General features: G+C 37.4%; 2 protein-coding genes, 1 non-coding gene and 1 pseudogene across 5 annotated transcripts; 2 read left to right on the top strand and 2 right to left on the bottom strand.

Moving 5' to 3' along the window:
- Positions 1-25,682: 25,682 nt before the first annotated feature.
- LOC126676870 (DEAD-box ATP-dependent RNA helicase 46) lies at positions 25,683-32,187 on the bottom strand. 3 transcript variants are annotated; one of them, XM_050371190.2, is made up of 8 exons: positions 31,945-32,187; positions 30,342-31,553; positions 29,974-30,192; positions 28,980-29,048; positions 28,153-28,422; positions 27,708-28,058; positions 27,235-27,512; positions 25,683-26,935 (listed from the first exon to the last, which is right to left on the bottom strand). In XM_050371190.2, exons 2-8 carry the CDS (start codon positions 31,536-31,538, stop codon positions 25,924-25,926), a joined length of 3,396 nt encoding a protein of 1,131 aa, XP_050227147.1. In that variant the 5' UTR covers positions 31,539-31,553; positions 31,945-32,187; the 3' UTR covers positions 25,683-25,923. The 3 variants fall into 3 exon arrangements, with proteins under 3 accessions (XP_050227147.1, XP_050227146.1, XP_050227148.1); XM_050371189.2 differs by having other exon boundaries at positions 30,342-31,540; positions 31,945-32,186; XM_050371191.2 differs by having other exon boundaries at positions 30,342-31,540; positions 32,036-32,186.
- A 2,857-nt stretch (positions 32,188-35,044) lies between these two features.
- Positions 35,045-37,166, top strand: LOC126678303 (protein-tyrosine-phosphatase PTP1-like; annotated as a pseudogene).
- Positions 37,167-51,706: 14,540 nt separating this feature from the next.
- Positions 51,707-51,813, bottom strand: LOC126679663 (small nucleolar RNA R71). The gene has a single exon (XR_007640949.1). It is a non-coding gene; the product is annotated as a small nucleolar RNA R71 (small nucleolar RNA).
- Positions 51,814-53,003: 1,190 nt separating this feature from the next.
- On the top strand, positions 53,004-54,076 carry LOC126678302 (uncharacterized). Its single transcript, XM_050373207.1, has 2 exons — positions 53,004-53,534; positions 53,843-54,076. Exons 1-2 carry the CDS (start codon positions 53,004-53,006, stop codon positions 54,074-54,076), a joined length of 765 nt encoding a protein of 254 aa, XP_050229164.1.
- The last annotated feature ends 18,013 nt before the right edge of the window (positions 54,077-72,089 follow it).

The raw sequence follows: 72,089 nt of genomic DNA, 5'->3' as shown, positions 1-72,089 counted from the left end.
CTAAGTAACTGACGTATCGACGAGCTACCAAGCCATTGGGCCGGAGTGGTTACGTGATTGGACAATGCATGGAGCTTACGCTTGCGGGATTATAATAATGCAGTTTTGGATAGCGGTCACAGTGAGTGGCAAATTTACTTTCGTGTATTATTAGTATAAAAGTTATTTTCTTATATTATGAGTATTGTTATTAAATATCTCGTGTCTATATGATTTGCTCGTATAAGCTGTTTTGTTTGATAGATTTGATTATATGAATGTTGTTGTATTCGTTATTTTGGAGATAAGTGTCTATGTGCGGTCCGAAGAGACCAACTACCTATTGGGTGTCAATAGGCTACATGATCATTGGTGAGTCAGTCTAGAGTACCTGACTTTATGATTAAGAGTTAATATATGTTTATGCATAATATGTTATGAATTCGATACGAGAGTGAACTCGGCTACGGTGTAGTCTGGAAGTCCCCGTATCTAGTGGGCTGGGCCCACCAGTGGCTGGGCCACCAGTGAGTTGGACTCACACTTTATGATTTCGATACGAGTGAGCACTCGACTACGGTGTAGTCTGGAAGTCCCCGTATCTAGTGAGTTGGACTCACACTTTTAAAATTAATAATGTTTGCTTATATCATAAATTTATATATGTATTAAGCGTATAACGCTATATTTTGATAATACCATAAGTAACTTGCAAACTCACTCAGTATTTTCCCAAATACTGACCCCTCACTCTGATGTTTGCAGGTAAGCAGAGTCGGATCAGACAAACTATCTACATTGTGCCAGAAGTCATTGGACTTGCACAAGCATGAGTTCCTAGAGCTGCAGTAGTCAGTAGATGTCAGTATTAGATAGACATTTGGATTTCAAATAGTTAGTTTTGAATGTAAACTGTAATATGATATTTTAATATCTTCAATTATATTATGTAAAAGAGTTTTCTAAAAAGGTTTATATATGATATTATAATTTTAAATGCGAAAAATTAATAGTGGTTTTAGGCTTGCTACGGGTTTCGGAGCTACCACTCCCATTCCCTAGCGCCGGTCTCGGCTCAATAATTTGGGTCGTGACATCACCTCTGTTTATTCTTCTTATTAGTAAAGAGTTACTAAATATAGGAAGTAGTGAGTCTCATACTACTTGATGGGGATCAAAATAAATATGTGGACACGCAAGGTGTTGAGTGAGTCGAACAAGTGACGCTAGATGACTTATACATGGTATTTCATCAAAGTCAATTTAATGTCATCTAGTTCATAATTGTACATATGTCATTTGACTTGCGGTGACACTATCTTGTATATAGGTGATTAGAGTATAATACTCCTTATCCCTAGACCTTTCATGATCTAGGGTCGCGGGATGTGTTGGCTCTAATTAGCTGTATATGGAGATAGGAGTTTAACCTAGAGAGGATTCATCATTCAGGATGAACGGAGATAAGATTCTAAGCTATCTTGAATTGTTCTTGATGGATGATAAAACCTATGTAGGTGTATATGACTTACTTAGAAAGTTGTTTTTAGTGGAAGCCACATTTATCAAGAATAAGAATTGAAAGATGAAGTCATATGATCAAGACAAACATTGTTTGACTTAACCATGACACTAGTCAAGATTAGAATCCTAGATGAAGAGAGTTTTGAGTGTACGGTAATTATGAACATTGGTTCATAACGAATGCATCGAAACATTCTTCTCTATTTGGGGGTCGTGATATTTTGCTAGACATCACTCTCAATCTAGGAGATTTAATAGTTAATGGTATTTAATTATTAAATATAAGAAAGGCGTTTCTTGTGTCTCTCAATTCCATATAGATGTGAACCTAGTTAATCACACACAATAGGGTGGGCAGCCGATTGAGTTTACAAAAGATTGAATTCATATATATACTATCATATCTCGGAAATTAATTTAGATGCAAAACGATTACAAATTAGGAACTAATTTGTAAGAGTTATAAATTAATAGGAACCTAATTGTATTTTTATCCAAGTTAATGTTATTAGTGGCAAGATGATGTCATGATGATGATATCATGTGCTAATGTCATATAATGATGTCATATGATGATATCATTGATATGATGTCATGGTGTGATGACATATATGTTAATATGTGTCACATGGTGGAAACACCTATGCTTGGTGTGTGACACCTAGCATGTGAGGTGTTGGAATTTCTCTACAAACCCTTGCCTATATATAGAGCTTATATTTTCTCTTCATAACACACCACACTCGAGATATAAAATACCAAGTTATAGAGAAAGCAATACTTGAAGGAGTTCAAGTGAACATCAATCACGGGAAATACTTGGCAATGTTTTTCATACATCTGAGCAAAGACGTAATCGCAGCGAGAGTTTGAACTTAGGGTTGCTGGGCAAAAGCAACTCTTGTGGATTACTTCAAGGCAAAGATTTAATTGGACGCATACTTGTGTGGACAAGCTTGAGGTCGCCGTACTTTCAGGACTACAAGAATTGTTGGAGAATCGACATAAGTATTCTTCTTACGATTCTTAGATGCATGCTTTAATTACTAAATGATACGACGATCCATTTGTTATTGATATGATCAATTTTTGGATCAGGATTGTTGGAATTTTGATTTTGAATTGAAATATATGATGCGGACCCTCGCCAACAGTTTCAATAGCTAATTAAATAACATTTGGACTAATGTTATTTAAAGAAGGATTTATATATTTAAAGGTTATCGATTAAATATCGAGGCGAGTACGATTAGAGTACGACATGATATAATTTATATGTTTTATGTTTTTTCTTTAGAGTGTCTTTAGATTAGGATTCATTTAAATTACGTTTTATTATTGAATTCTATTTTGATTCGACGAGGCAACTACCGGCGGGACCCGGAGCTCAAGGAGCGTAAAGAAGTTGCTTCGCTTGTTTTGATTTTTGGATAGTGTTATATGTGAGTTTGTATATTCACTTTTAAATATTAAAAAATGCAAACATTTAATTAAAATTCTTTATTAAATTGTATATGCATGATTATTTGAAACCAATATAGACCTGATGAAACGTGCCTTCCTGTTGGGTGGTAATAGGACAGCGTGATCACCAGTTTTGATTTGAGCTCTTTATGGTTATAGTTGTGAAATGGAAAGGTGGATTATGTTTGGTAGATACGAGGTTAACTCAATGGAATTATCATAGGACCCGTATCTAGTGAGTTAACTCGGTTGAACTATCTCGGGACTCAGAACTTGGGTTTAAGCGACGGGAGCGGTTAACCCGGTCAAACTATCTCGGGACCGTACCATTTGGATTGATATGCTTTGATCCAATATGAAATGGCTATGATGGATATCAGATTATGAATTATATATTTGGGTTTAGGGTTTCAATCGGAATCAGTATTTGGCTGCATATAAATGAAATGTTTATAGCATTGTTTTATAAGTATGTAAAGAAGTAATGCTTTACTTTATAGCGTCGCAGTAGTCCGTAGATGTCAAACCTTGACAGATGCTTTTGTATTAAACAGTTTAATGATATTACACTCTTATATGCATGTTTATAGTTTTGTAACTGTGTCTTTAACCGTTCATATGTTTAGCCATTCAAATAGATTGAATCGGGCTATGTGATATGATTTTGTATGTTTGAACAAGGCAGTGCTTGATATTTCTATCGCTTAGTAAGACCCTGGTTCCTATGGCTTAGGCATCGGTTTTCAAAGAACGTTTTCGACGCTTATTATTTATTGTTTTAAGAAGTTTTCTGAAATTTGTATGCATGTTTATGTGTTCGATTCGCGAAAAGTTTTTAGGCTTGCTACGGGTTCTAGAGCAACAACTTTCGTTCTCTAGCGCCGGTCGCGGCCCATGATTTTGGATCGTGACAATTCTTTATCAAATTTTCCATAAAATATCCTTAAAAATACGTTCCTTAGCTGATTTAGGATGTCTTATAGGCTATATATTGATCATAATACATGTCACGGTGTTTTTTGTGCGTTTTATGGGTGTTTGTGAGTGTTTTGCATGAAAATCGAACCAAAAATGACGAACTGATGAGGAAACTGTGTAGCGACGCCACCAGCAGAAGTGGTGCCGGTGCCAAAACTTAATGGCACCGCCGTCACTCCCTTTGACGCCGTGGCGTCACCATAACTTCATCCCATATTGCTTTCCAGATCTTTCCAAACCCGATTCAACTTTGTTTTTATGTTTCCGGGCTCGTTTGAGCTCGAAATTGGGCCCCGTTTGAGCCCATGTGTACTCTTTCAGTTGTAGTTTTATAATACTTGTTGTAACAGGAATGTCCCTGTTTATTTTGGGCCTTGAATCCTAAACTTGTAACCCCCCAAGCCAATCGGGCTCTGAAGCCCACAACTGACGAAACTAGAGAACTTCCATAAGGGATTCCCGATTCGTTTGAACTCGGAATTGACTGCAGTTTAAACCAGTGGACCCGTATCGATGAGACGAAGAACTTCTCTATTCTTCCCGAGCTCCGGTTCTGATGAATTCGACGGTCAAATTTCATCGAGTGCTAGACACTCCGATCGACGAGGTTAAAAAGTATTTCTAACCTTGCATGTTTACCACATGCCCATGTGTATGTTGATAATGTGTAAAACGCTTTTCAAAAGCATTTCCAAATCCAAATATTAACAGGTTAAAGGACTAACCACGTTAACTTAGCAATCAAATCTAGCAAATCATCTAGACATCTTAGGGTTGCCATGAAAAAGTAGGTAGAGGTTGTATAGGCTATTCAAGATAACTTAAATAAAATCAATCACACCTACAAATCCGGTTTCTACCAGACCAGCCATTGTTTGATATGTGATAGACACCACTAGGATTAGATGTATGCCTAGGGGTATTTTCTACCTTCCTTGCATGTCAGAATTGAGTCATATGCGCGTCCTAAATTTGGGTCCTTTACTGCTTTTATCTGTGTTTATATTTTTGTAATTTATACCGTGACCTGCATGGAATGTTGCGATGAGATAAAACAAATATACCCAGTAGATAATGATGCGACTGATAAGATGAGTACAAGTGTTTCGATAAAATGTCCACGAATCTGGTCTTTTGGTCTTGCATACAATGATCTTACCCAAAAGCGAGTAAGGTCATCCAGTCGGTAGAAAAAGCATTCCTAGCTGAGCTTGGTGGCGACTCCATATTTTTCTCAATCCTTTCCATAATAGAGGTCAGTCATAAGCATGGTCGAGTGGCCCCCGAACCCCGCTCCTCTTACATTTATACATACAAAATAATTAATTTTTTAATTATAATTTGTATTTTATTCAATTTAATATTAGTAGTATACATTTATTAATAAAAACATGTAATATCGTATATATTTATATTATCAAAAAATTAAAAGAAATATAAATATGCACGTTAGTTTAGTGTTTAGTTGTTGCTTTTTTAAATTTACAAAATAATAAAATGATGTTTCATGTATTAAAATAAAAAAATATATTTTTTATAATTAAAAGTATGATATTTATTTTCAAATAATTAGGGTAATATTAAATGATATTAATTATTATTAAAACACTTTAATTTTTTAACTTAAAAATAAAAAATATTGTCATATTTAAAAGTTAAATGGAGATGGGGTTCCTCATGGGTACGGAAAAACCCATGGAAAAGGGGATATGGATGGATTCATCCCCTGAGAATGGGGATTTTCCCATTTAAGCAAGGATGGGGATGGGGATGGCTTCCTCAACCCCATCCCCGCGCATTGTCATCCCTACTTATAAGAGACGTAATGATTAATTTAAAATATTTTTTACTATCACGAACATATATATTTTTACGAACCATTTTATCAACTGTATTTAGAGAATTGTTTGAATTATGTTAGAAATTATATGTTATTAATTGTATTTTATAAACTCTTAATACTATTTTACATAGATTAGCAATTACTTTCCACTTGGTTTATTTTGCCGTTGCATTTCCTGGAAAGTTGAAGGGTTGACTTCCCTTTAATTAAGGAAATGATTTTCATAGGAAAGTTTAGGTAAGTTATACTTCCCTACTTAACATGATATAAAATATAATTATATCTCTACATTTAATTAGTCTATTTAGTAGTTGAAAATTAAATGGTCTTTATATAAAAATTAGAAAGCAATTTCACGGAAATTTAGTTAGTAAACCAAGTGTGAACGGAGCGGGTCTTGGGGCCGTTCGCTCAAACTTATGGCTGACTTCGGATCTAGAAAGATTTGAAAATAGAGCTGTCGCGTAGCTCAGCTAGGAAATGCCTTTTCTATCGACTGGATAACCTCGCTCGCTTGTGGATTAGATTATCGTACATCGAACCAAAAGACCGGGTTTGTGGACATTTTACTAAAACTCGTGTACTTGACTTATCAATCACATTTTTATTTACATGACATATTTGATTATTTCTCATCTTGACATTTATGTTGTAACATCCCGTGACAAGATAATGATATCGTGAAGGAGCTGATTGCAGAGAATGGCTGAACGACCTTGTGGGGATCAATGTAAGCAATGATCTTGTTAGTGAGTGCTTTATTTTTGAACTACAATGCTTATCTGTAGCAATATTATGCAGGTACATTCAACTTAGAACACTCCTTCGGGAGAATGCTAGCCTCATTGGTTTCAGGGCGCTATCGATAGGTCTGGCTAGCGATATCTAATGCATGGACCGAAATGTCGGTCTCGGTTCTTGGGCGAGCATCTTCTTCACTGGTGGGTCGGTGTCCGTGCTTGTATGGTTCCCAAGGAGCCACCTTTGTCAATACTGCATGGTAGAGACGTCCTATCGCCTGCTCTTCATCAGAATTTGAGGGGTTATCTGGCCACGGGGCTTGTGTCTGCTCCTTAACTGAGCTACATGGACAATCTAGTAAGATACCGTCTTCTGGGAAGATTGCCCCTAGTTGAGGCGCCAGGAGGTCAGGTTCCCAATGTTTTGGATACTCCAGTTCAGCGGATTGCTACAGGGCCATATGTATGTACCACTCCTTTGGTGTTTTATGTTTTTGGATTTGCTTTTGATGTTTATCTCACTCTCTTTTCTGGTGTCTGCTCAGGGAGGAGTTAGGCGTGGGACCCATGTTGTTCGTGCTCGGATAGATGTCCCCGGATCTCTTGGTTGATTTCAGGCTGGTAGGCAATATGCTGCGATCTCTGCTGGGATTGTTGCTTGTTTATTATGTCGGATGCCGGAGAGATCGGCGCGTTATTGCAATGCGCGTGGACCCACGCATGATTCTATTCCCACCGCATATCTTGCGCATTCTTTTTCGGTTGTCCGTTGCAACCATGTGAGTCTTATTCATCATGCCTGTGCTTCTGTTTACAGTGAGACTGCTTATCCTCTTAACTAAGTGCTCATTTTTTCTTTGCAGGTGTCGGTGTCAGATGTTATTCAGCTGGCTGATGCGGCCTATTACTAGCGAGAGCGGCTATGTAGTGTATTTGCACAGATGAGGTAAAATGTAATATGTCTATGATTTCTTCTAATTGTGTATGCATGTATGCATCTATGCAACTATAGCTCTGACTGCTCACTGGTTTCCAATAGTTTTGCATTGATGATCTACAGGGCAGGCTGCAGCAGGTTGATCTGGGTCCTACCATCATTGGAGACGACGTTCCTCCGAGATTCCCTAGCGGTAGAGGTGGTGATTTTTCAGTCAGCGGTCGTGGACTTGGAGCTCGTGGCGATTGGGGACTTGGAGCCTGTGGTGATCGTGGAGACTTTGTTTCTTCTTCTGGCGGTGCGCAGACTGGGTGCAACGATGATGATATGTTGTCCGAGATCGAGGGTGGCGACACGAAGCCGCTGACGCATGACTAGGATTCCGATGAATAGATCTTATCCCTTATATTCACTTGATGTTTTGGATGTTTTTTAGCTTTGACAGTGACCCTTTGTATGTCAGTACGTTATTTTTTATGTATAGATACTTTGCTTGTTGAATTTTGTCGTTGTTTTGCATTCTGGATGCCCTGTTAATTTTTTTGTCTTGCGATAAGTAGCCTGATTCTTTTTCTTCTGCTAAAATCAGCCTAGCTTTTTCTGGTGCTGTAGTTAGGAGCCCGTAGTCCTATGGTATCCGAATAGCGGAGTCTTAATTCCCCCGAATGTTTGACTAGTCCCGAGATGTTTAAACTGTAGGAAGCCTTAGTACCGTGATGTTTAATTTGTAGAGGCTTGATGCCCTCCGCTATCAGGTTGACAAAAAATTGATGCGCGCTGGTTTATGGGTGACGGAGATCTTATGCCCCCTGGTTTGTAGTTGACGGAGATCTAATGCCCTATGTTTTTTATTCTGGTGAGGATTTTGATGCCCCTATCATTTGGGTTTGCGCCCTTCCATCTAGATTTCCGTCTTTGGATAGTGGAGGCAAGCCGCATATTCTAGGTATTCTTGGGTGTAGAGGCATGTCGCATGTTGATTCTTGAGACGTGTTCTGAAGGTAGAGGCTTATCGCATGTTCGAAGCGTTGAAATTTGAAAAAATTGGCCCCATTATGGAATCGACTTTGTTGTCCGTCAATTCTAGACTCTGGTTTGCCCCTCATTGAAGCATTCAGTTTTCTGGACAGGGGACTTGTTGATTCAGTGAAGAGTCTTAGCTGCCTGCTTTTCTTGCTCTAGATTCTATTGTCTGGTCATGGCAAGACCAATCGATTGTTTCAAATAGTTTATACGCGTTCGGCAAGTACGTAGCGCAACTGGAACATGCATACGAATATTTTTGAATTGTAAAATGTATTGATAAAAAATTACGTCCCATTATCTCATGGATTATTCAAATGCAGAAATGGGAATTCCATATGTCTTTCTTCGTAAGAGAACAGAATTTGAATGCCCAAACGTAGACTGGGTCGTCAATTTTGAAGGGTGCAAAGTCTTTGATAGAGTCTTCCTGAAAATTTTGTTGCTCCATTCGGTTGCTTTGGCAAGCTGAAACCTTTGTTATTTTTTCTGGTTGATACTTTCGTCGTTCCATTTGGCTGTTCTGGCTCATTTGAGCTTATGCTCTTCCATTGAGACAGTTTCCTTTCCACTTGGTTACTCTAGATAATTGAAGTTTTTGTTGCACCATTCGGCTGTTCTGAATAGCTGAAACATTTTATGTACCCTTTAGCCGTTCGGGATAGCTCATTGTTGAAGACGAGTTTGACATCGAGGATACTGACATTTGTCTTGAGACTGGCATGACAAACAAGATAGCAAAGACCTATTGATCTTTCAAATTATTACTTGCACGTTCAGGACATTAATGCCATTCCAACCATTTTATTTTTCTGTTTTTTCTTTCGAGCCTAATCTTTTAGCCCAAGTCGCCCTTCTAGGTCAAACGTGGCAGACCTATCCCAAAAATTTATTTTAGACGTCCTTTTTAGATTTTAAACTCATTGGGATTTCTGCATGCTATAGTAAACTGCTTTGACTGGCATTACATACGCATTGGAACTCCGTCGTAGTCCGCTTCTTTTATCCTAAGAGTCATTGGACTGAACTCCTATATCAATCCATGCACCATGCTCGAAAATCTTGGTTCCATCTTCGATCTGGATGTTGTATTAATGGAGCTTTGTGGAGATCATTATGCTTGATGGATGTCTCGTAATTGATCAACCTTTGGACTTCTATTTAGATCAGTATTATGCCCCCGAGCTTGGTGTGATGTTCAACATTACTGCTCATCGAATGGCTTGTCAAATGGCTTTAACGAGTTCGCTTCTGAAAGCTTGTGGATGCACTGGTAACCTCTTCTGGGTTTATTCTGCAAAGCCTTTCATGGCCGGTGCATGCTGGTCATAACTGCAGATGGTACCTTTTGGTTGATTCTGACATATCGGTTGAACTACGGTTAGCACTTCCCAGGTTGATTCTGACATTCTAACTGAGTTGACTGATCTGAAGCTTCTACTATAGGAAGATCTTTGTTCGCGGATCCGTTTGACTATCTGTATTGTATACTTTGGAGTTGTAGAAGACTTTCTTAATCGTTTTCTGATTCTTCGGCTGTTTGGGTCGCTGATGTTGGAGTCGTGGAAGACTTGGTGGAAACCCTTTTTTGATTCGTCGGCTGTCTTGATCACCGATGTTGGAATAGTGGAATACTTGGTAGAACCCTTTTCTTATTCGTTAGCTGTCTAGATCGCCGATGCTGGAGTTGTGGTAGAACTTTTTTCTGATTCGTCGGTTGTCTAGATCGCTGATGTTGGAGTTTTTGGTAAAAACCTTTTCTGAGTCATCGACTATCTGGATCGCCGATGCTGGAGTTGTGGTAGAATTGTTTTTTTTTATTCATCGGCTGTCTGAATCCCGATGTTGGATTTGTGGAAAACTTTGTAGAATCTTTTCTGATTCGTTGGGCTTGTTGCTTGACATCAGGATGTTGGCTAGGTACCCGAAAGAGCAGTCAGTAGAATGGCTACAAGACAATTGGTCAGTGTGTGATGCATGTATTTGACTGCATCCACAAGGTGCTGGTATATGATGTACAACAATCTTGATGCATGAGATCCAAATGCATGATATGCAGGGTTAGTTAACATATATCACGTAGCACATAGCACTTAGCAAGTCGAACATTTGATATCATAGAGACATATTGTTCCTTCCAACCTTATTTCTCCCACACACGTGTTACGGGTGCGGTTTCATTCCTAGGATTTTTCGGTCTGGACCCTTGCATCGCAATGCAAAAGTCGACATATACATGCAAGATTTCTTTTAGCAAGTCTAAAACAGACAAGCGAGAGTAGTCAATATAAGAATTGTTTGTCCCCTTAATTGGAAAATGTACAAACATAGAAAGTGGACCTGGCGATTCGAAAGGAAATATGGGAAATAATTAAGCCTAACAGATGGTCAAGTGCATGTACTAACACTTGACTGGACTGGATATTGGAGGGTTTAACCATGTAAAGGAATTTTACTTAATCAGATCTGGTATTTAGGTCTAGCCTAACATGATGTTTTTGAAAATTTGATTTTGAAAACTAGAAAAATTGTTAGGCCTGACCTAAGACTAAGATTGAAATGGGAATTTTTTGAAAATGGATTCAAAATCCTTACATTAACATTATGCCTCAAACACAAACATTATGTTGGGTATTTTCCTAGAGGGTAGTGTCAAACCTGGAATTCATGTAGTTTGAGTCGATGGGTTTTGGTAGTAACCGGTTTATGATCTCCACAAACAAATATACCTTTGACAGGTTTCCTCAATTACGAGTATAAGCGACCGAGGTATTGGGCTGTGAGTGATGCTACTCCAAATAAGATATTCAGGACGTTTTAGTGCAACTCTAAAGTGTGAAATCGGCTATGAGCATCGGGGCTGGTATAGGGTTTCCTAGAGAATAGTGAGAAGAGAAATTCTAATGTGATGCAACATGTGCGAATATGTCTAGTAAATACATCATAATCGATAAGGCACAAGTCGTTCATTTATGTCCATGGAAACTATTCTTGAAAACAATTTTGAAAATGTTTTGAGTTTATATTTTAAAAACACTTTGATTTCAATCATCCCTAATGCGGTGGTCACTATGAGCGGAGCGGGATTCAGGGGGCCCTCGCCCAGGATTATGGCGGACTTTGGATCTGGAAAGATTTGAAAATGGAGTCGCCACCTAGCTCAGCTAGGAAATTCATTTTCTACCGACCGGATAACCTTGCTCGCTTATGGGTGAGATTATCGTACATCGAACCAAAAGACCGGGTTTGTGGATATTTTACTAAAACTCGTGTACTTAACTTATTGATCACATTTTTATTTACAAGACATATTCGATTATTTCTCATCTCGACATTCATGAAATTCATAGTATAATATACTAGAAGGTAAACACGTATGAAAGCAATAAAGGAAAGCATTAAACCATGTTTGACACACATATGACTCTATCTGGACTTACATGTGAGGCAAGTACCAGGTTCTCCTAAACATACATGTATCCTTGGGATGTCTATCAAATAACAGATAAACGCCCGGTCTGGATCATTTCATATGCATATACCTTAAGTCATATTGAATGCCTATACAACCTTCTAATTACTTTTTCATGGCAATCTTATGATTTCTAAGTGATTTGTTGGACTTGCTAGATTTGATTACTAATTTATGTGGTTAAGTTCTTTAGTCTGTTAATATTTGGATTAAACATGCTTTCCGAAAGCGTTTAAACAATGCAAGCATACATATAAGGCAGGTGATATACATAGAAGGTTAGGGATACTTTTAAACCTTGTAGACCGGAGTATCGAGCACTCGATGCGATTTAGGTAGTCAGAATCATGACTCGGTCAAAACACGGAAATTCTTTGTCTCGTCGGCATGCATCCATTGGTTTGAATCAGGGTTGATTCTGAGTATAGACGTGTCACGACCCAAAATATTGAGCCGCAACCGGCGCTAGGGAACGGGAGTGGTAGCTCCGGAACCCGTAGCAAGCCTTAACCCACTATTAATTTTTCGCAAATAATAAACAAATAACATAAAACAACAGAAGCAAGTATACATAACATGTATACACAAACATTTACACTAACTGTTCTGTTATCCTCGCGGGCTCTAGTTACCGTACCTCGTACGAACTGGCCTCGCGGTACTATATACATCAGTTAGTGTATCCAACATATCACTGGCACCTAGGGCCGTGCACAACATATAAAACACGTAGCCTACAAAAACATATAAACTGGACATCAAGTAATATGTACACTCAATGTGTACTGCTGTCTAGGCTATGACTCTGTCAACGTGGGACCACTACTGCAGCATTCAGAGAAGTCAGATACTACACATACACAGCTGACTTCTGGACTCCAAAATTGGCCTCTAGCTAGGTCCACAAGCTAAGCACCTGGAAGACATCAAAGGTGAGGGGTCAGTATTTGGGGAAATACTGAGTGAGTTGGCATTTACTAACAGTATTAATATAAAAACATAGCATCGCATGTCAAGAAAACATTAATATAAAAGATATAAACATGTATTTGATCCGTGTGAAACTAATATCCTAGCATGCGACACATCTCTCGAATAATCATATATCATTCAACCCAATCGTAAATATCAATTGCGAGTCCAACTCGCTGGTGGCCCAGCCACTAGATACGGGGACTTCCAGGCTACACCGTAGCCGAGTTCACTCTGCGTATCTAAATCATAACCCAATCGTAAATATCATATTCATCAACAGCTCCCAGCTGTGTCAAGTCATTTCTCAATGCAAACATACTAGACTGACTCGATACTGGTGATCACACAGCCTATTGACACCCAATAGGTAGCTAGTTTCTTCGGATCGCATACTAGTTCTCATATATAGAAATTAATAAAGCATATAACATTTCAATCAATTATATATAATGCGATGCGTGTAAACAGTATATATATATATATATATATGTATCAAATAGTTTTCATACATGAAAGTAAAAGTACAACTCACAGTGACCGCAATCCAAGAAATGATATGATCGATCTGATAGTACGCTCTCGCTAGTCCGCCTCTACTGACTCCACTACTCGCTGACACGTCTGACAAATCGTTAATAGTTAGACGTGATTCTCGTATTCTTATACGTATAATACTTTTAGGTTTTATGATTCAGTTTCATTTTATACTTGTTTACGTATTCAATATCTCTAGTCGTATAAACGACTTAGCGAATACTATATCTCATAATTGAGAATCGCTTAACGTCCTTGACGTTTTCCATTATTATAATTTATCTAAAACGTCGAGCTAATCTCGAGATTAATGATTCTCAAAGTCCGAAATCCGTCTTTCCACGTCCAATTACCCTAAACGTCAAACACTTAGGTCAATTATAGTTTGTATACGCGTGGGGGCGAGTTGGGGTGCACGGGCGTGCGTTTTGGTGGGTGCACGATCGTGCAACTGAGTACACGTTCGTGCACCTCAGGGGTACACGTTCGTGTACTTATTGTACACGTTCGTGTACCATGAGAAGTACACGTTCGTGTACTTCAGTACACGATCGTGTACCTTGCTAGGTGCACGTTCGTGTACTTCAAGTACACGTTCGTGCACCCGTGGTACACGGTCGTGTACCACGTGCACAGCCCCGGAAATCAGATTTTCCGAGGTTTCGCCACAATCCCGACGTGCTAAACATATCCACGCTCAATACCCATATCTCGGTTTCTTCGAAAACGCCATAATAACCTCAAAACATCAAAATTCAATCCAAAATCATACTCCTATCCAAATCAGCCAATAAATCACGTTTTTGACCCAATTCTCTAGATATTTACCTCGAAATGAAGCTTAGGATCGATAGAGGACAAGATTCTGAAGAGTTTGCCGCTTGAATCGCTTGAATCGGACGTCGAACGGAGAAACCGTAAAGAAACGAAGTTGATCGACGGAAAATGAAGCTTCTGGACTCCCACCCTCTGATACCTTCCTTCATTCAAATGGTTTCCTCTTATATTGAATGGCTAAGGGTTCACTTTGGTCCTTGTTCTTTTTGTTTCTTATCATTTATCTTTTAAACTTTTCTTTCTTACGATTTAGTCCATAGCTAAATCGATAAACTCTTAAATTACTACTTTTACGTATTATTTATATCCGATAAATAATACGAAACTCAATATTAACACTTCCCGTCAAATCCTACAAAATTCCATTTTCGACACAAAGTGGCTAAATTACCACTTTGGTCCCTGCACTTTACTTTGGGCTTTTCTTGACATTCTTCTTTTCAATTCCAATTCCGTCTTTAGAATTGAAATATACTATTAAATTCTTCGCATATAATCCATTCCAAAACCGACCTACCAAAACTTATTTATCTTAATTTTATCGGAAAACTTTCCGATATCGCCACTCTGGCGACTCGAAATTGGACACGTGGCCCAATTAAATAATTAAATATTTTGGGGTATTACATTCTTCCCCCCTTATAAAAATTCGTCCTCGAATTTTCATAAAACTTGTTAAGACCTTATAACTGTCCTTACATTTTCTTTAGTGTGCATTAGTACGTTTTAATTGCAGCCTTTTCTTTTACAAAACTCATAGCTTTCCATGCACAGCTATAACTTTATAATTATTGTTGATTGATTGTTTATCTTGTTCACAGTAGCTTCTTGCTGCTGTGGAATTTGAGAATCCTCTCATTATTACTTTTGTCTTACTTGTCATCTTCTTAAAATAGTGTGGCTCAAGGCGTATCACCGATATCGTAATCCCGATGTCTTGTACAACTGGTTGTGATCTTTCTTCTGTTTCTCATTAGCGTCGATTAATCCTCACTCGATACTCTTCAAGTCTACTGTTTCATTTTTAATCGTCATAGGGTTGCTATTCATCTCTTTTGATCTATCTAATTTAAACTTTCATATCTTGTAAAATCGTATGTTTCGTCATTTCGTATCCTTTCTCTTTCTATTTCTGTATCCTTAAACACTAATATTGATAACGTTATATCTTCTTTAAATATCACTTGATATTCATCATTCGTATTACCATCTCTTTTGCCCTTCATACTTTTAATTTCTTCTCTTCAATTACAACTTACAATCGCTACTTCGTTTATTTCAATCATAAGAGTAATCATACATCATCCTTATGTATATGTTACGTTTCTCCTGCCTTACACGACTCCCTGTCGTTCTACCCTTTACTCTTGTATAAAGATAATTGTTGTATCCTTAAATATTGCCAGTGCATCGCAGCTTATCTGCGTATGCTTTCCGGCGATAATTCCTTATTCACATTCTTCTTTAGCTCTATTAGCCTTATGGCAATGGTTATTAACATGGCTCTATTCTTTTATTGAAGTTTCTTTCACAAAATTTTTTTTTTTTTTTTTTTCTGTTAAGAATCTTTGATTATTTGTCGCAGGGCTTTACATCCGAGTTTACTTACTGAACAACACGATTTTAAAACTTCTTTTGGCTGCGCAGCTCTTTCTAAACCACTTTTCATAAATCACTTAAAATCGTTAGTACAATTGTTGCTCAGAGTGATGACATCTCTCATCACCAAGGAGTTGCTCAAAATTGCAGTTTCTTTTTCTATTACGAAGATATGATGCATGATCTAAAATTTTGAAAATCATTCTTTTATGCATTTCTATCGTGGTTATGCAATGTCACATGCGATGCCTGAGCACAATCGTACCTTGAAAAATCATAAAAACTGTTAAAATCTTCATAAAATCGTAAGTCTTACTCCAGATTATACGCTCTGCGACTATTAACGGCTTTCTTTATATTTATTGAGTATATTTCAGATTTTTGTACTGCTGTCAAATTTTTGTATTGCTGTCATTTTCTGTCACTTACAGACTGTTCGTCTGTCACATCACTTCTTTCTCCATATCTCCGATAACTCAATTAAGTTCAAAATTCTCTATTGCTGTAATCACCATATCCACTTCTCCGACACTCTGTACTACGTCAGATACAAACGCAAGTGCCGATGTTCCACATCGACTTCTTGTAAGCAACCCATTTCTTTCTTCAAATACTAAAACGTAATATAGGAATTACTTTTGCAATAATTATGTGTTGTAATGTTTATTGTATTATTGTTTTTGTGAGTTATGTTTATATGTTCTCTTATTAAGCGCGTGTTTAACTACAACGCTTCCTATAGGTTCTCGCTTTCCGAGGTATTATCCTAAAGGCAAAACCTATTACTGACATTCTACTATGCAATGCAGCAATTATATAAACGCAATAATGCAAACACATAAACACAATTACTCAAAGCATATAAATTACTAATACCTGGGGGTGCCTGACGCGGAACGTTAGGTTCCCTAATAACTATGCCTGTATGCCGGCCCCTAACTGTTCTACCTGAGTTTCGTCCACCTCTTTGCACAAAATAAGGGTTGGTTGTAGTTCTGGAGGACGTACTGACATAATCCGGGTGGTACTCACGTCTAAAGTAATAAGGTCGTATCGGATCACCCGACCATTCATGCTCTGTTTCAATCCTACGGGCCATTGTAGTAAGCGTACTGAAATGTCCGTCCACGTGCTCATACAGCTCATCAAACTGAGGTCCTAAACCCCTGACATATCTACGATTAATGGTCCTATTGTCTTCGTTCAGATTAGGAACTCCCTCTGCCATCCGCAGAAAGTCAGTAGAATACGCTCCTACAGTTAACATTCCTCTAGAAAAAGAACGCATCTGCCTTCTAACTTGATTTAGGGCTATCTGCGCCTGACCATTAGCTATGTCCGCATCTTCCCTCAAGTTGCGGTATCTCCGCACACTTGACATGAAATAGTCACCTCTGTATTCCTCAACGTCTAACTCATCTAACTCTTCTTCTTCATACTCTTCTTCCTGAGGATTTTCCTCTTCTGCTTCTTCTTCTAATTCTTCTTCTGGATCCTCCTCAGGATCCTCCTCAGGGTCTTCCTCAGGATCTTCTTCCGGATCTTCCTCCGGTTCCTATTCCTCTTCTTCACTGTACTCTATCTCCGGTGAATGCACTCTAACTCGGTTTCTAGAAGAGCTTCCTATCTCCGATACAGACATATAGCCATTTTGATATATTTCTGGCGATGCTCCATGATTTGCGTGGAATCCATTCTGATGGACCCCAGATGGTTCGCCCACTTCATTATGAAACCCGTTTTGAAATATAGGAGGCGCTTCCTCCCGTTCTTCATCAGCATGCGACTGAGCTCCGTTTTGCCCAGACATGCTGAAAAGAAACAATTTCGAACGTAAGCGACCATCTGAGCCCATTTCACACGCAATTCCAAAATCAGCTTATATAATGCTGTAAACATTTAGCATTTAATCCAACTGCACGTAATTCGCAAGCAGATAATCACTTAACAATCTCAGTGCGAATAACAAATACTTAACCCTCTCAATCGATCATAATTTGCAACATGTAACCACCTTCTATATCTTAGCACGAGCAACACATACTTAATTGCCTTAGTCGTCTGTATAAACAGATACTATTCACTTACTAACTTAATAGTCCTGATCCGCGCGCGTAATGCCACGTACTACTAATGCACACATAACACAATTACAGACAACCACGGTCTGACTCTTGCTGCAGTAGTTCCTAGGTATACTTACTGACAAATACTCCCGGTCAAACAAGCAATCAAACAACTCTAGCAGTGGTATCTGGACCAAACTGCTCTCGAACAAGCATTGAAACAAACTTGCAGTGGTAACTGGACCAAACTGCTCTGATACCAACATTGTCACGACCCAAAATATTGAGCCGCAACCGGCGCTAGGGAACGGGAGTGGTAGCTCCGGAACCCGTAGCAAGCCTTAACTCACTATTAATTTTTCGCAAATAATAAACAAATAACATAAAACAACAGAAGCAAGTATACATAACATGTATACACAAACATTTACACTAACTGTTCTGTTATCCTCGCGGGCTCTAGTTACCGTACCTCGTACGAACTGGCCTCGCGGTACTATATACATCAGTTAGTGTATCCAACATATCACTGGCACCTAGGGCCGTGCACAACATATAAAACACGTAGCCTACAAAAACATATAAACTGGACAGCAAGTAATATGTACACTCAATGTGTACTGCTGTCTAGGCTATGACTCTGTCAACGTGGGACCACTACTGCAGCATTCACAGAAGTCAGATACTACACATACACAGCTGACTTCTGGACTCCAAAATTGGCCTCTAGCTAGGTCCACAAGCTAAGCACCTGGAAGACATCAAAGGTGAGGGGTCAGTATTTGGGGAAATACTGAGTGAGTTGGCATTTACTAACAGTATTAATATAAAAACATAGCATCGCATGTCAAGAAAACATTAATATAAAAGATATAAACATGTATTTGATCCGTGTGAAACTAATATCCTAGCATGCGACACATCTCTCGAATAATCATATATCATTCAACCCAATCGTAAATATCAATTGCGAGTCCAACTCGCTGGTGGCCCAGCCACTAGATACGGGGACTTCCAGGCTACACCGTAGCCGAGTTCACTCTGCGTATCTAAATCATAACCCAATCGTAAATATCATATTCATCAACAGCTCCCAGCTGTGTCAAGTCATTTCTCAATGCAAACATACTAGACTGACTCGATACTGGTGATCACACAGCCTATTGACACCCAATAGGTAGCTAGTTTCTTCGGATCGCATACTAGTTCTCATATATAGAAATTAATAAAGCATATAACATTTCAATCAATTATATATAATGCGATGCGTGTAAACAATATATATATATATATGTATCAAATAGTTTTAATACATGAAAGTAAAAGTACAACTCACAGTGACCGCAATCCAAGAAATGATATGATCGATCTGATAGTACGCTCTCGCTAGTCCGCCTCTACTGACTCCACTACTCGCTGACACGTCTGACAAATCGTTAATAGTTAGACGTGATTCTCGTATTCTTATACGTATAATACTTTTAGGTTTTATGATTCAGTTTCATTTTATACTTGTTTACGTATTCAATATCTCTAGTCGTATAAACGACTTAGCGAATACTATATCTCATAATTGAGAATCGCTTAACGTCCTTGACGTTTTCCATTATTATAATTTATCTAAAACGTCGAGCTAATCTCGAGATTAATGATTCTCAAAGTCCGAAATCCGTCTTTCCACGTCCAATTACCCTAAACGTCAAACACTTAGGTCAATTATAGTTTGTATACGCGTGGGGGCGAGTTGGGGTGCACGGGCGTGCGTTTTGGTGGGTGCACGATCGTGCAACTGAGTACACGTTCGTGCACCTCAGGGGTACACGTTCGTGTACTTATTGTACACGTTCGTGTACCATGAGAAGTACACGTTCGTGTACTTCAGTACACGATCGTGTACCTTGCTAGGTGCACGTTCGTGTACTTCAAGTACACGTTCGTGCACCCGTGGTACACGGTCGTGTACCACGTGCACAGCCCCGGAAATCAGATTTTCCGAGGTTTCGCCACAATCCCGACGTGCTAAACATATCCACGCTCAATACCCATATCTCGGTTTCTTCGAAAACGCCATAATAACCTCAAAACATCAAAATTCAATCCAAAATCATACTCCTATCCAAATCAGCCAATAAATCACGTTTTTGACCCAATTCTCTAGATATTTACCTCGAAATGAAGCTTAGGATCGATAGAGGACAAGATTCTGAAGAGTTTGCCGCTTGAATCGCTTGAATCGGACGTCGAACGGAGAAACCGTAAAGAAACGAAGTTGATCGACGGAAAATGAAGCTTCTGGACTCCCACCCTCTGATACCTTCCTTCATTCAAATGGTTTCCTCTTATATTGAATGGCTAAGGGTTCACTTTGGTCCTTGTTCTTTTTGTTTCTTATCATTTATCTTTTAAACTTTTCTTTCTTACGATTTAGTCCATAGCTAAATCGATAAACTCTTAAATTACTACTTTTACGTATTATTTATATCCGATAAATAATACGAAACTCAATATTAACACTTCCCGTCAAATCCTACAAAATTCCATTTTCGACACAAAGTGGCTAAATTACCACTTTGGTCCCTGCACTTTACTTTGGGCTTTTCTTGACATTCTTCTTTTCAATTCCAATTCCGTCTTTAGAATTGAAATATACTATTAAATTCTTCGCATATAATCCATTCCAAAACCGACCTACCAAAACTTATTTATCTTAATTTTATCGGAAAACTTTCCGATATCGCCACTCTGGCGACTCGAAATTGGACACGTGGCCCAATTAAATAATTAAATATTTTGGGGTATTACAAGACGAACCAGGAATCATGTCTGGAAGTTGCTGGTTGTCAGGCTTGGGCTTTAGGGCTCGGTTGGCTGGGCAGATTAAAAATGTGGGCTTCAACGCCCAAAATAAATTGGAACAGCCAATTACAATACATATTAAGATTCTACAAGTAATTACATGACTATGGGATGAAACAGGGCCCAATTCTGAGTTCAAACGAACCCTGGAAACACGAAAACAAGTCTGGATCAAAATTTGGAAAATCTGTGAACGATCCTGGATCGAGGAACTAAAGGCACCACGGAGCCAAAAAGAGAAGCGGCGGCGCCAGTGCGAGGCATGGCAACACTTCGTCGTTTCGTTTGGATTTTCATGCAAAACGCTCAAAAAAACACGTAAAACGTACAAAATAGATAGTAGAATTGAAGTCTAAACATCCTAAACACTTCAAAAACAACCTAAAAGCATATTTCTAAGGGGATTTAGAGGCAAACATGTCAGAAACATCAAGCATGGCTAAAAAAAGCAATTCTACCTGCTGATTTGATGAGAGGTGATCAAATCTAACATGTGTGAGCAATTAAAACATGTTAAACACCCTAGTAAGCATATTTCTAATATATATCAGGTCTAAGCATGACATAATCATCAGAATTGACAGTTACAACAACATGGCAGTTACCAGAGACAGTAGCTGTAGCAGTTAAAATACAATTATTGCAAGCAATATACAGTTTTCAACATATACAATGATGCAATATGTAAAAAGTGATAAAGACAATGATTGGGTCCTCAAAAATATTGTTCTGAATCCTTGACTTGTTTTCTATTGATCCGGATGAGGAATCCAGCTTTGGATATATGCGCAGCAGGGCGTTCTTGAGTAATTAAAGCGTAGGAGCTTGTTTTCTGGACTGGAATTGATAGATATGTGTGTGCCGGGGGGGGGTTCGGCCACTTGTAGTATTTTTAGGGTTTTTTTTATTTTATATATGGATGTTGCCACCTCTGGCTAGGCTGAGTTAAGGGTCTATTTATAGTGATCAATTAGGTTTAAGGTTTACAATGTTAGGATTAAATTACAAGTCTATTAATTAGGTGTTTAGATTAGTTTGGAATACAAGTTAGCTAATTATCATTATTAAATTCGAACTTATTCTTGCATGATAAGTAAAAGATGGTTAAAAGCTATTTTTGGTGTCCGAAAATATAAAAAAAAGGCTTCTGGGATCCTATGGGTTTGGGTATGGTCAATTTAGCTCGTCAAACTTGCAAATTTGCTCATAAACTTTTAAGATATTGCAATTAGTCCAATTTTTTAGACTTAGATTACAATTTTGTTGGATTTTTATAGGCTATTTATAGCTAATTACATTTTAATCCCTCAAGTTCGCAATTGTGTACTGATCGCACCTGCTTGAATTAAAAAAAACAGATCGAGAGCTCGTCACCTTGACAAATTTCTCTAGAAATCACCATAGAACGCTTCAGTCCTTTCTCACTTTTTACTTGTCCGGAAAATAGGTTTCTACACCAAGTAAGGAAAATACTCAATTCTTTCGCACTAACTTCCTCAACAATTAACTTTTCTAAAAGTATACTTTCTGAAAATTATATACTTATGAACCAAGTGAGATATATATTTTTAAAAATCGTTAAAACCAGTGTCGTAGAAATTATTCTTAGAAACAGCTGAAAACTGTATTCTAAAAAAAATTGAAACTTTTTCTGAAACATTTTTACGTTTACAAACAACATTTTAAAAATTGATTAATACCATTTCATAAAAAATAGTTGATGGAACAAGATTTGTGATAACAAAATAGATGGAACAATTGCAAAAGGACATAGATCAAGCTCATATAGTACAAGGCCGAGCATAAGTAAAGCTCAATACCAAATATTACTAAAAAATTAGAAACCGAGCAAACTAGGTGGACCAAGTAGACGGTTCCCGCCGAGAATAATCTTATAGTAAGACTCAAAAATCACCAATAACAGGCCAAGCCGAGTTAAATGGACAACCGAGCATACTCAACGTTTCGTAGACCGATTTTGGACATATAATACGACAAGAAACATTCCCTGACAGCCCGTACTACTGACGTGAAGTACCCTAGCACTCGGTTAGCGTATCCCTCTACAGGCAAAAGGTACGAACGTATTAATCTTGTCTTTTACCAACCCATATGACAATGCCCTTTATAAAAACTCCCTAAACTGGTAAGTCTATGGTTAGTATTCTTTTCCACTTTACACCACTCTTTTCACCTCTTTTTTCGATCACTCAAACCACTGTTTTAAAAACCGGACATGCCAGTTCGACTGGTTAAACCGGGAACCGGTCAGCCATCCGGATTTTTAAGTCCTCATAACCGGAAATTCGATCCAACCGGTTTGGACCGGGTTGTACCGGCAGAACCGGACAAAACTGGTGAGCTGGAACCGGATTGGACCGACCGATTCAACCACAAGTACATATTATTACATATTTTTAAAAAATAATTAAATTAAACTTTTAATTTTTTTATCTTTTTAAAATTATTTTTTTATTTGATGTTTCTATGCTAAATTTAGTAAAATTAATTAAAGGATATATTTTGATTTGATTTATTTAGCATTTAGTAATAAATGATGATTTTAGTTACTAAATGAGGTTAAAGTGGCAAGCTTTTAAAATCTAAATCAAATAAATTATTTATTTTCATGTTAATTAGAGTCAAATGTAATTGATTTTTGAAATAATTATAAAACTTGTTTAAGGAATGAGTATATCTTAGGAGTTTAAATTGTCAAAAAAAAAAAAGCAAAGATCTAAAAATAAAGAGTTATCCTCTAAAATCCATCCCCCCCCCCCCCAATTTTATGCACTCTCACGTTGTAAAACCATCAGATATACTCAAATTACGACCTTTCACTTTCAATTGCACCCTCAAGTATCAAATTAACCTTTTTTTATTTGAAAAAAGTTCAAATCAATACTTTAAATTTTAACATATATTCTAAATAGGGTTTAACGTTATATTTAAAATAAAAAAAGAAACTATTCTTTTTAAAAATTATAAAACTTAACAACAATTGTTTATTTAATATAAATATATTTATTTTATAAAAATTTATATCCGCAACCACACTGCCTCGAAAAGATTACGCCAATATTCCGTAATTTTATCGCCATTACCCAACCCACTAAAAAAATTTATATTCAATAATTTTATTGAAAAAAATTCTATATAGAGAGTAATTTTTATTTAAATTAAAAATTAAAAATCCGTTCGTTAGTCGTCTTCCTCCATAGAAGACGAACAGGTCGTCCTCCTTGATCATCTTCCTTAGAGGAGTATCTCGTCTTCCTTTGAGGAAGACGACTTTGTCGTCTTCATAACAGAGAAAGACGTGGTCGTCTTCCTCTGTTTTGAGGAACACATGGTCGTCTTCCTCAGATCTGAGGAAGACGTGGTCGTCTTCCTCATCCTCCATGGAAGACGATCTGCTTGTCTTCCATGGAGGAAGACGAACGGGTATTTACTTTTTATAAAAATAAAAATTGTTTTATATTTAAAAATATTATTTAGTTTTTTTAAAACTAAAAATTATTCATATATATATATATATATATATATATATATATTTACATGATTTATATTTAATAAAAAATTATTAATTTTTTAAAATTTAAGAAAGATGATTGTTTTTGTTTTAATTATAACTATAAGGATCATTTAGAATATTTATAAAAATTTGAAGTATTGAAAAAAAGATCAATTTCATGTTTAAGGGTGTAATTGAAACCAAAAGATGTGAATTTTAATTTTTAAAGGAGCAATTGGAAGTGAAAGGTCATAATTTGGATATATTTGATAGTTTTATAACGTGAGGGTGCAAACGAATTGGAATTTAAAGGTGGGGTATTTTCCAGAGAATAAACCAAAAATAAAAGACTCCAATAAATTGAAAGAACAAAAATAAAAAGTAAAAAGTAAAATTCATTCAACAGATAGACCTAAATTGAAAATCAACCAATGTAAAAAAAAGGCACTTATTTCTGAGATTTTAAGTGGATTTTTGAGGTTATTAAATTTGATTAAAAAGATGAATTATTAGGTTCGATTAGAGAAACCAAAAACTTAGAAGCTCATATAAAATAGGAAACAGAAAAGTGAAATCTCATAGATGGAAATAAAAAAAAGTAATGGAATGATTAAAAGCAAAGATTTATATTCCCTTGTATAATCAAATAACACATAATTTTCTATAAATACAAGTCCTCTTTTACATTAAATGAATTTTAATAAGATAATAGAAAAGTGGTAATAGTAGTAGAATATAATAGGCAACAATAATATGAATATAATACGTTGAAACTTTTTTAAAATATACCTAACCGGTTCACTCGGCGGTCGAACTGGTTGAACCGCAAACCGGTGGCCTTGCCAGTTCGATCACCGGTTCGGTTTTGAAACACTGACTCAACCTAGTTTGACCGTCGATTCGTCGACGCTCCGGAATCCACTTCTGGCATCTCTCTAATAAAGTGTTCCTCTATTTCAAGCAGGCTTTGAAAACTTCAGCAAGCCAAACCTACTTCCGCAAGTTATCAATTTGAATTACGAAATAGATACGCAAGAATTAAAACATAAAATCCGACACATGCTGGAGTAGGCTCTTCAAGTATTTGAATTGGAGTTGATAAATGGAGAAGGCTCTTGATGTTATTGGATTGGAGTTTAATTTTATAAATAGTTTCGAGTCCGAGCTAATTTTGTAAACATCTCCAAAAGAAAAAGTTAATAAGCATTCTAACGCATTGATGCCTTGTCATTTGACTCAATTTCACGTCCTTTTTGTATTTTTTTTCATTTTACATATTACTTTTTAGAAATTAAAAAATTTAATTAATATAAATTTCAAAAGTAAAATATCGAGAAATCATAAGATGAATTGAAGAAAAACTAGATATGAAAGTGAGGAAAATGTAACCACAAGTCATTCTTCTCGTTATGACTTCCCCAACTCCAAGCAAGAAGATAATCCAACTTGTGTGTGGGTCGATCAGTCAAAAACAAATAATGAAAGGCTCGACTACACTGCTACTGTAGCGGCGTTCATACATGATATGGTTGATTCAATTCTCTTGCCAACGCAAAAACTCCCAACAAAAATGTTTGACGACTCAAGTTTCAGGTACTGCTTCAATAGCCGATGCCTCCTCTGGAAGCACACAACTCTCAACCGCCAGGGAAGGTGCATTATCATGTGCACCTGATTCAGGAGCCTGGCTTACTGCAACTGAAACTTCCTTCTCATCAAACCGTGATTTCCGTGGTCTCTCATAGCTTCTGCTTCGGCTGCGACTACGACGTGGACTGCGACTGTAGCTGCGGCTACGACGTGGACTACGGCTATAGCTGCGGCTGCGACCTCGAGACCAGCTCCTACTGCGACTGCGACTCTTGCTCCAACTCCTACTTCTGCTACGACTTCGGCTATAACCCCATGTTCTAACTCTATCAGGACTACGGCTATTACTTCTATTTCCCATTTCTCTTCTGTCATCAAATCTACCTCTTCCACGTCCACGTGGGCCACGCTCACTCCTCCCCCAACTATCATAATTACCAAACCCACGTCCTCTGTTTCCACGACCAGAAAACAAGTCATTTCTCCCTCCTCGTCGTCCACCAAAGTGCCCATCCCTCATCCCACTGTGCCCACCAAAACCTCCATCCCTTATTCCACCACGTCCTCCAAAATTCCCATCTCTCATCCCACCGCGTCCACCAAAGTTGCCATCCCTCATCCCGCCACGTCCACCAAAGTTGCCATCTCTCATCCCGCCACGACCGCCAAAACCACCATCTCTCATCCCACCACGGCCCCCAAAGCCACCATCCCTCATTCCACCACGGCTTCCAGATTCCCAACGCCCACCGCCTGAATCAAAACGGTTCATCCCACCTCGATCCTTGCCCAGAGCAGGTCCGCCACGCAGTGCCATCTCTCGTATCTCTGGAGGCACCTGTTGGTTAGCTCCCTCCAACACTTTAATCAAATCAGGTGCATACTTCCAGTCCTGTTCTGAAAAAAAGGTGTAAGATATACCAGTTGCACCGGCCCTCCCTGTTCTACCAATTCGATGAACATAATCCTCAACCCCAGTAGGGAAATCATAGTTTATCACAACTCTGTAACAATAAACAGGGCAAGATATTAAAGACAAGGGCTAAATAATGATTTAAACAAATAAATTCAGCGACATATGTACATGATGTGCAAGTTATTTATCCTAGACACCAGCCATTATACATTTTTAAACAGAACAGTAGACAAGTACTAAGCGGATGTGTAATTTCTTTATCCTAAACAACAGCCATAATACATTATTCAACAGAACAGAAGACAAGTACTAAGCAGATGTGCAAGTTCTTTATCCTAAACAACAACCATTACACATTTTTAAACAGCACAGAAGACAAGTACTAACCGAATATCTTTGATATCAAGACCTCGGGCAGCAACATCGGTGGCAACTAAAATTGGTGATTTCCCACTCTTGAACTGATTTAAAACTGAATCTCTTTCAACTTGGGACTTGTCTCCATGGATTGCAGCTGCCCCAAACTGGCGCCCAATACTACGGGCAAGCTGGTCACACAACCTCTTGGTGGAACAAAAAACAATAACCTTTGAACCTGTCTCTTGTGCTCTAAGAATCTGCTCCAAGCGACATTCCTTCTCCATTTGGGGAACTACTTCTACATACTGCAGATACAAGTCATGCCATGTAGTTCGGCAATGAGAATATGAGACATTTCAAAATATGAAAAACAAGGAAACAGCCAACAATCATTTATCCACTATTGAAGAACAAGAGGAATGAGATTTAAGTAAAGTTTTATGTATAATTGTTGGATGCATCCAGACAAAATAAACAAACTGAAATAATTTAATTGATACCTGAGTGATGGACTTGTTAGCAGAAAGTTCATCCACATTGCCAATATTCACCTGGACAGGATTCACAAGAAGATCACTTGCTATTTTCCTCACTTCTTTTGGCCAGGTTGCAGTGTACATAAGTGTCTGTCTCCGAGGAGGTATCTCATTCACAATTTTGCGTATCTGAGGCTCAAAACCCATATCAAGCATTCGATCAGCTTCGTCAAGCACAAGTAGTGAAATTTGCCTGAAGTCAATCTTTTTCATCTCAAGTATATCATTGAGTCGGCCAGGAGTCGCCACAACAATATCAGCACCTCGATCAAGGTCTCTTAGCTGATTGGCCTTGGGAGTTCCACCATACAAGCACTGCAATAAGAGATTGATGCACGTAATAAACCATCGATTCATAGGGAAGTTACATGTGTGATGAACTAAATAAGTGATGATAGATGCAACTCACCGTGCAAGAGACCTTTGATGATTGTCCAAATTTTATCACCTCGTCTTGTATTTGTGTGGCCAGCTCTCTTGTAGGAGCCAAAACCAAAACAGTAGGGCCATTCTGAGAATTATTACAGCGTTGTCTAAGAAGAATGAAGGCAGGGATCAAGTACCCCAGTGTTTTACCAGAACCAGTCTTGGCAATTGCCACTATGTCCCGATTCTGTAATGCAATTGGCCATGTTTGAGCCTGGATCGGAGTTGGAGCTGAGAACCCAGCTTTACGTATCTGAAACAGAAACACATTTCCGGCCCGTGAAAACCAATAAATTACAAGGGCGAAACCTATCTATATGTAACTAGAACGTTTTGAAAAAAAAAAACTAGCATAGGCAATGTAACTTTTTGTGGCAAAAATTCAAAAAAGAAAACTAAGATGGACAGGTATACGGTTGCTTACAGAAGCAACTCGAGGCAACTAAATAGGGCAATTAAGACAAATGAGGCGGAGCCAATAAGCTAGAAATCCCAGTCACATCAGGTGTGAATTGGAAAATGGCAAACAACCCTTCTAGAAGATGCACAAGAAAGGCTCCAACTGTCCAATTTGCAGCCTCCAAAAATCAGAATACTTGTTGCATGTATAAGTGTGCCAATAGGAGAGCAGCGTACGACATATGCTCCTCGTCTGGAGCAGATATCGCACCTGCGACAAGTGAGTAAAAATAAGTTCAAAACAATTTATAAGGCAAAACATTATCTCAAAAGGACGGGAAGCAGATCTTTAACGTGCCTTTCAAAACCCAATATATAAAACCTAAAATCACACTCAATACCACAACTTACATCATATAATATCTCATGAGGGAAACCCGTAGCTTCAAAAGTGATATATGGAGCTGGAACATTGCCACCCTATGCAATGAAAAACAAAAGCCATAGAAACACCTTCAGATTAAAAATAAGAGGCATAAAGCATAAAAACGTTAGGGGAGAAAATTTTGTATCAGAAAGAATGGCAAATTTTGAGGAGAAAGGATTCATAAGGCAAAACATATGGACAAGCAGAATAGCACGTTGACTTCAATTCGGATAACATAGCGGATTAAATTGAAATAACAAAAAAATTATTAGACCAAACAAGAACTTTTACAGATAACACGAACTCACAACATCTTAGCACATACACACATGGACCCACACTTCACTCTCATACACTTTCATTAACTCACTAACACGACACTTATTATTGGTTCTCACTTCTGAGAAAATTTCACTCAAAACTTGGCACAAAAAACAGCAAGCCAAACCCATATTCATGCAAGTGATATGTCGACAACATAGTTTCCACTAGGAAATGCAATGACTTATAGAGCATTCTAAAAATTAACTTAATTATGAAGTAGAGTTGACAAAATCAAGAATATAACATAGAATATCAGATATGATATTTAACAAAGAATATCACAAATAAGTTAACATATTTAAGACACATACTGATCCTTCTATAAATAGTTGTAAAAGAATGTAAGAAGAAAAAACTTCATGCCCAAGTCCTATTCATATCTTTCATATTTCCACATCTGTGACAAATTCCAAAATCTAGAATGAATATGTCAATGGTCCTTTACCATGATTCACTTTTACATTTTTCAAGAGAAAGAGTCATTATGTACAACTGAAAGGTGAACCAAATGATCATCCACACCATGCACTACACATGTAAGCGAATATTTTGTTCAACATGAAATAAAAACAAAAAAAAAGAACAGATACTTGACTTCATAACTGCTACATATATCTACTCAAAGCAAAAATCCAATCATATTAGTGTACGGACCGTAGCAGTGACTTCATGCGTTTGGCAGTAGGCTTCTGTAGGTGAAAGGTTTGTAACATCTGTCACTCCAACAGAGGGAGGCCTCACGATAGCATTGTTTGGAAATGGAGTATGACCACTGGCATGATTATACATGTTATGCATGGTGTGCCCAGTTGAATTAAATCCACCAGCATAACCTGGTGAGGCATTTTGATATGGCACATCCATCCTCGACTCCTGAATCGATAAGACACTACCTCTTGTAAGTAAATAAGGAGAAGAAGGTTTGATCGATATCATCGGTGAAACACATAGTTTACACCAACACCAGTAATTATTAATGCACATTACTCGACGGCAAAGAAACAATATAGAGAAACTCACACCTGCTGGTTTCTACTCATCGGAAGGGCTGGAATGTTAGACTGTATAGGACCCATAATGGGTGGCCTTTCGGTTTTAGCACTGACATAATAATCGCTGCTAGTCCCACCACCATGTGTGTTAGGCACATTTGATGGATGATTCTGCAGCATTAATGGACCAAGATGATTATGAAACCTAGGACCATGCTGCTGATGAACTAAATCAGTCCCACTTTGCTGCTTCTGGGCCAAAGTTGCAGGCTGCATATTGACAGAAGAACCGTTGAACTGCTGAGGTTGACCGCTATGTGCACCTCCTTGGGCCATTGAAACAGGATTGCCCGCCGCAGGTAGATTTAGAGAGGATGGTGCACCAGCCTGTTGAAAATGAGATGGCGAAAAATTTGTTTGTTTTCCCTGAGAAATGTCAATTTCCCCCCTTTTTGCAAATGCTGTCTTATGATCACTCTGATTAGGAAACTGCTGCTGCGAGCTTTGTTGGTCCTGTGGAAGCATGCTTTGCTGATACGTCATATAATGCTGATATGTATATTGCTGTCCTTGTTGTGGCATTTGTAAGCTCTGATGCTGAAGCATGTGCTGTCCACTCTGCTGAGGCATCTGCTGCATTGGCTGCTGCGCAAACTGCTGACCTCCGTGCTGAGACACCTGCTGTCCCATATGTGGAAACATCTGTTGAACTGGTTGCTGCATCATTTGTGACCTTGGCTGCCCAGACTGTTGTATGCCGTGTGTCAAATGAGAACCTGGTTGTTGTACTACCGGTTGATTAACTTGTGTCACAGGGAGCCCCTGTTTCAGTGGCATTAGTTGCCCATGCTGTTGAGACAACTGGCTGTTTTCATGCCCCTGCTGCTGGGTAGCTTGAGCCTGCAGAGGTAATTGACTAGTTTGTTGACCCTGCTGCTGAAGTGTAGATTTCGGCATGGTTTGAGGTGCCAAACCATTAAGTTGTGAGGAATGCACAGTTGGAATCTGAGCCAACTTAGGTGTAGAAACAGCAGGAGGTGGGCCAAGTGGCAATGGTGGAGGAACAGAAGCTGGTTTTTCATACTGTGTGACATTAGTTTCAGGGTTCCAATAGTATAAGAAGCCAGTACTTCCATCAATCAATCCCATCCAAGGTTTTGGAAGAGTTGGGTCCTCGGGCGCATAGCGCGGCCCAGCAGAAGCCGATGATGGATCCGTAGATGCCATACCTGATACGATAATCTTAATGAGCATAAGCACACATTAAGCAAGCAGCCATTAAAAAGAGAGAGAAAATGCACAAGAAAACATCTACTCCTATTTTTATTCTCAACAATGCAAAACATCACCCCATCTCACTTCTACCCAAAACCAATCAGAACATAATATTATCCAATTAATTACTAAAATAGTAAAAGAATAATTAAAGGGCACCTAATGTTTTGCAATCTTATTATCTTTGAACATCATCAAATTAACAATCTTATTCCAATTTCTTTTCCAGAACTTACAGCAACTGTATAAAACTAAATACCCAAGAGGATCAAATGAATTATTATTCGAATACCAATTAACACAAACTATAGAATTAAGCTAATTAAAAAACATGTATCAGAAAGTAAAGCTAACCCACCCAAAATCCGGCTCCGGAGCGTGAAACCCACGCTCGGTCGTAATTGAGACTTTTGTAGTAATAACAAGTTAGGGCAGATGAATAAAGTGACCTTTAATTTGCGTTGAATATGAAGAATTGTGAAGCGGAGTCAGGAGTTAGGGTTAGGGTTTCCGTCCTTATTCTTAGAGGAGGAGAGCAGCACCAGCAGAAGCTTCTCTATTATTTTTGGCTCCGACTAAAATATGTTTTTCTATAAATGAAAATTCGCTTTAAGCCTTTACAAAAAAAAGGTAACTACTCTTAAGCTTCTTTCTTTTTACTTTTTTTTAATATTTTATTTTATTTTTATTAGTATTATTGTTTCCTCTTTTTTTCTGTAAGGCTAAAATTTCCATTAATAACAACGAAAATTATAAATATGAACGGTTTTTCAACACATTGAATAAATTATTCTAAAAGTGATGATGAGAACGGTAAAAACCGTCATCGAATAGGGCTATACAACCATGAAAAGTTTCCAATGAGCTTTACCTCAAATGATATAAGCGCTAAGCAGTAAACTGCTACGTCGTGGGTTCGATTCCTCCCACAAGCACTCCCCCCTCCCCAAATTATCAAAAAAAAAACCATGAAAGGTTACCCAAATACAATTATAAATAGTATAAAAATTATAAATTTAAAAATTTGCAATATAAAAGGCATAGATCTATAAAATCTAAACTCGATAATTATTTACAAATATTTAAATCCATAAAAAATCTTCCAACAAACCGGAATAACGGAGATGCCGAGGAGAAAACCGAAGCTACCGGAAAAGTTTCCGGAAGAAACGCTGGAAAACTCTGAAGACAGACTTCGAACAGAATCTTGTAGAAGCTCCATAAATGAAGAAGACCCAACTCACATGGGGTAGAAAAACTGAAAACAGGAAATAAAAAACTAAGAATATATGATAAAAATCGTTTATTAAGCATTAAAAAAAAGATTTGAAAGTATTAGAGGGTTGGGAGGTGATTTTGGCTAAAAATTGGCCAAAACCACCTTCCAAATAGTTTATGCGGCGGAAACGTGAAGAGAGCTGGAGTTTTTTTTGGAGAGAATAGGGTTTATGGCAGAGAGAATAGGGTTTATGGCAATGAGATAAATGCAATTTCGAGAGATAATAGGCAAACTTTTCACGAAAAAACCTTATAGTCTCAACCATATGAAGAATGTGTTGACAAACGCATGGAAATTGGCAAAGAGTTTTGTTCTGTGGGAAGCTGGAGATAACTTATTTAAATGTGAATTTACTTCAAAGGCAGATAGAAATAGAATTCTAAAGAAAGCATCATGGCACTTTGACAAGCAATTAATTTTGTTTGAACTTATGCATGGGACACTACAAGAAATACTATAATTGGTATAATTTTGCAGCTAAAGTAATTTTGCTGCTAAAAGACATTTTATAGCAACATTTTAAAAAATTATTATCGTTAGTCAAGTTTTATACATCAACTTAAAATTTGATGCCATAAGTTCAATTTATGTAGCAATTTTAAAAGTTGATAGCATTAATCGAGTTTTATATAGCAATTTTAAAAATTGTCGCTATTAGTCGAGTTTTATGTAGTAAATTTAAAAGTTACAGAGTTTTATGCAGCAATTTTAGAAGTTGCTGCCATAAGTCGAGTTTTATGCAGCAATTTAAAAAGTTGCTGCCATAAGTCCAGTTTTATGCAACAATTTTAAAAATTGATGCCATAAGTTCAGTTTTATGCATCAATTTTAAAACTTGATGTCATTAGTTCAGTTTTATGCAGCAATTTTAAAAGTTGCTGCCATTAGTCGAGTTTTGTACAGCAATTTAAAAGTTTTTGTCATTAGTCCAGTTTTGTGCATCAATTTTAAAAGTTGTTGCCATTAGTCGAGTTATATACAGCAATTTTAAAATTGTTGCCATTTGTCTGACTTTATGCAATAAGTGGTTCAATTATAAAACAAATGTTTCACGATCCGGCCATTTGGGTTCCTAAAATACTTTCTAAAATAGATTGTATTTTTGTTAGTTATTGTTACCAGCCAATAAAATAGGCTTAACCCTTAAAGAGACCCCATGTACTTTATCTTTTTTGTTAATGAAGTCTCTATTTCAAAAAAAATGTTATGTTTTCGGTGCTAAACTTTCAAACGTATTTCAACTGTCATGTCGTCTAATTTTTTAACACTATTAGTTTTTGCTGATGTGGGGTTTGACTTGATAATATATGTGATTACATTTTAGCCCCAAAAATCTTCAATGGAGATTTAATTTTTTAAATAAAATATAAATGTAACATCATTTAAAGTATTATAAAGTTAATTTTATAATTAAAAAAATATTTAGTTAAAACAACAGTAATCATCACAATATCAACTCTCTCCTTACCATTCCCACAACCATCACTCACCTCATTGTTGTCGCCATTCTAAACAAACTCACAAGATTTTAACGAGAACGCGTTCTTCTCACACGCAACGCTTCTCGGTCTGATTCTCTCACATCTCGGTTACAACGAGCTAGACATCGTAGCACTGTCGCTCTCCGTCGACATATCCTTTACTAGGGGTGAGCAACGGTCGGTTCGGTCATCGAACCGCCCAAAAATTCAAAACCGTTCGGTTTTTTAAAAATTTCGATCACCGAACCGTATTAACCAAATTATATCAAAACCGTATTAACCAAACCGAAATATTACGGTTCGGTTCGGTTCGGTTCGGTCAAAAACCGTAATATTTTTTGTATGGTTTTTAGAAAGAAAAAAACACAGTTTTTTGAAAAATAAATAAAAAAATGGAAAAATTTAACCTAGAGAGTACATGTACTTTAAATTAAATCTATATTTATCGTTTTTTATTATAAAACTATAAAATTAGACAAGTTTAATATATAAATGTGAGTATATGAAAGTTTAAAACAACGTAATTTTTAAATACGGTCGGTTCGGTTATTACGGTTATTTTTTTGTAAAAACCGTAAACCGAACCGAATAGTTAAAATTTTAAAAATTCGGACCGTAACCGAACCATATTTTCAAATTATATTTCGGTTTGATTAATTCGGTTCGGTTCGGTTCGGTTATTCGGTTTTGACCGTTTAATGCTCACCCCTATCCTTTACTTCCTCCCGGTCAGGTCATTTTACACTTTTTGCTGCTTTCGATTCTTCTCTTCACACTTGTGCATCTTACTCTATTCAAATCTCCTCCGCGAACATAATGTTCCCGGCCTTTACACCATCAATTACCTTCGCAAACTCATTTTTGGTATTAAAATCAAAACCCTACACCGGGCTGTTGCCTCACCGTCACCGCAACTTTTTTTAAAACTGGTAAGCAGTAACACATCATTTGTTGTTAAAGTTTTCATCGACGGAGTAGATATCACTCATCCAGGTCTTTTCAACAACGGTGAAAAGTAGAAAATAATACAACTGGGAAACCACATTTCAAAGTGCGATCGGTCCTACCTCCACAATCCAACACTGGCATCAGTAGCGATGGCAGCTTCCTCCGCCACATCGGCAGAAATCCTATAACAACAACATTATTTCAATTCTCATATGATAATCTCTCTCTAAAGACCAACTCAATTATTGTTTAGAAGCTCTACATTTTTTTCAAAAACAAGCTCTGGAAACTCTCCTGATTCAATCTCTCATGAATTCGATCGGTTGCAGGTTAAATGACATGTTTTCAAAACCCTAACTTTCTCCTTTATTTTTCGCTAATTATATTAAATCGTTGAATAAGGTATTTATTAATATTAATTTTATGTTTTTAAGGTCAGGCCAGTCGGATAACTCCGACCCATATGAGAACAAGCTGCACAGTGGCTCTTGATAGTGTTAACACGAGCAAAAACCGATATATGGATGTGATACCTTGTATATAACTATTACTCTACACATTTTAAGATGAAAACTTCCTTTTTTTTTCTTGATTTTGACTCCTCTTTTGTTTTTTGTTTTTTCAATTAAAGTTGAGGAAAACATGGTTGTTTTGAGTCCATGTAAAGATTATAGACCATTTGCGAAGGAATACATCAATGTTATCTTCATTTCCGTATATGCATTTATCACTTATCATTTTCCTTGTTTTATGATTTAGTATAGTTATGGTTTTTTGATAGAATAGTGCTATATTTTGTGCTTCATTTGTCTAAAGACTCCTTCATCTGAAAGCATTTCTCGGTTTATAACCATGCATGGTCTACTGCCTCACACTTATGAGGATTTATGGGAGATGGTAATCCAATGTTGTTGTCCTGTCATTGTCATGCTTACTCGCTTAGTTGACAATTACAAGGTACTTTGACTTTTGTTAAAATTTGAAATTTGAAAATATAATGTAAATATAATTGCTAATAGCTTCTGAAATAGCCATATGCTGATTTAATTCTACATGTGCTAAACTATTTTCATTTTGAGTTGTTTCTCTTTGATTGTTTTAGTTTTGCTGGTTATTTTACTTGTATGCTATCCATACTGGTTAATGATTGAATTTCCATTTTTTTATTTCTTGTTGAAAACAACCAAGTCGTTATTAATTACATACAGTCAGTTTACTTGCATTCTAAGTTGCAAATAATTTGGCTTGTTGTCTTAGGACAAATAGTCTCTTAAGTTGTAAGGAAGCTTTATTATGAACCACCAGGAACTCATAGAAAGTACTTTTTATTTTCTCTAGTGTAGGGATTGTTTGTTCACTATATGAAGAAAAACATGCATATTTTAAAGGGTTAATGTCAAAAAAAAATCACGAACTTTACACGTTTTCTCATTTTAATCACGCATTTTAAATTTTCTCATTTTCATGCACGAACTATCACTTTTTTTCAAATTCATGCACGGTGCTGAGGTGTCACTCACTCATTGGTGTAAAATGACCTCCACCTCAGCGAATTACACCACTGAAGCAGTGACACCTCAGCACCGTGCATGAATTTGAGAAAAAGTGGTAGTTCGTGCATGAAAATGAGAAAATTTAAACTGCGTGATTAAAATGAGAAAACGTATAAAGTTTGTGAGTTTTTATGATATTAACCCTATTTTAAATTCTTTTACATTTTGAATTTTTCCAACTCTTGAATTTTATATACAGACAATTAAATGTGAAGATTACTTTCAAGCTGAAGATGTTCCTCGAGATTTTGGCAATATATTTATAGTTACTAAATGGATGAGAAATACTGACACTTCGATAATATTGCGCAACTTGTAAGTGGGTTTTATTGTTAAGCAGCTGAATATTTGTTCATGATGTCATGTTATTTATTTTCTATGCAAAGTGACAATTAAGAACTATGTAGTGATGAGTGAATAATGTGTCATTTGTAATTCGGATGAGGATGCATTTCATCTACAGAAAATAGACATGGGAATGTATCTTGAAATCTATTCTTATTGATTTGATTGGACTGTCTGAGACAAGTTCAAGGACCCTTCTCTACGTTGGGCTTTCAAAGGCCTTATGAGTGCTAATTTAATTTTCTGCAGCGTGGTTCATCAAAAGTCTTTAGCATTTTGTGAAGAGAGAATGCGTATATTAGACTGTATGTAGTAGATGCAAGATCAATTCCTTTGATGCTTGGTAGAAGAAATTAAAGTAGAACACATCAGTTCTCATTTTTTTCTATCTTAATCTTTGTGGAAGCATTCGTCTTTCATTTCTGACAACTTGTCAAAATCGAATCAGATTAGCCGGTTCGACCACAAAAATCGGGAACCGATCATAACATCGTTTCAGAATGGACCAATAACTAGATTATCAAAAACCCGTTTTTTTCTTATCGAACCGGACGGATAATTATTGGAATTAAACAGTTAAACCGGCCCCGGTGCATTTAGACAATTAAGCACTCTTGTTACAAAATAAAAGTAGTTGGTGTAGGATTCAAACCCACCTCATTAACAAAGTTGATTCCCTTTTTAACATTTGAACTAAGATGATTTACATGTTTAATTTTCCTATTTATTTAATAATATATCATATAACTGATGGTAATAGCCATTTATTTTTAACAAGCATGATTATAGTAAAAATTAACAATTATGATTATAGTTTAAAATTAAATTAAATAAATAAAATTTGTTCTTATTTTTTAATTAAATTATACACACATAATTAATGGAAAGATTTTGATTATAATATTCTTATTTAATTTAGTTTTATAATATAAACTTATTATAGGTTTGACCTTAAGTTTTTACCTTGATAATACGAGTTTAATCTTATTTGGAGATTACTTGAAGTCTTGTACTTAATTTTTTTGATAAAAATTATTAATTTATTATTTTAATAATATATTATAATTTACAATATACAAATTTATTTTTCTATATTTTTTATTATATAAAATATTTATTTCTCATAAAATTATATAAATAATTATTAGATATATTATTATGTTCAACCCCCGGTTCAATTTCGGTTGAACCTCTAACCCTTGACCCTTTGTCCTCATCGGTTCAATGGCCGAGTCAGTTTTGACAACATTGTACTAATCGTAAAGTCTTAATATTTTGCACAACCACAAAGGTCAAATAGCAAACAACTTTAATTGTTGTTTAGAGTTACTTATTGTGGTCCTATATTACAGGTGTGAGCGGAGCGGGGTTCGGGAGCCGCTCGTCCAAATTTATGGCTGATCTCTATTCTGGAAAGGTTTGAAAAATATGGAGTCGCCATCTAGTTCAGTTAGAAAATGCATTTTCTACCGACTGGATAACCTCATTCGCTTATGAGATGATCGTACGTTGGACAAGAAGACCGGGTTCGTGGACATTCTACCAAAACTCATGTACTTGACTTATCGATTACGTTGTTATTTACTGGACATATTCATTTATTTTCATCTCGACATTCATGAAGTTCATAGTATAATTTGCTGAAAAATAAACACGTATGAAAGCAATAAATGAACCCATATAATGTCAGACCTCGCCTTACTTAGCACGATAATGGCGATTATTTAAAATATCTTTATTTCCAAATCACCACTGTAAAACGTGTTCTGTAAATAATTAAGCACAAATATATAAAAAACCTTTATACAGCAATTTTTTAAAATCATTGTATGAAAACTAAGTATTGTTACAAACTTTTATATATATGATACAAAATATATGTATATGTACAAAAAAGGTTTATTCTAAACCAAAACATCAAGACATCTCAAAGCTCGTAGATGTGACAATTTCTATGTCTCAAGCCCAAACTCTAAACCCAAATCCCTCTCTAGTTAATTGTACTATAGACTGCCTTGCTAGCTGAAAAGGTTTTAAAACAACTAAAATGAGCGAAAACTCAGTGAATAGACATAACAAGCATAAAACATCTATACTTAAAGTAAGTATATCATATAATAGCGAATACTGACAACACAAAATACTTGTATAGTTCATCACGAAAGCAGTTACAAATATAAACGATATCAAAAAAATTTCAATTTAAATATGCAATGTAGTTTGTATCAATCATCAATTATAACCTTGATATATTACCCTGTAATAATAATATAAACCATAACCTGTAATCAGGAACAATACACTGATCTACAATCTAACCAACATATCTAGGAACACTTTATGGCTAACCATTCTCCATCATTAGCACGGCTCAGCCCTTCTCCCTTCACTGACCATCAATCAAGTGTCATGTGTCAAATGCGCATAGACACTCACAATATCTCATATGTGCATATAACTAACTCAGCACATAACCAGGTGCATATCACAACTCAGCACCTCCTAAATATATCGTTACAGAGTAGGCATATCATATAAAAGAAAAAACAAATCATTTCATCAAATTCTCATTTAAAAGTTAATCATTTTGAAACGACTATCGAATTGCCGGAAGGCATAATACATTTCTAAATAATAAGTCAATGTATAAAAAACATAAAAGTTTAATCATATTCAAATCCATATATATATATATATATATATATATATATATATATATATATATTTAAAACGTTCAAAGAAACGAACACCTTTCGTGTATTATCAAAACAACCATATATAACCATTTAAAATACAATAAACTTTGACACTTTGAATATCAAATTACCAAACTAATTTCAGTAGCAAGGGCTAGTATATCTACTCACAACACAACAGTCAAAACTAGTCCAAAATATCGTCAAAAGCTGCCTTACTTCCTATTTGCACCGTCGCTACCAAAACGAGCACCTAAATGAGTAATGTAAATCACAAAACACCATCATGAATAGTGTAGCATGTTTATAACGAGTAATGTAAATCACTACTGTAGCATGAATAGTACTTTGTCTGCCACGAGATTCCTGCAGATGAATAGTACTTTGTCTGCCACACTACTGTAGCATGAATAGTACTTTGTCGGCCACGAGATTCTTGTAGATGAATAGTACTCTGTCTGCCACATTATTGCTGATTTTAATCATACCGCGAATAATACTCCGTCTGTCAATAAAGAGCTGTCGGAAATATTGTCGAGGAATACATTTTTTTTATTATTTTTTTTTTAATACACCTTAATTTTTGCATGGACTGCCCAGATGGGTTTTCGATCCATCAGGTTTTTTTTTTTTTTATATATATATATATACACCTTAATTTTTGCATGGACTGCCCAGATGGGTTTTCGGTCCATCAGGCTTTTATTTATTTTTATATATACCTTAATTTTTGCATGGGCTGCCCAAAAACAGGTTTTCAGTCCATCAGGTATTTTATTTAAACATACATATGACTTTATAAGCCTTTATTTTTTACAAGATTTTACAATACAGACGGGAAGATCCCAAAACAGTCGTCTTCGTTATCTTCTGCTAGGTTAAACGTTGGTTCTGAAGATGCTGCAGAATTTGATGAAGATGATGATGCTTTGGATGATCCCTGAATAGTTTGAAGAAGTTCCTTCATGAGTGTGAAGTACTGTTCTTCTGTTTTTGCTGATGCCAAAAGCGCACTTGCTCTAGATTTTTGAGCTAAAAACTGTGTATGCTCTGGATTTGAAACGGCTAATTGGCTTCTTTTTAACCATTTTTCCATTTCCGGTTTTAGGAGTTTTTGTGGAACCTTGAAAGAACTCCACCACTTGACTTTAAATCTTCTCTGGATAATAAGATTTTCCAATTCAGTGCCCACGTCTAAGTACCATTGAGTTACCCAGGGGACGAAGAATTTTGCAGAAAAAAGACACAGTGGAGCAAGTCTTTTCTCTACCTCAGAAGGTTTAAAGTGGGTTTTCCAAAGTTGGAAAGATTCCTGGACTTCGGGTATTAAGATATCGGTAACCGAACCATAATATTTCCACCATTGTGAAAACCATGAGGGAAACAAGGATGGGTTAATATGGTCATTAAAATAAAATAACCATGTGTGAGTATTTTTATTGTTTTGGATCAAGAAAACATTGAACCAGGCTTGTTGGTAATCCCAGTAGGAAAAAGTTTTACAGTGGTTTAAGGAGGTTTTAAAGTTTATTGGAAATGATTTTGGCTTAGCAAGCTCTTGTCCCCAATCAGAAGGATTTAGGATTTTTAGAATTTTACAGGTAGAGTATGAAGGCTCTGGTTGATTTTCTGTGTAGTAGAAGTGTTTAAACTCTACTGACTCAGTCATTTCAAGAATGCTCTGGTAATATTCTCTTGTTTTGGATAAATCCCAAGGTTTGTAAAACCAATTTTTTCCAAACATTTTTTGTAATACCAGATATGGGTTTTGATCAAAATATCCATTTTCGATTGTAACAATATTTTGAAAACTCTGTTTTTCAATAAAACTTGTTTTCCGTTTTGGTTGAGCCAAAATATTTTGAGAACTGTTTTGAACCCAAATATTTTGAGAAGGGTTTTTAGAGGATGAAGATTCTCCCTTCTCTGTTTTGACAACGATTTTAGGGGTTTTACCTGAGATAGTTATAGCTTGGGAAGCTATAGAGTTTCGGCAAGCCTCGAGAGATTTTAGAATTTCCAATTCTTTCCCAGATTTCTCTGTATTTTGCATAGAGCTATGAAGGGCCCTTACCAGTTCTGGGTGTTTTGAAATGGATGATATCCATTCCTGTACCTGCAAAGTTTTGTCCTCGGACTGGGTTATATTTGTGGCTTTCGCAACATCGACATAAGGTAATATGGGTTTTGCTCCTGAAAGGGTTATTTCAGAAGTAGCTTCTTCGGGTTTTTTCTCAGAAGGTTGAACCTTCTCTTTTCCTTTCTTTTTTGGCATGGATCCTTCTATCTGTTCTGCAAAAATTCTCTTGTTAGAAAATCAGGCAGAGAGTTGGCTTCGCCTTTAATATATTCAATATCAAAATCAAAAATACTTAAAATAGCTTGCCATCTAGCAAAGATTTGTTTAGATGCAATATTTTGAACATCTTTTTGTAAAATTTCCTTTGCAGATTTACAATCGACTCTAAGTAAAAAATTTTGATTTAATAAATCAGATTGAAATTTCGTTATGCATAAGACAATAGACAAAATTTCTTTTTTAATTGTGGAATAATTCTTCTGGCAATCATTCCAATGGCTTGAAGTGTATTGAACAACTAGTTCCCTGCCGTTCTCAACTTGTTTTAAGATACCGCCAAAGGCTAAATCTCTAGCATCTGTTTCGACCACCTTAGGTAGATCGGGATTGGCTAGATAAAGACAAGGGATTTCTAATACTTGTTGTTTTATTTTTTTAACGATAATAGTGTGTTCATCAGTCCAGGGAACTGGGGTTTTCTTAAGCCTATTGTGAAGAGGCTTAGCTAACCTATTCATATTCGGAAAGAAATCTAACACATAATTGAGGCTTCCGAGAAACCTCTGAAGCTGAGTTTTGTCGATAATTTTATCAGGAAATTTACTAGCAAACTGCAAAGATCTTTCTATAGGAGTTATGGTGCCACATGTAATATAATGACCCAAAAACCTAACTCTAGTTTGAAATAGAGATATCTTTTTTGCAGAAACTACTAACCCATTTTTCTTGATGATGAAAAAGAATGTTTTTAAATGTTTTAAATGTTGCTCAATCGAGTTAGAAAATATAAGAACATCATCAATATATACAATACGAAATTCCGAATAAGGATTAAAAATATCATTCATAATCCTCTGAAATTCAGAAGGTGCATTTTTTAAACCAAAAGGCATTACATTCCATTCATATTGTCCAAATGGAACTGTAAATGCAGTTTTATACCTATGTTTTGGGTCGATTTGTATTTGCCAAAATCCTGACTTCATATCGAATTTTGAAAACACAAATGAAGAACATAGTTTTTGCAAAAGATCTTTCTTGTTAGGTATAGGATACCTAATCCAGCTTAATGCTTTATTTAGCGGTTTATAATTAATAACCAATCTAGGAGTTCCTCTTTCTATTTCTGAGGCCTTGTTTACATAGAAAGCTGCACAACTCCAAGGAGATCTAGATTTAGAAATTAACCTTTTAGATTCTAGATCTTGAATTTCTTTTCTACAAAACTGTTCCAATTCAGCATTCATCTGAATTGGCCTAGCCTTAGTAGGAATGTTTTTCTCATCAAAAAGAGGTTCATAAGGTAAATCTACCATATGTTGTTTTCTGGACCAAAAAGCATTTGGTAGTTCCGAACAAACTTCTTTTTCAAAAAGGTTTTGGAGTTCCGTTATCTTGTTTTTTATAACCTCAGTTTTCAACTGGTGTTCGATTTTTTGAAGTTGGACTTCTCGTTTTAATTGAAATAAATCGTTTTGTTTTCCTCTTATTAGAAGATTGATCTCATTATTATAGATAGAACTTGCTTTTATAATATTGAGATTTCTGGTTTTAGGTTTTTCTAAAAAAGAAAAATTGAGTTTTACCTTCTTTTCTTTAAAATAAATTCCATCATAATCTACCTTGTAAGGTGTTATTAAATTGATAAAAGGTGTTCCTAATATCACCGAATGGTGTATATTATCGACCAACACAAAGTTTGTTTTTATTAACAAGCCACTATTAGAAATACTTGCTTCCGCTTTCCCTTTTAAATCCATTTTAGAATTATTTGCAGAAGTAAGTCTTTCAGAAGTTTTTTCATGAAGACTTTTTGGAACTAATCCAGTCTTAATGCAATTTAGATCTGCACCAGTGTCAAATAGTGCAATAGTGTCCATTTTAAAATTGTTTGAGAAAACAATAGAGATTTTTATAATATATTTTCTAGAGGTTATTTCTCTCAGAACAAATAGAAAATCTTCAGGAACTTTTTCTATTTCTTCTAGATTTTGTTTGTCTAATGACTCCTCTCCTTCACTATCACTGGAAGTTTGTGATAGTTGGGAAACTAAAAACTGGATAGTTTCCGAATCTTTTTTCTGTCTTTCTTTTATTTCTTTTATTTCCGATTTTATGTCTTTTATTTCCTTTTGTAGGTCTTGAATGGTACCTAAAGGTTTTTTATCTTTCCTTTTTCTATCAAGAATAGTTGTAAGATCATACAATCCTGTACTAGTACAAGGGATATTTGTTTCTACAGTTTTAGGTTCTTCTTCTAAAGATTTTTTGAGCTGATCTAGACATTTTTTCTGCATTTCAGGATTACTAATATGCTGGATTACATCTAAGAAAAAGTTTTGTTCCTTTGTAAGAACATTTACATGCTTTGATTCAGAATCATCATCAGAGTTAGAATCAGAACCAGACGAAGAAGTAGTAACTAGTTCGTCCAACTGAGGATTTTGACCTTCTGAAGACATTTCAGTTTCAGAGTCAGAAGAATATGATAACAAGGCTTCTATTCGATCTAGGACTTCACCTTCTAAATGAAGTTCCTGGATTTTCCTAGACACTCTGCAATATTTAGATATATGGCCTTTCTTACCACATTTGTAACAAGTAATATCTTTTAAGTTGGCTTTATTTGTTTTAGGCTTATCATATTGTTTTCTGAAAGATTTTCTGTAAGGTTTTTTGTAATAATGTTTTTTATGATGAGTATCATGGTTTTTATCTTTGGATCTAGGACGAAAATCTCTAAATCTTTTAGACACACTTTTTGTTATTCTGCTGCAATCACCATCACAGTTCTGATCTTTACCTATAGTAAAATCAAATTGCTTGCAGAAAGATCCTAATTCTTTTTTACTTTTTCTTAATTCCCATTTTAGATGTTTTTGGAGTTTGAGATCTTGACAGATCTCTAGACCTTGTTTTTGTGTTAAACTAATAAGTTGCCCATATGTTAGCTGGTCATAAGGGATGATATGAGAGCCAAAGGTTTCTCTAATTTTGTTTCTAACCTTTTCTCCTAACAGGGTTGGGAGACCGGCCAAAAACTTTTCTTTCCAAAATGGTTGGTTAGAGTCTTCCCTAAGCATGACTCTAGAGAGAAATGTTGATTTATACCATTGGAAATCACTAAGTTTTTTACATCTAAGGTTTGACAAAAGGTCTGCGTTTTTATCTTTAAGATGTGTGGAATCTCCTATAAAGTGTAATGATATAGCAAATATAAGAGTTGACACGGCATCTTGAATAGGATTTCCTAGTTCATTTAGAACAGGTCCTCCTTCATCACTTACCTGAACAGCATTTAGAATATCTAATTGCTGGATCTTCGTAAGATAATAATCCCACCATCCTTTGAGTTGTCCTGAAAATCCTGCTATAAGGAGTTCAGCTACAGTTCTATCAGAGGTTCCAATTTGGGTTTTATAAGCATTGGATGCCATAGTCATTTGCTGTAATAAGTTTAAGATTTGGTATTCAGACATACCATCAATATTCCATTCGTAAACCGAGGAGGCATTGTACCTAGGCTGGACTAGCATATTAGGTTGATTTCCCAATTCTAATTCCGGATGCCTGGAAGGAATCATAGATAAAGGATTTGGGTTATGCCAGTGTAATTTTTCAATTTTTGGAGACTCTTCCTGAAAAGCTTCTTCATCAGATGTGTTTTCAATTTTTTCTAATACCCCTATGCTCAGTGGTGAATCTTCAACCACTGGACCTCTGCTAGTGGCGGTTTGACCCATACTAGTGGAGGCTTCTATTTTATTAATTTGGTTCTTAATAACCTGAAGGAATTCATTTTTAGCAGTTTTTACCTCATTTTGAGCACTGACAGATATTTGATAAGGTTTAAAAATGGGTTTTACTTGTTTGCCTTTATCTATCCTTATAGGCTCGATGGATAATTCTGGCTTTTGGACTTGTCTTTCTAGTCTAGAAAGTTGTTTCCCAAGAGTACTTAGACATATATTTGTAAAATTATTCTGAAGAACAACATTTTTTATGTTTACAGAATCGGTATCCTGTGGTTTTTTAATCGGACAAGCATCAACTCTTTGGTTTGCATATGTATAACTAATTTGCCTAAGAGGAGGATGTTCCGAGTCAATTGTTCCATCAGGTGTTTCCCAAGATGGAACCTTTTTTCTAATTGTGATTGGTTTTACGGCTTTAAAAGGGTATACAATATTGTTATTACAGGCATATATTTCAAACCAATCAAAGAATAAAATATGAATTTTATTTTTGATTACAAAATTATAAAAATAATCTTGAATCATTTGTCTTTCGTTTTGAAAATTCTTAAAGAACCAAGTCCTTTTTTCTAAATTTTCGATTGCATAAAAGTCATCACGTAATAATTTTTTATTTAGGACAAATTCCTTTTCTATAACATTTAATTCATTTGCAATATTTTTTGTTATAGCTGAAGGAGTCGGGGAGCCAGGGGGTGACAGGTTTTGATTCTCTGTGCGAGAACCCACGTAGACTGGTTGAGGTACCTGAGTACTATAGTCTACATTTTGCAAAGATGATGAAGGTATATCTGAAGTGGAATACCTAGCAGGGATGTTGTAAGGCAAGAGATCTGTCAAGATCTCAAACTCCAAAAACATCTAAAATGGGAATTAAGAAAAAGTAAAAAAGAATTAGGATCTTTCTGCAAGCAATTTGATTTTACTATAGGTAAAGATCAGAACTGTGATGGTGATTGCAGCAGAGGAACAAAAAGTGTGTCTAAAAGATTTAGAGATTTTCGTCCTAGATCCAAAGATAAAAACCATGATACTCATCATAAAAAACATTATTACAAAAAACCTTACAGAGGAATCTCGTGGCAGACAAAGTGCGCTTTTGGCATCAGCAAAAACAGAAGAACAGTACTTCACAATCATGAAGGAACTTCTTCAAACTATTCAGGGATCATCCAAAGCATCATCATCTTCATCAAATTCTGCAGCATCTTCAGAACCAACGTTTAACCTAGCAGAAGATAACAAAGACGACTGTTTTGGGATCTTCCCGTCTGTATTGTAAAATCTTGTAAAAAATAAAGGCTTATAAAGTCATATGTATGTTTAAATAAAATACCTGATGGACTGAAAACCTGTTTTTGGGCAGCCCATGCAAAAATTAAGGTATATATAAAAATAAATAAAAGCCTGATGGACCGAAAACCCATCTGGGCAGTCCATGCAAAAATTAAGGTGTATATATATATATATATATATAAAAAAAAAAAAAAAAACCTGATAGATCGAAAACCCATCTGGGCAGTCCATGCAAAAATTAAGGTGTATAAAAAAAAATGTATTCCTCGACAATATTTCCGACAGCTCTTTATTGACAGACGGAGTATTATTCGCGGTATGATTAAAATCAGCAATAATGTGGCAGACAGAGTACTATTCATCTACAAGAATCTCGTGGCCGACAAAGTACTATTCATGCTACAGTAGTGTGGCAGACAAAGTACTATTCATCTACATGAATCTCGTGGCAGACAAAGTACTATTCATGCTACAGTATGCACTCCAATTTCCCTATAAAAAGGACCCTCTTCTCCAAAGGAAGACACACCAAATTTTCTCAAGATTAGAAAATTTCTACTTCTTCTCTCTCCCTCCATACTTTCTTCTCCTCCTTTCCTTGTTTATATTTGTAATTTATATTTCCGCATTTTATATTTCTGCAATTAAGTGGTCGGTTATACCGCCCGATATTATCATGTAAGCTTATTTTATTTTATGTCATTTACTTGTTTTTTTTTATTCCTTAATCTTCTCTTCACGATGATCAAGTACCCCAGATCCTAGGATCGTCTCTTATGGTATATATATATATATATATATATATATATATATATATATATACACTTATACACAAATCTAACACCGAATTGACCTAAATTCAGCTCCTACAAATGGATTTTTATATGATTCATGCATGATTATAAACTTGGCAACAAATCTGCCTTAATAGGCCGAACATTAGGCCTCTAATCAAACATGTCCTGGGAACAATATAGACATAATTTTAACAAACTCTTTGGTGAAAATTTTATCCCTTTGAGTCTAGAATCTAAATCAAAAAGAATTTCATAATTTAAACATCTGAGAAATGAATTATGCAAGTGTTAGTGAGGTCAGGTCAAACTGCTTTCACATTTGAAATAATAAAATGTTGGGGTTATTTTAGGTATCAGAACGATCAAACTAATTTAAACTCAAAGAACAAAAGTTGTAGGAGACACTCTAAAGTTTCTCGGAAATCAAGAATTGATTTTGAATTAAATAACTCGACTTATATGCAAAATACATAAGCTATAACTTCTGTCATAAAACAGAACAAAGCAACAAAGAGGTAAACTATAACTCAAAGCATAAATTGATACAAGAAATTACCAAGTAGGTTATCCCACACCTTCTAATGCATTATAACTTGAAGAATTGAAGCTTAGGTTGCTCAAATGGAGTTAGGGATAGTGGATTCGAATTTCTCTCTTAGGTTATTAGGTTTTGTTGAATAAAAATATCAAAGAGGTAACTTTTAACTTATATCAAGGATATTTTATCATGTAAAACAAAAGATTTGATTTGCATATAAATAAATAAAAAATTAATAAGGGTTCATTTAGTCCTTGAATAATTTCACAAGTTCCATTTAAACCTTAAAGTTCCAATTCATTTCAACTAACAAAATCAACTTAGTTTACCGACGAGTTTTCATTTCAATTAAGTCCTAATAATTTTTAAACTAATCAATTGACATGATAAATATACTCTAGCATTTGCATGATAATGAATGTTTAATGAATGCATAATCTAACATTAGAGTACGGGTGTGACATATAAGATCCGCATTTGACTTGATCTGGCATGTGAGGCAAGTAGCAAGTACTCCTAAGCATACATCTAACCTTGGTGGTTCCTATCATGTATCAGATAATGGTTGGTCTGGATCATTTACATGCATAAAGCCAAAAAACCGGATGTTTAGGTGTGGTTGATTTTATTATTAGTCATCTTGAATATCGTATGCGACCTCTATTTATATTTTCATGACAATCTTGTGATTTCTAGGTGAAATATTAGATTTATTGAATTTGATTACTAAGTTAACGTGATTAGTCCTTTAGCCTGTTAATATTTGGATTTGGACGTGCTTTCAAAAAGCTTTTAAACAATATTAACATACACAAAGGGTAGGTGACAAACATACAAGGTTAGAATACTTAAAACCTTGTAGACCGGAGTGTTTGCAACTCGGTGCAATTTGACCGTCGAGGTGGTCGGAATCAAGACTCGGTCAGAATATATAAGTTCTTCGTCTAGTAGATGCGGATCCGCTGGTTTGAACCAGGGTCGATTTCTAGTTTATACGAACACAAAATGACTTCTAAAAATTGCTGGTTTTGTTGGTTGTGGGATTCGAAGCCCGATTGACTTGGCAGATTACAATTGTGGGCTTCAAGGCCTAAAATAAATTGGGTTTGACCCATTGCAACAGATATTATAATTCTAAAATTAAATACAAATTTGTGGGCTCAAACGGGGCCCAATTCCGAGTTCAAACGAACCTAGTAACACGAAAACAAGGTCGAATTGAAGTTTAGAGGATCAGGAAAGTGTTATGGGTTAGGGAAAAAGGAGGATCTTAGCATCATAGGGAGTGGAGGAGGCGCTAATTTATAGTGGCGGCGGCACCAGAGCATAGTGCCACCGGCGTCACTCCTTCCGAGGGGCTTCAGCTCGTCGTTTTTCGGCAGTTTTGTCATTTCAGTTCAGTTTTCATGCAAAAGAACTCAAAAATGCATAAAAACGAACATAAAACACATTGACATGTAATGGAATCGATATACAGTTGATAAAACACATCAAATAATCTAAAAAACATGTTTCTAATGTGAAATCATAGCAATTTTAGCAGGAACACGTTCATGGCATAAAGCATAATACATATCCTAACATGCGTTCTAAGCATCAGAATCAAACTGAAACAATATATGGCTAATAAAACATGTTAAAACAGTCTCATAAATGTTTCTAATCAATTTATGTGGAATTCATAGCAAGAATATTGAAATTAGTAGTTATGGCAATTATAGCAATTTTATGGCAAAAGTAGTCAAAAAAGCTAAACATGCATCCTAAATACATAGAATTCAGAAGTTATAACTAAAACAACATAAAAGTGATAAAGGAATATTACGAGTCCTCATAAGTATCATTCTGAATCCTTGTCTCGTTTTCTAGTTATCAAGATGTAGAATCCAGCTTTGGATCAGTGTGCAAAAGGGCGTTCTTGAGTATTTAAAGTGTTTCTAGCTTGTTTTTTAAACTGGGAATCGACTGTGTGTGCTTTTTGGTTGTGTGGTTTGGACAACAAGGGGGTTTTAGGGTTTGATTGTGCTTTTCAATATGTGATGGTGCCACCCTAGGTCAGTTGATTAAGGGGTGTATTTATAAAGGTGAGTTTAAGGTTAGGGTTCCTAGAGTCTAAGTTAGTTTAGGTTTCCATTAGCTAGAGTTGTAGATAGGTGAAAGAGTGTGAAGTGATGAGATGGGTTAGAGTTAGGATTTTTAATTAATTAAATTCGGATTAGGAGCACCAAACCACAACAAATCACAAGCCAAAAACAACCCTAATCCTATTCAACTAGGCATTATGGCGATTATCGATCTCGTATTTATCGAGTATTACAAGTTACGATACCGTATACTTGCGGTAAATGACCAATAAGTTTTTGGCGCTGTTTCCGAGGGAAGTGATAGCGTTTAATGATTGATTCGAATTAGTTGAAATTCGGTCGAGTTAGCTTTATTTTCTGTTTTTATTTTTATTATTTATTTTTGCTTTTTCGTGGTTTACATGTGGTTTGCTTGTTCTTTCTTGTGTAGGAAATCGACCCTAGTGTATGCACAATACACGTAGGACTAGTCACCCACTCGAACTGTTCCAATACAAACTCGGGGGCTACAAAAGGGGTGTGAGACGGAAAAATTGTAAACCCGCTATCATGGAGAATGTTGAATACGATTATAAGGAAGAGAGGTACCATCCTCAAGTTGAGGGAAGGGACAACATCGCCCACCTCCTCCTCCTCCTCAACTTGATGATGGGAACCGACAAGAGTACTAAGGGCATGACCGCCCCCAAGCGCAAGGCCAACAACCGCCGAGGCAAACTTTGGGAGACTGCTTCCTCCCGGATGTGGATAATGCCACATATAGATGCTTTGCTCAACCGGTCCAAACGGCCACATTCGATATAAAGCTGAGCACGATCGACCTCCTATAGAATTAGTGTGCTTTCTACATGTTTCCAAGTGAAGATCCAAACGCCCACATCGCGAAGTTCTTTGGATACCTAGACACATTCAAGCTTCACACTGTCACCGCCGACCAAATCAAGCTTAGAATGTTCCCTTTCTCTTTACGTGACAAAGCGAGTTTGTGGCTTCACACACTACCTAACGCTTCGATTCACAATTGGAGGGATCTCCCCCAAGCTTTCCTCGAGTTGACAAAGGATATTATTGACTTCTACCAATATGATGGGAAATCGCTCTATGAAGCTTGGGAGAGGTTTAAGGATCTCCAAAGACATGTGCCTCACCATCGCCTAAAAAGAGAACATGTGGTGCAAATATTTTATGATGGCTTGAGTTAAACCACAAGGGCTACCATAGATTCGACATCGGGGGGTTCTTTGATGCAAAAGACATATGAGGAAGTAAATGAGTTGATTGAGAACTTGGCCATGGTTAGTAGTAATTGGTCCTCGGAAAGGAGAAGACCACTAGCCCAAAAGTCGGTGATGACGCTTGACCAAGTACAAGATTTTGAAGCCATGAAACTAAGAACGCTTCTTTACAAAATCAATTGGATGCCCTAAAGAAGAAAGTAGTTCCGAGGAATGCCATGGTGGTGTATGTGCAAGTAGAATGTGAGCATTATGGGGATTACAACCATACTAGTGGAGAATGTTTTGCCACGGGCCAAGCTTGGAGTGAGCAAGTGGATTATGTTGGTGGGCAACGTCAAGTGAATGACCCTTATTCAAATACTTACAGCCGCAGGTGGAGTCATCATCCTAACTTCGGGTGGAGAAATAATGATGGGCAAGCCAATGTTGAAGCTTCTTAACAAGCGGGGCCAACTTTCCAAGGTGGCAATAGACCTCCATAACGACAACAACGTAACTACCACAACAACAAAAATCATGGGAACAACTTTGGTGGTAGGTCTCAACACCCTCCCGGGTTCCAACCACAAAGGAACTTGGATGAGGGGAGTAAGATAGACAAGTTGTTGGAGAAACTTGACAAAATAGAGCAACATGAGAAGAATCAAGCCTCCACTATCCATCATCTTACTACTCAAATTTCACAAATGGCACTTGCACTCCAAGAGAGAGCTCAAGGTGGATTGACATCCACTACGGAGAACAACCCAAGGGATCAACTCAAAGCGGTTGAGCTTAGAAGAGGGAGAAACCTTAAGAAATCTAATGGCAAGAAGCATAGAATGGAAGAGGAAGAACCTATTGTTGAAGCGGATGTTGCTAGCTCCAGTCAAGAGCCACTCAAAGCTAGTGAGGAGGTTGTAATTGAGATTGAGGAGCTTATGTGAGATCACCTCTACCTCCTCTATTTGTCCCAAAGGTTCCATTTTCGAGTCGGCTAAGAAAGCCACCAAATAACCAAAAGTTCCATAAGTTTTTTTAGATCTTCAAGAAGTTTCAAATCAACCTTAGCTTGGCGGATGCATTGAGGGAGATGCCCCAATACGCAAAGTTCTTGAAAGATATAATTATGAACAAGCGTAGTTGGAAACAACGCGGAACAATTTTTCTAACGGAGAGTTGCAATTATATCATCCAAAGCAATCTACCGACAAAGCTAAAAGATCCAGGAAGTTTTACTATTCATTGCACTATTGGCAACATGAATTCCATAAATTGTTTGTGTGATTTGGGTGCAAGCATAAATTTGATGCCTTTGTTTCTTTTTAGGTCCTTGTTTGGTGCTCAACCGGTGAAGCACACCTCGTTGGTATTTCAACTTGCCGATCACTCTCTTAAGAAGCTGTATGCAATAGTTGAAGATGTGCTTGTTAAAGTGGATAAATTCATCTTTCCGCTGGATTTTATGATGTTAGACTATGCGGTGGATAAGGAGTGCCCCATGATCCTTGTTCGTCCATTCATGAATACCGGCTGTGCTCTTATTGATGTGCATGCCGAAAAGCTTACTTTGAGGATTGATGAGGAAAAAGTGGAGTTTGACATGAAGAGAGTGATGCGGAATACCCTCGAGAAGAAAGAGTGCATGGGGATTGATTTGGTGATGATCTTGTGGAGGAACAATTGAAGTCGAATGTGGAAACGATAAATCGGGGAACACCAAGGAATTTTGAAGATTTTGACCACCATCAGGGGTGTCTCGATCAAGACAGCTACCCAGAAGAGTGTCTCAATCGAGACACATGTAGCACAAAAGTTGCTGCCTCAAAAATTGGCTCAGTCTCGATCGAGCTAGGGGCGTCTCAGTCGAGACAAGACAAAACCACTACTTGTCTCGATTTGGACCCCTCTGTCTCGAAAGAGACAAGTTTTAATGGGGAAAAAGCTGAGTTTTCATAAGTTTCAAAGGTTGTCTTTCAATCCGATGGTATTGATGATGAGTATTCCGAGGATGATGAACCCAAGCAGAAGATTTTGATAAAGAAGGGGGGGATTACACCTTCATCTTCCAAGGTACCACCTACTTGTGAGATGAAACCTCTACCAACTCATCTCTGGTATGCTTTTGTTGGAGAAAACAAGATTCTTCCAATCATTATCTCCAACAAGCTATCGGAAGCTCAAGAAAAGAGAGTTGTGTAAGTGGTGAAGAGTCATGTGTTGGCCATGGGATGGAAAATTTTCGATATTCGAGGGATAAGCCCTCAAGTGGTGATGCACAAGATTCACTTGGAAGATGAGTCGAAGAAATCAACTCAGAGGCAAAGGAGATTGAACCCCAATATGAAAGAGGTGGTGCACAAGGAGATTGTCAAACTCCTAGATGCCGGCATTATCTATCCCATCTCGGATAGCGGATGGGTGAGTTCTATCCAATGTGTTCCTAAGAAAGGTGGAATGGCCGTTGTTGAAACTGAGAAAGGGGAGCAAATATCAACCCGCATGGTAACGAGATGGCGTGTATTGATTACCACAAGCTAAACACGGACACCCGAAAGGACCATTTTCCATTGCCATTCATTGACCAAATGCTTGAAAGAGTGGCGGGTCAGAAGTACTATTGCTTTCTTGATGGGTACTCCGGATATAATCAAATACTCATCTTTCCGGACGATAAAAAAAAGACGACATTCACATGCCCATATGGAACCTTGGCATATTGGCGGATGCCTTTCGGACTTTGCAATGCCCTAGCCATCTTCCAAAGGTGTATGGCATCTATCTTCGCCGACATGATCGAAGGCATCATGGAAGTGTGTATGGATGATTTTTTGGTGTTCGGGGACTTTTTTGAGTTGTGCTTGCAAAACTTTAACCGGGTGTTGGCAAGATGCGAGGAGACAAACCTTGTTTTGAATTGGGAGAAATGTCATTTCATGGTAGAAGACGGAGTTGTTCTAGGGCACAAGATTTCCCAAGCCGGCATTGAAGTTGATAGAGCCAAAACAGAGGTCATCGAGAAACTTCCACCACCTACTACCGTAAAGGGAGTCTGTGCCTTCTTAGGGCACGCAGGTTTTTATAGATGCTTTATCAAAGTTTTTTCTTCAATTTCTAGACCTATAACTAACTTGCTTGTTAAGGACTCTCCTTTTAAGTTTACTAGTGAATGTGTACTTGGTTATGATAGGTTAAAGGAAGCACTTGTCACCGCCCCAATCATATCATCCCCGGATTGAAATCTTCCCTTTGAGCTTATGTGTGATGCAAGCGATCAAGCCTTGGAATGTGTATTGAGGCAAAGGAAGGACAAGCGGGTGCATGTGATCTATTATGCGATCCGGACAATGGCAGGAGCGCAACTCAACTACACCACCACTGAGAAGGAGATGTTGGCAGTGGTCTTTGCTCAAGACAAGTTCCGACAATACTTGCTTGGCTCAAAGGCAATCATATAATACCAAGCACGTCACTTTGAGGCACCATTTTGCCAAGCAAGATGCAAAGCCACGCCTTATCCGGTGGATTCTTTTGATGCAAGAGTTTGACATCGAGATCCGAGACAAGAAGGGTACAGAAAATGTGGTAGCAGACCACTTGTCAAGATTTGAGAATCCGGAGCCAATTCCAATTGGGGTTGAAATTAATGAACGGTTCCCGAATGAGATGCTAATGATGATTAGTGAGGTTGACACACCTTGGTATGCTGACATAGCCAACTACCTCTCTTCTAATGTGATGCCTCGGGACTTGACGTACCACCAAAGGAAGAAGTTCCTTTCCGATGTCAAGATATTTCTTTGGGATGAGCCCTATTTGTTCAAGGTATGTGGAGATGGGATGTTAAGAAGATGTGTTGCGTTGAAAATAATGATGCCTATCTTGAGTGCTTGTCATGGATCCGAATACGCCGGCCATTATGGAGCGGCAAGAACCGCCGCTAAGGTATTAGAGAGCGGGTTCTTTTGGCCTACTTTTTTTTCGTGATGCCAAGGATTTCATAGACCATTGTGATCGGTGCCAAAGGGTTGGCAATATATCTAAGCGAGATGAGATGCCCTTGACCACTATTCAAGAAGTGGAGATATTCGATGTGTGGGGAATCGACTTCCTGGGGCCTTTTTCGGTATCTTTTGGGAACCAGTATATTTTGGTATGTGTTGATTATGTGTCAAAATGGGTGGAAGCAGAGCCTTTACCCACTAATGATGCCAAGGTGGTATTACGTTTCCTCAAGTGGCTTGTGAACCGATTACGGACCCCAAGAATGATTATTAGTGATGGTGGCTCACATTTTTGCAATAGACAATTCAAAGCTCTAATGAAGAAGTACAATGTGTACCACCGGGTTGCTACCCCCTACCATCCACAAATGAGTGGTCAAGTAGAGGTCTCCAACCGGAAGTTAAAGCAGATTCTAGAGAAGACGGTGAATGGCACAAGAAAAGATTGGAGTTTGAAGCTAGACGATGCATTGTGGGCATATCACACGGCCTTCAAACGCCATTAGGTATGACCCCCTATCACATTGTGTATGGGAAGGTATGCCATTTGCCAATGGAATTAGAGCACCGGGCCTATTGGGAAATCAAAAAGTTGAATTATGATTTTAAGGCGGCGGGAAAAAGCTCTTGTTACAATTGAATGAGTTGGATGAACATCGGTTCTCGGCATATAAAAACGCCAAGCTTTACAAGGAAAAGATCAAGCGGTGGCATGATGCCCACATCTCTCCCAAAACCTTTGAATTAGGGGCATTTGTTTTGCTCTACAATTCTATATTGAGGCTATTTCCGGGCAAGTTTAAGTCTTGATGGAGCGGCCCCTATAAGATCCGGAGTGTGGCGGATCACGGTGCTTTTGAGTTAGAAAACCAAAAGGGGGAGACGTTCAAGGTCAAGGGACACCATTGTAAGCCCTATCTAGGACCTTTGACGGATCAAATTGGTGAGCAATTCTATCTCACCCTCCTTCATGAGCGAGATGGATTGACGGTCGAGCTTTCGACTTGAAACAAGCGCACTCGGGAGGCAATCCCAAGAGATTTGATGTTAATTCTTATCTTTTAACTTGTTTTTAATTTAGTTAATTTAAATATTTTAATTGTTATTTTTAAATTTTTGTTCGATCTTATGTCGGGTGTGTTGTGTATGAAAAAGAAAGAAAAAATTAAATTCTTCTCAGTTATGAGTGTCTCGATCGAGACATTCATTAAAAGAATTGTCTCGATCGAGACAAGAGCAATTTGCTGGGCAGTAGGTTTTTGAGGAGTGTGTCTCGATCGAGACACACACCAATCCCAAGTGTTTCGATCAAGACAATCATTTAAAGGGGAGATTGAATTTGGTTCAAACACTAGCGCATGGATAGATGAGGTGGCAAGATCCTAGCCATTCTTGAGAAACACAAAAGACATGGATTGATGAAGTGGAATCATCTTAGACTTTTATTTTGAATTAAGAAAATATCCATAAAAGCCTACCTACCACTTCATCTTCTCCATCAAACTTTGCTATTTTTTAGTAAAAACAAAAGCTTCTCTATCTCTCCTCTAAGAAAATTCAGCCACCACCAAACCCCCACCAAACTCTAAACAAAGTATATTTGGATACCCTTTTTGCTGCTCTCAATATGGCTCGAACCGCAAAGACTCTTGAGGAAACCTCCACCGCCACAACCAATGCCGCCACAAGTTTGAATCCTCCTTCTCAACCACCACCACCAAGACCCAAGAGAGCTACCCAAAAACAAGCCGCCTCCGGTGCAAGAGTGTTTGGGTCGAATACTCCGGGAGCCCTCACAAGAAGTTTTGAGACTCCATTTGAATGCCGCTCGGTAGCGGAAGGGGAAAGGTATGAGAAACTTAAAGCTAGGGGTATTGCCAAGCCGTTCAAGATTGATTGGCGATCTATGCCGGAATTGGGGATTGAGCGAGATGTGAAAAGGCAATTGGATGTGTTGGGTTTGTGCTACATGGCGGAACTTCCGCATGATTATATGGAGGAATTAACGTATGAGTTTTTCTCCACCATCAAAGTCGGGCGCGAGGCGGGTAACATTATCTTCCGGCTTAGAGGTAATGAATGTGTTTGTGATGCTCACACCTTGAAAATCGTTCTTGAGATGAGGGAAACAGGTTTGACTAGTATGCCGGATGATTTTGATGCGAATGCCATTTGGAAGGAATTGTCGGATGAGGACTTTGGAGATCCTCACACATTAAAGGTGAACGAGGTTGAGGACACCGCTATTGTGGTGCTCCTAAAATTGTATAGGCATTCATTCATGGGGCGAAATGAGTACTCGAAAGTAGCAAAGGATGATTTGCTTGCTTTAAACTCCATTTTGCATCCGAAAAATGAAAAAAATCCGGCTCAACACTACATTCCGTTTGAAGAGCATGTTGTTGGAGGTTCCGTCCAACAAAACGAAGTGGGGTTTGGATGGATGATTTTGGCACTTTTAAGGACTTGGGAGCATGGCTTCATGAATGAGGATTTGATTCATTGGGTTGTTCACGCTCCGAGACTTGGGATAGATCACTTGAAGTTGGCTTCCTATATGCACGAGGTGAAATAGTCCCCTATTACAAGCTTGCTAGTTGGGTTCATAGGCATGGAGCCGATGCGGCGTTTTGAGCGAAATTCTCGAATGCGGGTGAAGAGGAGGATCAACCAATTGCGAGGCCGGTAAAGGAGCATGTGAGAAGGAAGGGAAAAAAGAACGTAGGTGACACCTCTCAACCCGAGAAAGCCCCCGAGGTACCCGAACCCGAGCTAGGGGTCCGAATGGTCGGTTTTAACTATCGCTTCAATGAATTGGCGGAGCAAAACCGTCGGGCTTGGTAGGAGCAAACGATGATGCTAGAGCGAATGGAAGCGGCTCAAAGGCGTGGAATAGCGAGAATTGAGTACAAGTAAGGGCGCTTGAAAGCGAAAGTGAACCGCCAAGATGAAAATTTCTGCAATTATGTGAATGGACAAGGAATATGCTAATGGATCGACACACCGCCACGATCTCCCGCCACCCCCGAACTTCGACTAGCGATATTTGCACTTTCTAACTCTCTCATACAATTTCTTGTTTTATTTTATATTTCTATGCTTTAGGGACTAAGCTAGAAATAGTGTGAGGAGGGTTGTGAAATTGTGTCTCGTGTGTTGTTTTTATTTTGTTATCGCTTTATATCATTTATGCTTTGTTTAGTTTTATGTTAGGTTAGTTTGAGTCACCTCTAGCACTAAATCCTTAGCTTTGGTTTGTTGAAAACATGATTAGTAGCCTTGGTGTACTTTTGAAAATTTATCAACCATTGTTATTTCCCAATCAATGAATTTGTCGAATGTGTTTTCTAGTTGTTTCAATCAATTGTCAATGCTTGCCTAATGGAATGCAATTTGTATGACATGCTTCAATGAGATTAGGGTGAATACAATTAGTTGGTTGTTGTGATTTTGACATTTTCATAGGGGTTTAATACGGATGCATGATATATGCTTTTAATTGTAAAAATTGTGTCATTTTAAAATTTTGGGCATGATTGGTATGTGTTCATATGAGTTAAGTATTTGGCATGACACCACTTTTATTTGAGCGTTTGTTTGAGCCTAAATGTTTTTGGTAAGTGTCCTTTGCATGCTAAATTCCTAGAACTTGCTTGGTGTCCATTCGAGACTATATGGTTGAGTGTCGATAGCTAAATGAGTATGGCATTAGGACTACTCCATTTTGAATTAGACCATTTTAAAAGCCTACCTTTTACCCTTAGATTACACCCTTTGAGCCTTAGCCATAATTTTTTGAATTTCTAACATATTTTTACACATTTTAGCACTTAACACTGTACCTCTTTAAAACACCCCAAATTTGACTTGATTAACTTGAAAAAAGGAAAGAACTCGATTATAGCTTGATCAAAAAAAAAGTGAACAAGTGCTTTTAAAAATAAAATTTTGCCTTGAGACAAATTAATAGAAAATCAAAAGAAAGAAAGAATAAAAAAAAAGAAAAGAAAAAGAAAATATGAATGAAGGCAATGAAAATAAATGAAAAGTTTACAAGTGTGGAAAATTCGAGCTAGATCGAAAAGTTAGTAATGCGTTGTAAGTAGTTTTTCATGTCAAATTTTAGCCATTTGTCCAACTTTACCTACCCCTAACCCCTAATCAAGTTATAACCCATACACAAGTCGATATGATAGTTGTTGATTACCGAACTAAGTTGTGGAGTTCTGGACTAAGAGAAAGTCGACGGTGAATTTGCATGTATTTTGAGCTTTATTGAATACCTGAAACACTTGTGCGTTGGAGTGACATCTTGTGAGATTTAATTGCTTTTACTGGATGCCTATGAACAATATGCCATGATTTGCTGTTTTTTTAACCAATGTGTGCATTTCCCGTAGATGATGGTAGCTTCGAGTTTGTTGCCATGATGCCATATCCATAGTATTCTCAATGTCATTGGACTATGCCATTATAATTGCATTCATCATTTGTTTGCACCGCTTTTGGTTGTCAATGTTAATTGGGCGCATTCGTATCTTCATTGATTAGGATTTCATTTGTTGATATTTGTTCATAGTCGCCAAGGTTGTTAGTTGCGTATTGACAGTAAGATTCATTTCTTGTTTGAGGACAAGCAAAGGATAAGTATGAGGAGGTTTGATAGGAGTAAAATACTCCTATTTACTCGAGTCGTTTCATTATGCTTTCATGCTATTTTTCGTGCATTTTATGGTGAATTGAGTACCTTATTAGGTGTTTGATCTTTTCAGGGCGTTGAAGTGTTTTGGAGTGATTTTGGCTAAAGAAAGGGAAAGAATCGTCAAAGAAGCAAAACAGCGAAGTCTTCGAAAGAAAGAAGCTTGTCTCGATCGAGATAGATACTCAAGGAAGTGTCTCGATCGAGACAAGAGAAAGATTTGAGGCAGTAGCATTTCTAGAAGGCTCGTGTCGATCGAGACACACCCTTAAATGATTGTCTCGGTCGAGACAAGGGTTTTTCCTTGGGCTCAGAATTCGAAATTGAAGATCAAGACTTGAGGCCCACTTCCTTATTTTGTCAAACACTCATGTAATATAATGTCTTTTATTTCCTTTTAGGGGGTACTATATAAACTATTTTATCTCTATTTTAGGTCATAACTCTATCATTGTGAAAATCAAGTAAAAAAAGTAGGTAGAATTCCTTTTGTTCTTGGAGCATATTTCCTAGTTTAGTTTTTTTGATACATTTTCCTAATTTTGGGATTTACACTCACTTTAATGCAAGTTTATATTATTGTTCTTCATTATCTTGTTTATGCTAGTGCTCTACTTATTACTTAAGGTACCTCTTCTTACTTTTGATATGTTTATTAATTGTTATTTAGTGATTAATGCTAGATTAGTTATGTTTGGCTAAACCCCTTGTTTGGGGGTTGTTAATATAAGCTTGTTAGTTGAATAGGATTAGGGTTGTGTTTGACTTGTTATTTGTTGTGCTTTAGTGCTCGTAATGCCTAGGTTAGTGTGATCTATTAACCTAGGATTATAGTCTAATTAATTAGGTTAGAGTCAAGTAATTAGACAGACTTGACTAACATGAACCTAGGACCTAATCACACTAGGGCGGTTTAGGAATTAGGTGGTCTATGAAGTTTGTTTATTTAATTGTAATTTATTAATTTAATCAACATATAATTACGCTAGGAAGATTTAGATGTCGGTTGATTAATTTATTGCGATTTTTCTAGTTTTAGACTCGAGAGAACGGAACTTAGGGCTTTAGAATGACTTGACCCAAAACCGGCGCCTCGTAGCAACCCCGACTCTTAGAATACTTCCGGCCTAAGTTAGCAACCCTTGAACTCTTTTACCTAGTGATTTAAATCCGTTTTTGTTGATTTATTGCTTAGCTAGTCTATTAAATTAATTTCCAATACTTGTTTAATTGTAGTTCCTTTATCTCTTGAAAACCAAAAAAATGTTATCTCTTTGCTAAACGAATTGAATAAGACCTAAATTCATTCTCGTCATTGCTTATTCACTCTTTGTGGGATCGATATCGTATTGATCGAGCATTACAAGTTGCGATACTGTATACTTGCGGTAAAATGACCAACAGGTTTGGATATGGTCAATTTAGCCTGTCAAACTTGCAAATTGGCCACATTGGCATGTACTGGAATTGATATACAGTTGATAAAACACATTAAATCAGATAAAAAAACATGTTTCTAATGTTAAATCATAGCAATTTGAGCAAGAACATGTTCATGGCATAAAAGCATAAAACATATCCTAACATGCGTTCTAAGCATCAGAATCAAGCCAAAACAGCATATGGCTTACTAAACATGTTAAAACAGCCTAATAACACGTTTCTAATCAATTTATATGGCAATCATGGTAGGAATATTGAAATTAGCAGCTATGGCAATTATAGCAATTTTATAGCAAAAGTAGTCAAACAAGCTAAACATGCATCCTAAATACACATAATTCAGCAGTTATAACTAAAACGACATAAAAAGTGATAAAGGAATATTATGGGTCCTCAAAAGTACTATTCTGAGTTCTTGTCTTGTTTTTTGTTATCCGGATGTAGAATCCAGCTTTGGATCAGTATGCAGTAGAGTGTTCTTGAGTAATTAAAGCGTTTCTAGCTTTTTTTGTAGACTGAGAATCGACTATGTGTGTGTGCTTTTTGGTTTGTGATTTGGCCGATAAGGGAATTTTAGGATTTGATTGTGCTTTTCTATATGCGATGGTGCCACCCCAGGTCAGTTGATTGAGGGGTCTATTTATAGAGGTGAGTTTAGGGTTAGGGTTCCTATAATTTAAGTTAGTTTAGGTTTCCGTTAGCTAGAGTTGTAGATAGGTGAAAGAGTGTAAAGTTGATAAGTGTATATTTTACGTCATTTAAAGGTCATTTATTTACTAGTTTTTAGTATTTTATGATGTAAAATATACGCTTATTTAGTTAATTTCGCTTATTTGATAAATTAGTTGTAGAATGTAAATATTTAATGTTTCTCGAGTTTTTAGAAATAAAACAGAGTTAAAATGCAAAAATAGTCAGAGCCAGAAGGATTCGAGCTGAGTTCAAGAAAGCCAACCAAGTTTCGGGTCAAACCGAGTCAAAACCGAACCGAACCGGAAAAGAAATCACAAGCAGACCTTCAGCCGGCCTTCAGCCGGCCCACGACTATGAGCCGGCCAAGGGCCGGCTGACTCCTGATCTCAGAGTTCAAATCCGATTCTTGGGAATCGCGTGGGGATTCTTGGCCGATACGTTCACACATCTTCCATAAGCAACATATATTGGGTTCACACTCAAAAAGATCTTCCTTGGCTTGCACTCAAAGTATGAATCAAGATGAGATTTAATCAAGCTATCTTTGGAAACGAGATAAGTGAACCCTGATTCACTCAAGACGGTTATGGAAGAACTTGCTCCCTACTCCGCTCTACATGGAAAGAAGAGATCCAAAGCTTGATCATCACTCAAACTCCATGATATGAAGAGGGATTCTTGGCTTGAGCTCCACTCCTAGCAACTCTATAAATAGCTTGCATTTGTGTAGAGAAAGAGGATCTTGAAATTTAGAGATCATACATTTTGTAGTTTACATCTAGATCATAGACAAGCCATTAGAGGTAGTCTATTTTAGTATCATTTCTACTCTATAGTTTGGGATTATTACGCAAAACATATTGGAATTCCGGAGTTAAGGTACAACATTATTGAGAGATCAATTACCGTTGTGTTCTTGTTAATCATGAATTTCATATATGTTATTGTTGAATTTCCTTTAATTATGAGTAGCTAAACCCATTTTCGGGGATTATTAATTGGACTTATGTCTACTTGATCATATTGGGATATTGGATTGTTATTAAAATGATGTGTTAATTAATGCTCATAATGCTTGAATGTTTTTGGCCAATTCATTCACTGCCCTATGTTTTAATTATGACTTGAGAGAGCTTAATTGAAATAGATCAGTTAATTAACAACGTATGAATTAATAACACGAGAGTGAGTTAATGAATACGTGTTCTTGAGGTTTTCTTAATAAATGTCATTTAATCACTTGATTTGGTAGTTTATAACACGAGAGTGAGTAATCTACTTATTAATTGGTTATTTGTATATTTTTATCTATAGCGGCTTGAGAGAGAGTTATAGATGCATTAGACTAGCCTGAACCATTAAATTAATAACATAATCCAAATATCCCATGAGATTAATGACATAAAGAAAATTAATAATCCCTGATCTTCCTTATTATCGTTTAAACCCATTTTTATTCAAAGCTTATTCTTATTCTAAATTAAATCTGTTTAAATCTATTTTATTAATTTTAAATCACTTCAACCAAATTATCTTTTTGACTATCCAAATTGAGTATCTTAATTGGGTGTATTTAGTTGCTTTCCTTGTGGGTACGATATCTGGACTTCACAGTCTATATTACGAGTTGACACTGTGCACTTGCAGCAATTTTCTCAACAAGTTTTTGGCGCCGTTGCCGGGGAAAGCATATCTTTAACATCTAAGTTAGGATAGCTCGGCTTGTTTTAGTCTTTTATTTTCTTGTTTTACGCGTGGGTTTTGTTGTTTTTGTTGATACAGGTATTCTTCTTGTAGTGTATGCATAATACACGTCGCAAAGGTCTACCTTTAGAAACATTTCAACCAGATCTCACAACTTTTGAGCGAAGCATCAGAAAATCAGCTCAAAAGAATCTAAATATGGCAGACGAAGATGGTAATCCGCTTGGATTAAATAATGAAGGGGATAACAGAGTAATCCCCCAAAATCTGCAGAATCCCCAGAATCTGCAGAATCCGCAAGATCTGCAAGGACAGAATAATAACAGGCAGAGACAACCAACATTGATGGAATTCTTTCAGCCGAATGTAGGAAATAATACGCATGGTTACTTTGCACATCCTGTGCGGGCAAACCATTACGAGATTAAAACCAGTATCATTCAGTTGTTAGAAGCCCGCTGTCAGTTCTATGGGCTACCAAATGAAGATCCAAATGCGCACATCTCAAATTTCCTGGAGGTGTGCAGTACATTCAAGCTCAGTAACATGACAGAAGATGAAGTTTGGCTGCGCTTATTCCCATTTTCTCTGAGGGATAAAGCGAAAATTTGGATTCACGCTCTGCCTAGAGTTGGCATTAACAGATGGCCAGACTTGGCCAAGGCATTCCTGAACAAGTACTTTCCCATGGCGAAGACCGCAAAGCTGACTAGAGATATCATGCTTTATCAGCAATTGGATGGAGAATCAGTGAGTGACGCCTGGGAGCGGTACAAGGAATTGCAGAGAAAAGTTCCTCATCATCATATTACCAGAGAGAATTTGATCCAAAATTTCTATAATGGGTCAAATGATCAGACCAGGAGTATCATTGATACAGCCGCAGGAGGGTCATTGATGAGGAAGACCACTGATGCAGCATTTGAGCTGTTAGACGAGTTGGCAGTGAACAGCTGTTCTTGGCCAACTGAGAGGGCGAAGGCGCCTGCTCAGAGAGGAGTGATGGCAGTTGCTACTGACCCAGTAGTGGAGACAGTCAAATCACTATTACAGGATTTTCTCACAAAACAAGTTGTAACACCCAACACTCATAATGTTGCTGCAATTCAGAGTAACTGTGAGGTTTGTGGAGATCCTAGCCATACGGCGAATGAGTGCTATGTGATGTCGCAGCAGATCAACGAGCAAATCAATTATGTGGGAGGACAGAGACCAGGAAATAATCCATATGCTGCTACTTACAATCCAGGTTGGAGAAATCACCCAAATTTCTCATGGAAGGATAATGGAAATCAAACCCACAATCAGGCAGGTCCTAGTTTTCAAGGAGAACAAAGATCACAGCAGAATCAGGGAAACTTCCAAAATCAAGGAAACTTCCACCATCAGAATAGTAGGCCACAGCATCCACCTGGTTTTCAGCAGAAAGAACAGGGAGAGTCTCTACACAGTAAAATGGACAAAATGATGGAGTTGATGCTGAAGAAGGACGCAGAGACTCAGCAAGCACTCAAGAATCATGCTGCTACTATTCACAATCAAGAATTGCAAATACAGCAGATGGCGAAAGCACTCCAAAACAGAAATCAAGGGGGTTTACCATCCACTACTGAGGAAAACCCCCGAGAACATTTGAAAGCAATTGAACTGAGGAATGGAAAGGCATTGGATGATCCATACGCAGCAAGTACTAGCACAGAGGTAGAAAAGGAGCAGAGAAAGGAAAAGGAACCTGAAAAGGTAGTCACTAAACCTACTCCACTACCTCCGTACGTACCAAAAATACCATTCCCTCAGCGATTGAAGAAACCGCAAGATACTTGGAAGTTCCACCAGTTTTTAGACACTTTCAAGAAACTGCAAATCAACATCAGTCTGGCTGACGCTTTACGCGAAATGCCACATTATGCCAAGTTTCTAAAAGAGATCATCACCAACAAACGGAGTTGGGAGGTAGAAGGTACAGTACCCATGACAAAGAACTGCAGCTCAATCATCTTGAGCAATCTTCCGACGAAACTTCAGGATCCAGGGAGCTTTACTATTCCCTGTACTATTGGTAACATGCAGTCCATTAATTGTCTGTGTGATTTAGGTGCTAGTATAAATTTGATGCCCCTATCTCTGTTCCGGAGCATATTTGGTGATCAGCAGGTACAAGCTACCCCAATGATGTTACAATTGGCAGATCACTCTTTGAAGAAGCCACATGGGATTGTAGAGGATGTTTTGGTTAAGGTTAATAAGTTTATATTTCCTGTAGATTTTGTTGTCCTTGATTATGCAGCCGACAGGGACTGCCCGATGATCTTGGGGCGACCGTTCATGAACACTGGCAGAGCTCTTATTGATGTGCATAATGGTAAACTGACTTTGAGAATTGGGGAGGACAGTGTTGAGTTTGACATGAAGAAGATTACACGCCACCCCAATATCGAGGAGAAATGGATGCAGATTGACATGGTGGACGAGCTAGTGCAAGAGCGGATAGAAGAAAACAACTCCATATTGAACTCTGATTGGGATCAGGATGACATAAGTAGTATGGAGTTTACTTGTGAATGCCCTGTGGCAGACCAAAAGACAGAACTGGAAAGTCCCGTACGAGCACATATTCGCACTTGTGCGAATGCACAGTTGGTTTCCAGTCAAGAAGAGGAAGAATGCGAGGAGGAACCAATTCTTGAGCCATTGGTCAAGAACAAACACATCACTCCTCCTTCTTCAGAAAAGCCACCTAAGCTGGAACTCAAGACTTTACCAGCACATCTTCGGTACGCTTTCTTGGGAGCTGACAGTACTTTACCTATCATTATCAGCAATAAGCTCACCAAGGAGCAAGAGCAGAAGGTCATCAACATAGTCAAGGGACGCATTTTGGCTGTTGGGTGGCAAATCTCAGATATCAGAGGGATCAGTCCTTCTGTGGTAATGCATCAGATTCATCTCGAGGATGAATCCAAAACCTCTGCACAGAGGCAGAGAAGGCTGAATCCAAATATGAAGGAAGTAGTTCATAAGGAAATTGTGAAACTACTTGATGCGGGCATTATTTATCCCATTTCCGACAGTGCATGGGTAAGCCCGATTCAGTGCGTACCTAAGAAAGGAGGTATGACAGTCGTGGAAAACAACAAGGGAGAGCAAATCTCAACTCGCACAGTTACTGGTTGGCGAGTATGTATTGATTACAGGAAGCTGAATACAGAAACAAGGAAGGATCATTTTCCACTTCCGTTCATTGATCAGATGTTGGAAAGAGTGGCGGGTCATGCATTCTATTGTTTTCTTGATGGATACTCGGGATATAATCAAATTCTGATTTATCCAGAGGACCAAGAGAAAACTACATTCACCTGTCCATACGGCACTTTTGCATATCGCCGTATGCCCTTTGGTCTGTGTAATGCTCCTGCTACATTTCAGAGATGCATGACTTCCATCTTCAATGACATGATCGAAGATATTATGGAAGTATTCATGGATGACTTCTCGGTGTTTGGAGATTCCTTTGAAAGATGTCTTCAAAATCTGGATAGAGTCTTGCAAAGGTGCGAGGAAACTAATCTGGTATTAAACTGGGAGAAATGCCACTTCATGGTGGAAGAGGGCATTGTTTTAGGACATAAGATATCCAAGGAGGGTATAGAAGTGGACCGAGCAAAGACTGAGGTGATCGAGAGACTGCCACCTCCACTTACAGTGAAGGGAGTTCGTGCCTTTTTAGGGCATGCGGGGTTTTATCGCCGCTTCATTAAAGATTTTTCATCTATAGCACGTCCTCTGACAAACTTACTTGTCAAGGATGCGCCTTTTGTGTTCACTGATGCCTGCTTAGCGTCATTTCTCAAGTTGAAAGAGGCACTCGTTACTGCCCCAGTCATATCTTGTCCAGATTGGAATCTTCCATTTGAACTCATGTGCGATGCAAGTGATCAGGCGTTGGGTAGTGTTTTGGGGCAAAGGAAAGATAAGAAGCTTCATGTCATCTACTATGCTAGCCGTACTCTTTCCGGAGCTCAGCTGAACTACACTACCACAGAAAAAGAGATGTTGGCTGTAGTGTTTGCAGTGGATAAATTTAGGTCATATCTTCTTGGCTCTAAAATTATCATCTACACTGACCATGCTGCACTTCGATATCTTTTCGCTAAGCAGGATGCTAAGCCTAGATTGATTCGATGGATTTTACTCCTTCAAGAGTTTGATATCGAGATCAAGGATAAGAAGGGTACTGAGAATGTGGTCGCAGACCACCTATCAAGATTAGAGGTGCCAGAGCCCGTAATAGATGGAGATTTCATCAATGAGAGTTTCCCTGATGAAACGCTCATGTTCATAAGAGATAAAGCGAGGCCGTGGTATGCAGATTTTGCAAATTACCTCTCCGCTTCCATCATGCCATCAGACCTGAACTACCACCAGCGAAAGAAATTCATGTCTGATGTTAGACGATATCTCTGGGATGATCCCTATCTGTTCAAAGTTTGTGGAGATGGAATGATTCGGAGGTGTGTTGCAGAAGAGGAAATGTTTCCCATCATGAGGCAATGCCACGCTTCGGATTATGCAGGCCATTATGGGTCAGCTCGTACTGCAGCTCGTGTCTTGGAAAGTGGATTTTTCTGGCCTACAATATTTCGCGATGCTAGAACATTTGTGGAGCATTGTGGAAGATGTCAGCGAACAGGAAATATTTCGAGGAGGAATGAGATGCCGCTCACTTCCATTCAGGAGGTTGAAATTTTTGATGTTTGGGGTATCGATTTCATGGGACCATTCCCTATGTCTTTTGGGAACCAGTATATCTTGGTTTGTGTCGACTACGTGTCGAAATGGGTGGAAGCAGCAGCTTTACCTACCAATGATGGAAAAGTGGTTCTGAATTTCCTGAAAAAGCTGATTAACACATTTGGAGTACCACGTGCTATTATCAGTGATGGGGGTTCGCACTTCTGCAATAGACAGTTTGATGCTTTAATGAAGAAGTACAATGTCTATCATAGAGTGGCAACTCCTTATCATCCACAGACAAGCGGACAAGTTGAAGTATCCAACAGAGAGCTGAAACGGATTCTGGAGAAAACAGTCAATAACACGCGCAAAGATTGGTCTCTGAAACTGGACGATGCACTTTGGGCATATCGAACAGCCTTCAAAACACCAATTGGTATGTCTCCTTATAAATTGGTGTTTGGAAAAGCGTGTCACTTGCCTTTGGAGCTAGAACATCGAGCGTATTGGGCAATCAAGGAGCTGAATTTTGATCCCAAGGCATCTAAGGAGAAGCGGTTATTACAGTTGAATGAACTTGATGAGTTCCGCTTAACAGCTTATGAGAATGCAAAGCTCTACAAGGAAAAGACTAAGAAGTGGCACGATGCTCACATTGTGCCTAAGCAGTTTACAGCAGGCGGTTTTGTGTTACTGTATAATTCTCGCTTACGTCTGTTCCCTGGGAAGCTTAAATCAAGGTGGAGTGGACCATTCAAGGTACGACATGTAGCTGATCACGGAGCAATTGAGCTGGAAAATAGCAATGGTGAGTCTTTCAAGGTTAATGGACAGAGATGCAAGCCATACTTAGGACCGTTAACTGATGAAGGACGAGAGTGTTTCACTCTCACCACCCCAGCTTGATCCAGGTAACATATGGTCAAGGCTAGTGACCTTAAACAAGCACGATTTGGGAGAAATTCCAAATTGCTCAGTCGCATCCTCATATTTTAACAGACATGAATTTTCTTTTGATATTTTCATCTGTCTGTGTGGGGGTGCTGTGCTCTTATTTATTTATTTTTAAGCTTATTTTCTTTAAACCTTGTCTAAAAATAAATAAATAAAAATATTTATCTATTTTTTTCCATATTTAAATTAGCTTCTCATTTTCAAATGTCAATATTTTCTTTAACATGTATTCTTGCAAATAAATAAGATGGTGATTTTATCACAATAAAAATAAAATAAAATATTGTCTTTGATTTTTCAGTAAACAAAAAAAAAAAAAAAATATATTCTTTTATTTAAATTTATTTCATTTTTTTTTTCATATTCACATTAGCTATCTTATTTGATTGTATTCATATTAGAAAATTTGGTATATATTTTTATTTCCTAGTAGAAAAGTTAACTTTTACATGAGTTTATTTCTTTAAAAAAATAAGTAGTATATAAGCTAACTTCCTAATTATGAAAATATTTACTTGTGCATGGATTTATTTCTTTAGGAAAAATTGTACATATGTAAGTTTCCTTTATTAACATTTAATTAGCTTTTGTGTGCTTTAGTTCTTAAGGTAACTGTCTTTTCTAGTTTTGTTAGCTTCCTAAATAGAGTGTTTTACCTTAGTTAGCTACCGTTCGAAACCCTATAGAACCACTATTTCCACAAATTCTTCATCTCAAACACAATTCTCATAGCTTTCTTCTCATTCTACAAACTCAATTCTCATAACTTCTTTCGGCATCATGGGTTATTATTCCGGTTACTCATCCGCTACTCATTCGGACACCGAGGATGAATACGAAGCTCCATCATATGAGTACGAATATCCATCGTATGATTCTTATCCCGAGTTCGAGCCACTTGAGGCATATCAGTACCCCGAGGAACTCGAGCCTTGGATTCCTGAGGGTGTCTACGAACCCGTAGACTACGAGGATCAATTATTCCAACCAGTACCACCCAATGATGAAATGGATGATGAATCTGAGAAGGACACGGATGGTGAATCCGAGGAAGATTCGGATAGCGAATCCGAGGAAGATCCGGAAGAGGATGAGGGTGAAGAAGGTCCGGTGGAGACATTCGAAGTTGAGACTCCTAAACCTAAGGAGAAAGAACATTCTCTGTTAGGAATGAGCTCTCCTCCTTATACTTCTTCTTTCTCCACTGACTATTCTACTCCGGGGGATTTTTTCTTTCCCTCGGGTTGCTTTTTCAACCCCATTGAAATTTCGGATGATGAGGGGGCTAAAGAGGCAACTCGGCGTGCTATGCGTAAACTCTTTGAGGATGAGGTGGAGAAAGAGATAGCATTCTATGTAGGGAATGATGAGGTGATGGAACCTTACGAGGCGGAGAATCTTTGTGGAGAAATGGTTCGAGCTAGGGGTCGCCCAAGAATTATTCGTACCGGAAAAGTTGGACGCCCTAGGAAACAATTTTGCATGAGGCCTAAAAATGCTTTCTAGGGACATTTTGGTTCAAAATTGTGGGCTAGGAGGAGTCAGTAGTATGTGTCTGTGTTGATTTTATTTTTTTCGTATGTGTGGTTTGTTTTATTTTGGTTGTTTTTTTTGTTTTATGTCTTGTTATTTATATTGAATCGAATAAAATAGCCTACAAGTTTTCATGTGTCTATCATGCTTTGCACCTTATGATTGCTTTAATTTACGTTTTTCTTATGTTTAATGAATTTAAAGCTCAATATAAATCATAATAAAATAAAAACGAAAAAATTTATTCGGAAAAATTCTTTCCAGCAGGTCAGCCGGTGCTCAGCCGGTCCCCGAAGTCAGGCCGGCCAAGCACCGGCCGATTATAAAAATGCGAAAAAAATAAAAAAATTTACCTGTCAACAGACCATCAGCCGGCCTTCAGCCGGCCCACGATCGCAAGCCGGCCAAGGACCGGCTGAGGGTCTGTCCCGTTTTTTTTAAACAAATTTAG

Source organism: Mercurialis annua, linkage group LG4 (genome assembly GCF_937616625.2).
Source record: "Mercurialis annua linkage group LG4, ddMerAnnu1.2, whole genome shotgun sequence".
In the NCBI taxonomy this organism is placed as follows: Eukaryota; Viridiplantae; Streptophyta; class Magnoliopsida; order Malpighiales; family Euphorbiaceae; genus Mercurialis; species Mercurialis annua.
This window is presented reverse-complemented; position numbering and strand designations above follow the sequence as displayed.

Excerpts from the sequence above, each read along its gene's own strand:
- LOC126676870 (XM_050371190.2), bottom strand. The coding sequence starts at position 31,538 with ATGGCATCTACGGATCCATCATCGGCTTCTGCTGGGCCGCGCTATGCG. Across the intron at positions 28,423-28,979 it reads CTCATGAGATATTATATGAT|ATACGTAAAGCTGGGTTCTC; the intron begins GTAAGTTGTGGT and ends TTTCTGTTTCAG. Across the intron at positions 27,513-27,707 it reads CTAACAAGTCCATCACTCAG|TATGTAGAAGTAGTTCCCCA; the intron begins GTATCAATTAAA and ends TTGTATCTGCAG.
- LOC126678302 (XM_050373207.1), top strand. The coding sequence starts at position 53,004 with ATGAACAAGCGTAGTTGGAAACAACGCGGAACAATTTTTCTAACGGAG. Across the intron at positions 53,535-53,842 it reads AGTGCATGGGGATTGATTTG|GTTGTCTTTCAATCCGATGG; the intron begins GTGATGATCTTG and ends TAAGTTTCAAAG.